This window comes from Cinclus cinclus, chromosome 5 (assembly GCF_963662255.1).
Source record: "Cinclus cinclus chromosome 5, bCinCin1.1, whole genome shotgun sequence".
NCBI classification, from domain to species: Eukaryota; Metazoa; Chordata; class Aves; order Passeriformes; family Cinclidae; genus Cinclus; species Cinclus cinclus.
In genome coordinates, this window is record NC_085050.1 from 58883063 (window position 1) to 58954292 (window position 71230).

Consider the following 71230-nt stretch of genomic DNA (forward strand, 5'->3'; position numbering starts at 1 on the left):
CGCTGAGGATCGCCCCTCGCCACTGGCTGCGCCGGCCGCCGCCGCCGCTCCCGGTTGGCTCGGTCCGCTCCCGGTCCCGCCGCCGCGCCCAATGGGACCGCTGCCCGACGGGCCCGCCGGCCAATGGCGAGGCAGCGGGCGGGCGCGCGGGCGGTGGCGGCGGCCAATGGGCGGGCCCGCCGTGGCGCGCGTGGCGGCGGCGGGCGCGGCGGAGGTGTCGGCGCGCGCGGGGCCGCCATGACGCGGAGCTGCTCCGCGCTGGGCTGCACCGCGCGCGACACCGGGCGGAGCCGGGAGCGCGGCATCTCCTTCCACCAGTGAGTGCGTCCGCCCCGGGGCGCCCGCCCTTCATCCCTTCCATCCCTTCATCCCGCCGTCTCCCTCTGCCGCAGGTTCCCGGTGGACGCCGCGCAGCGCCGCGAGTGGATCCGCGCCGTGAACCGCGTGGACCCGCGGAGCCGCCGTGCGTGGCGGCCCGGCCCCGGCGCCATCCTCTGCTCCCGACACTTCGCCGAAGGGGACTTCGAGCGCTACGGGCTGCGGCGGAAACTGCGGCGGGGGGCCGTGCCCTCCCGCTTCCTCCCCTCGGTGCGGGCGGGTACCGGGCGCGCTCCCCGCTCCCCGCCGGGGGTTCGGCCGTGCGCCGTGACCTCCCCTTTCCTTCCCCGCCAGGAGCCGCCGGGCGTCGGCCGCAGGAGGAGCGGGACCCCCGGCCGGGCGCTGAAGCAGCCGCTGCCCAGCCCCCCCGCCGGGGACCACAACTACAGCCTGCAGGGACAGCGGGCGGCCGAGCCGCCGCCAGCCCCGGCCGCCCCGCCGCACCAGCCGGCCGCCAGGAGAGGCGGCCCCGCGCACCGGCGCAGGACCGTGCCGGGCATCCTCAGGGAGCTGGCGGAGAAGCGGCAGCTTTCTGAGGAAATCGTGAGTTTGCTGCAGGCGCAGTTTTCAGGTACTGCTGGCGACGGTAGCCGAGGCGGAGTGCACTCCTTCGCCCCGGTTTCATGTCTTTGCTTATCGCGTGCCAAGGAAGAGGCGAGGCACAGCGGTGTCATTGCTGAGCCCTACACTGCACGCCACAGACTTCAGGACTGAGTCGTTCCAGAGGCCACGCTGTTGCCTTGTATTCTGTAGTGCATTTGGGTCGTGCATCCCAATGTCTGCAGCCATTTATTTGTCGCACTAAAGTTGACCTCTTGTGATTTCTTAAGCAGATTTGCCTCGGGAGTTGCACAGCTGGAGACAGATGGCAGACTACTCACCAGAAATGAGGCAATTTGCTTGTCTTCTCCAACTCTACCATATTAAGGCCTATGATTACCTACGGAAGATTCTTCCCCTCCCTCATCCTTACAGCCTGACAAAGCAAGTTTTTATTTATTCATTCATTCATTCAGAATGTATTTCCAGGTACTAACGTAGAAATAGGTGTAACAGATCTGTCCTGAAGCTGCTTTGTTACTTCCCTGCATGGTCAGTGCTTTCCTTGGCTTCCCACCTCTAGGAGGAGAGGAAAGAAACTCGGACTATGCATCTATGCATGAAGGAAAGCAGGGCTGCCTTCTTTGTCGTGCATGTCCCAGACTGCTTTACAGCTCTGGGCATGGCTGACCATGTCTTAAGTCATAAAAAAGTGCTGCCTATTGCTTCAACTTTTCCAGAATCACATCTCCTACTCACATCCTCCCTCTTTTTTTCCAGCTGGCTGTCTAATAACGAGGCTGCTGCAGGCTTCAGCAGTGACATTTTTCTCCAGCTTCAGGAAAAGGTGGAGAGAGGGGATCAGGCCTACCGCTACTGTGCCGTGCTGGTGCAGGACGTGTCCCTGCAGAAGCAGCAGGAGTGGGACCCACAGACCAAGCGGCTGACGGGCTTTGTTGACTTGGGGGCGGGCATCCTTGATGCTGATGAAGCTCCGCTGGCATCGGAAGCAATAATCCTCATGGCAGTCGGCATCTCAAGCTCTTGGACAGCTCCCCTTGGCTATTTCTTGGTGAACAGCACATCTGGCCACTTCCTTGCTCAGCTCTTTCGTCAGGCCATCAATAAACTGAACAACATTGGAGTCGTGGTCCTGGCTGTGACATCTGGTGCCTCTGCTCGCGGTGCTGAGACTGCCAGAGCTTTGGGGATCAGGATAGATCCCAAAAGGATTCAGTGCACTTTCCAGCATCCACCCAGTTCTGCTCACAGCATCGCATATTTCTTTGACATTTGTCATGCCCTCTTGCTGATAAGGAATGCTCTGCAGTGCTTCCAGAAGGTAGAGTGGCTTGGTGACACTGTGTGGTGGCAGCATGTGGTGGAGCTGGCAGCTTTGCAGGAGCAGAGGGTGTTGGAGCTGTGCAGTCCCGAGTCAGGCAGGGCTGGAGGTAAAGGGAGTTTGCACCTGAAGGTCAACCTTGCTACCCCGCTGTTCAGTGAGGGTGTTGCTGAGGCACTAGAGCACCTCCAGAAGCTGGGCCTGGCCTCGTTTCAGAATTGCAGCGGGACTGTCAAGTTTGTGCGTCTGATGAGCTCTCTGTGCGATGTATTTCATGGCAGAGGTCCCTATGGAAAGGAGCCTTTGCTAGCTGGAAATTACACCAAAATAAGCAACCTCTTCGATGAGGCCAAGAGCTGCTTTGTCAACTTAAGAGACTCTGGGGGGAGATACATTATTAAGAGCAAACGCAAACTGGGATTTTTGAGCTTCTTGCTCAATGCTGAAAGCCTCAAGTGGCTTTCCTCCAACTACACATGTCCAGAAGGCACTCCTTCCCACCACCTCCACACACACGCCTTCAGCCTGGAGCCTCTGGAGCAGTTTCTCAGGGCCCTCCAGCAAGCCTGTGGCAGCAGTGGCAGCCCCACCTGCACCATGTTCCAAGCTGCTTACCACAAACTGCTGGCCAGCTGCAGCCTGGCACCTGGCTCACCACACATCAGTGGCAATGGCAACCCCCAGCATGTATCCCTGTCTCAGAGGAGAGCTCAGACTCTGGGCAGCGTTCGTGCTCAGTATCACCCAGCTCCTAGGAGGACTCTGGCCCCGGAGTACCCCTACAGTGCAGGCCTGCTTTTGCCCAGCTGTGCCTTGAGCAACGCGCTGACAGATCTGTCACTGTACACACAGAGCCTCACCTGCACTGCTGGCAGGGTGGCTGAGCAGTTGGCCTTGGACTTGCAATGTGAGGCTTGTCTTGCCTCTCTGTTTGAGGCAGATGAGAGCAGGCTAAGATGCAAGTCAGTGCTCTACATAAAAAAGTTGGGTGGCATGAGCCTGCCCTCAGCCAGTGTGCACCACATAACAAGCATTTCAGAACAAGTCCTACACCAATATGGTGAAGTAGCAGGTGCCCACAAAAAGACCAAGCTGTGGTATTTGCCTCTAGAACAGAAAATCTTCCAGGAGCTTCTGGGAGAAAGCCCCCTCTTTCCTACCCTCACAGACCATTTATTTGAGGGGGAGCTGAGCATCAACAACCACTACACAGTCTTAGTAAAGGAAATAGCACGATGTTACTTAAACATAAGAACAAACCCTGCCAAAGACCTAAATTTGAAATACCCTTGCAGAAGGCATAGATTGAAGAGACTGAAGGGAAAGCATTTGTTTCCATCACCACTAGGCAGCTGTCAGTCAAGCTAAACATACACATGGTCTGAGTACTCTGTGGTTCCAAGGATGCTGTTCTTTGCTGAAGCTTAGTGCTGGACAGATCTAGGCAACACACATGAGGAAACAATGCTGGCAAAACTAGTGTTGGTAAGCATTGATGTTTTGGGCCACTGCAAACCCTCTAACCAGAGCTGAACTGAGCAAAGCAAGGAAGTTGATCTGATTCCCTGTTCGTTCTAGCAATCCTGCAAAGCAGCCACGTACTTCATGAAACTTGCATGGCAGATCAGGATGAGCAAGGGTTGCTCATGGTGCCTGGGGCAGTGGTTGGAGACTCTGCAGTGTCCCTGGAAGTGCTGGGTGGCTTCAGTGCTGTGAGTGATCTTGCCAGAAGAAAACTGATGATGAGGTTGCAGGGGAATCACATGCACTGGCACTTTGATTTCACCAAAAAGGTGTGCTTTATAAAAGCTGTGGGGCTAGAAAGCTTGCCAAGCTTCTACTTAAATAGGAAAATAAAGATGTGAAAAGAACATGTCAGCTTTTCCACATGTCTCATCAAGCAGCTAAAGATGCTGGTAAAGTCAAGATCCTTTGATCAGTGCTGAACCTATGACCAGATTGTTGTGTCCAGTGGCATCCAGGAACACCAATACCCTCCACCAGGGGCAGGAATACATGGGTGTGCTGCATCAGGGTAAGCATTTCAGTTCCCATTTCATGGCCCCATCCTCCCAGGGCTGGCCTGTGTTGTGCAGCCCAGGGCACAAGTGCCACCAGGTAGGACAGGCTTCTTCAGTTAGTTCATTTCCATGGCAAGGAAGCTGCCTCTAGTGCATTGCCTGGAATAGCAAAGTTTGACAGAACTGCTGCTAAGGGGTTTCCCTTTGCCATGCAGAACAGGAGTTGCATCCATAAAGATGGATGCATCTCCATCCATGGAGATGGAAGGCAACTAATTCCCACAGAACCTGTTGTTCAGTCACTTTCAAGATCTAGAATGGAGCTGAGAAGAAAAATGGTGATTTACCACATCCTAGGGCAGTAATAATATTAAAGGTACCATTCTGCCTACCAGTGACTTGACAAAAACTGTCTCTGGTTGGTTTGGGTTTCTCTTCCTTCCCTTAGTTCTGCTGCACTCAATCCCTCAAGCTCTGCTTTAAGAGCAGCAGCACCACAGAAATTCATACAAACACTGCTGGGAGGAACAAACTAGAACCTCTGGGCTTTTTTTTTCCCCCAATCCAAATATCTATGCAAAAAACCATGTTGAAGCCATCAGTGTCATGGAGCAATTGCAGCTACAAGAGACTTAGCAGGAAACTATTCCCTTCCCTTTATATGTGATTTTTGGGACAACTGGCAAAATGCTGCTGAGATCCCAGTGACAGAGTAACTGCAATCATGTAATACTGGAACTTGCATTGCCTCCACCTCAAAGATAAACAGCTGTTAACTGTGCCATGGATTGCTGTGCGTGACAGCACACCAATAACCAAGGGATATTTATTTATCTCTGGTAGCATTTGGTCTCACACTGAAAATCCAAGTCAATACTTGAATCAGAAGTGGACCTACTGTTAACAATTTATTTTGATATTTCAGTGACAAACTTTCTGCATATATTTGTCAGTGCTGAAGCAAAGGAGTGCAAAAAAAATCATATTTACAGAATAGTATAAATGTTTATTTTTGTGATTTTATCTGACTGTTTTATTTGTACAATATAGAAAAGTGTATTCTTTGAATAGGTCTTGTAAATATAAATTTCATTTTCTACTTTTGGATGTAAACAGAACTATAAAATGAACCCTTGCCCCATTCCCAATTATTTTTTTATGTAACTGGATGAACTTGACTGTTAATCTTGTCCAGCAGTTTGATGCAAATGGCTAAGGAAGTACAAAAACCAATTAATACACTCTACACCAGGGAGAAGGGAGAGAGGAATCCAAGCTTAATATTTGAGAAAGCTTGTTCAAAACAAAATAGAAGAACTAAGAGCATTTGATTGCACCTTCAAAGTCTTTACAAGCAAAATATTCTCCAGCAATGCCATCATACATAATTACAACTGTAATCTAAATTTCACAAGTGCTTTTGCACACTGTATATAAATACACATCACAAAAGGTGCAATTTAGAGTAAGACACTGAATATATACAAAATTAACACAGATTGAAGTCTAAACAAAAGGCATATTGCAATCTGTTTGAAAAATAACGTAAGTAGGTATTACTTTATTCACTTACACTAATTTACATTTATACAAATCTTACTGGACAGACTATATTAGGTCACTAGAAGGGAACAGAATATCTGCACTATCTACAGGTAAAGTTACTGCACTGATCTTTTAGTAAATCCATGTCCTAATCATGAAAAAAATACAGCAATTACTTACACAAGAGGTGGATTCCCTTTTCAGAGATTTGCAAAAACACTGCCATTTATGCTCAGGGAGATGTCTTTAGCAGACAGAGCCCTTCAGACAGTGACTGGCAGGTCAGACCTGGTCTGTGAGCCCACCACTGCTGCTGCCTCCCAGGCTTTTCAGAGAGGCACCAGAGAAGAGTCAAGGGCCTTCTGCTCAGTGCATAGGGCTGGGAGGTGAAGCATTCTCCCACCCTATTGCCTTCACACACAGAGGCACATCTGTTGCTGGTGTGCCTAGCCCCTACCTCTCCCCAGTCTGGCCCTGCTAGAAAACCTGGAGAAAGAGCTCCGCTGCATTTCTCTGTATTTACAGTTTTATAGAAGGAATACCAAATCCCTTTTGGAAAAAAAATGTAGCTAGTTCAGGCTGCAGTGATACAGGTAATAAAAATGCCTGTGATTAAACATGGTTAATGGATGTTCATGATAGGTAAGTAACCCACCAGGTTAATTCTGCAAATGTGTTCCACTATCAAAAATGTGATCTAAGATTGCCTATAACAAATACTGAAAAAAATCCCCTGCCTTAGTCTATACCCAGCTATAACTGATTGCCCCCCATTTAGTATAAAAGGATCTGTGTCTTTTTGTAGCAATCCTGATTCTGTGCTAGTACTTTCTCTGATCACAGCTCTCACAATTATTCTAAACAACACTAAAAGAGTCCTTATGCCAAGTAAATTGCCAACATGGAAAGAAGCAACATCCTGAATACCCACAGCTAGGCTGAACATGATCCCTACCTGCATTTGCAAGTCGATTCAGATGTAGATTGTCATCTCCCATGACTTCAGCTTCTCAGACCTAAACACTTTTCCAGGGTTACAGCTTGATCCTAGAAAACACAATGGACTACACAGCCCTACCTCCAGTGAGATATGAGGCTGCTGCAGACCTCTGAAAAACCAAGCTTCACCTAAACAACAGCATCAATCTGCTAGACACTTAGGTAAGACCATGCTGGCAGACAGTCTGGCATTGTGGTGAAGCTGCTCTTCCTAATTTCTGAGGACAGACCACTGTCTTAGCCTTAAGTTCCAGCTTAAAAAACACCTGGGCACTCTGCCCCATTCCTATCAAAAATTCCCCATAATGCCATTCACCTCTACTCCTTGGGCCCTGCTCCAGAAACATTTTCCACTACTTGCTCAGTGCACATCTGCAAGCAACCCCTCTGTACTATTGCCTATGTATCTCACAGTGGTCCGTGCACTAAAGAGACATGCTGTGTCAGGTCCTACATACGAGTACTACCTTCCATTTAGATGCTTATTTCTACATATTTCCTTTCAGAATTATCTTGGATACACTGGTACCTCCATATTACGGGCCTGTCAGCAAAAGCATGACCTGGCTGTTGACATCACCTGTGCTTTCCTGTATGCACAGTGATGCAAATCCATACACTGTAAATAATATATATTATAATAATTTATATATGCCCTTCAGACAATTATTCTGGGGGAAAGGGGAGAACACATCTAATTTTTAATAAACCCAGGGTAAAAGCTGTACATTGGGAAGAACTGACCTTTAGGTATTGTCTTATGTAGAACAGGATTTAGCTAAGATTTAAAAGGCTCTACATCTTGTTATAAAAGAATTTCTTGTTTCAATCTTACATGGGTCAATTTACAACAAGCACCAAATTAACAAATATTATTAAATCCTTTACGCTAAACCAAAGTGTCCCTGTGCCTTAAGTGTTCTGTTCAGTCCGCTTCATTGTGGCTCATGTGCATGAGTCAGCAGTTCATGGCACAAGGGTCACATTTGGACTTCCCTGCAGAGCTGATAACCCTCATCAGGCAGCGTCCAAACTCCTCCAGGATCATGCGCTCTGCTGCAGCTTTGGACTTGCCCGTCTTCTCCGCTTGCTCTGCCTGTGCCAGGAGGCATTCACAGGTTGCATCGGCCACCTCCTTGGTGACAAATGTAAAGGGAAGCCTGAAACAAAGAAATATCCACTTAGTGTCTGCAAAAACACACAAGGCACCTAACTCCAGGGTTAGCAACTTTTAGTCTGAGGACTAATGAGATTTCACCTGTCCCATTGCTTCCAAGAGCCTTCAGATAGTGACTAAGCCTCAGTTAACAGCCAAATGAACTGGTGGGTCAGAATCCCTACTGTTACAGGAACAAAACGTTCCATTCATCTGACTGCTCCCACCTCTACATCTTACACAGACAAAGCTCAGAGATGACAGGGACATACCTGTCAACACATCAAAAACCTGTGTTAGAAATTACTCAAAGAAGGTGCAGTATTAACTTACTTCCCACCACCACTGCTGAGTGCTGGTGTTGGCCTTGTCAGCAAGTCTGAGATCTGGGAAGATAACTTGGTCTTTGCAGCAGTCTGCTGCTGAACCCTGACCTCTGCAGCATCTGCTAAATGCATCAATGTCTTTCGCTCTGGGCTTTCTTCAAAGTTTTTACAGCCAATGCATTTGCATATGGAAGAGCACATGATTTTTGCCTGAAAGAAACAAACAAAACATAAGAAACCTCCTCTAAGTTTGACTCCCCTCATGAGAAACCACAACAAAAAGGAGACCTTATTTTAATCTCTTACCAATTAATCACTAAAACAAACTCCCAAGTAGTAGTCTTCTCTCTAAATTCTTACCTCAAGTTGAGATGCCTTCCCAGAATATATACTTGAATCGAATCACAGAGCACAGAATGCAAATTAGTGGTTTCCCACTCATCATTTTCTTCATCAACTTCTAGTTTCCAGTGGAATTTAGACAGCTGAGTTTTGAGAAAGGTCAGTCTACACTGTCTCTACATCCACAGATGGATCAGTTAGCAGATGAAGTAACAACAACTTTTACTTTTGAATTCCACAGACACATTTTATTCCACAGCATCTGTGGGATGCTGCTTCAACTCCTAGGGACTTGGTGCAGTAGATTTCCTTAGGAAATGGTGGTATTCAGCAAAGAACAAATCTAAGTTCAAAGTTGCTAAATTGTTTAAAATTGAAAGTACAGAACCATAGTGACCAGTTTTTCCACGTACGTGGCTTTCTATGTGCAAACTGCTGGGAGAGGAGGTAACATTTTAAGAATGGAAACAATCAGAAGAGAAAACATTACAGCAATACAAGGAAGAGACAAAGCAAATAAGAGAAGTCACTACACTAAAGGGAAAAGGCTACTATTTTTCAAATTAGATAATGCTTCATACCTCATAACACTCGCAGTAGTTTTTGAGACATCCTGAGCGTTTACAGTTACACCCCTTGCTGTGCCTCCGATCTGATTCTCCCTCCTTTCCTTTCCCTATTTTGGGCTTGAAGGCTTCAGGGTTTCTGTCGAGGCAGGCCTGTCAATGCAGATCCAAAGGGTCAGTCATTGCATGCAGGGAGCAGAATTTAGAGGTGCAATAAAAGAACTTAAGCCTTGCACATGTGGGAGGAGATCAGGGCATTATACACCCACTCTGCCCCGCTCCGGAGCTTCAGAAAAAAGGAGCTAAATGACTTTGATCCCAGGGGGCACAGGAAGAGGCCTCTCACCTTTATTGCTTTTTGCCTATCGTTTTCATGGTCCAGGTTGTTATAACAATTTGTACAGTTGCAGTTATTGCAGAATTCACCGTTTGCAAAACAGTCACAATACCTGAAACAGAAGATGCAGAAGGCATTTGTAAACATGAACTTTACAGTGGTGTGTGAGAACTGACTTACACACTGCTGTAGCAGAAGTTCCTACTCTAGCACCAAGATGGATAAGGGTCACCCTATGCTCAACTCCCCACATACAAGTGGTACCAGCCTCACTGCAGAGTCAAAATCCTCTAGTGCAGGCCTAGCTGCTGTCTGAAGACACAGGTGAAGCTCAAGGGTGTCCATCTGAGCTCATGACATAGCACAGGTCCCCCTAGAAGCAAGAGAAGCTGATTTTCTCTCAGGTCACCCACATTTTGAGGGCCAGTCTGCTGCAGCTATCTCACAGCCAGCTCCTGACCCAGTCAGTCCAAGTCAGCCCTCAGGAGCCCTCATACAGCCAAAACAAAAGGCAAGTAATTGGAGTGACCGTTAACAGGCAAAATAGCCCAGCAAGGTGCTTTTTTTGGTTAATTTTGCTCTTAAGCTGGGATGGAAAAATAGAAAAGGAATAACAATTGGTACATCTGGGAGGCTTTAAAGCACAGGTAAGCAGGGGAAATATCTGACTGAGGTTAAGGCTGACTTTAAAAAGGAACAAATATATGAACAAAAAGCAGCAAAACAAGGGCAGGGAAAGCCAATCATGTTGCCATACTTCTTATGTACCTCTAATGCCTCTCATCAAAAACGACATCTCAACAATCCACAGATTCACAGAACTGACACAAGGAAATACCACATTCATCCCCAGCTCAAACATGGCTTTAGGCCACAACAAACTCTGACTTGTTTCAAGGCTTCCAGGACTACCTCCAGCTAATAGCTAAAAACTGCTGATCCTCTTCATTTGCTTTTCAAATCCTTCTGGGAGTGTATGGCCATTTTTTGGAGCCTAAACCCATTGCTAAGCTGGTTTTCTGTAGCTTGCCCAGCCTAGCACTACATAAGCTAGATTAGGGTTGCCCTGGAGCTCACTGCAACCCTTCATCAGGTTGAACTGGATTTTGCAGATTTTTAGCATCTTGAATGGTGGCAAACTAAAGCAAAAGCTTTTACAAACTCTAATAGCTCTCCTTTATTTTTTTAAAATTCAGTGGTAGAATAGTCGTGGTTTCAAAAAAAACCCAAAAAACAGTGCCAGCATCAATCCAGAAGGTAAGTCAGCAAATAACTGAGTTGACTTTTTAGTAGAATAGGCTATGTGCCTACCTTGCATGAGCATTTGGGAAAAAATAAGTTCCCCTCCAGACAGAAAAAAAAGGTTTTACTAGTGAGAAAACACCTGTGCGAGAGTGAGTTAACCATTTGCTCTGCACTAATGCACAGAACACATAATATCAGTGATTTACAAGAACAGATTTTGTCCTAACAGCATTCTGAAGGCACGAAGTATTCCCAGTGATGCCATTACTCTCCCAGAATTTCTAGGTCACATTCAGCCACCAAAACATAAACCCCTACATCTAACATATATTTGGGCACTGTGAGGTCAGTCATGTATGTAAAATATCTGAAAAAACAGCTACACATCCTTCCTGCTATGCAACAGACAAGTCTGAGATTAGGAAACATAGGGGACACCTCCCCATACAGAGGTGGGGTGCACTACACAAAAAGACACAAGTTTAAGAGTTTAAACACACTTCTTAATTTGGGTTCAGATGCCATTGCATCACTTCCCCATCAAGCACCACACCCCTGATTTCCTCTTCATTGTCTTGGATTCAGGGAACCACTGATTAATTTCAGTATCCCCTCCCATTCCTGTCCCAAAAAACATCAGTAAACTGACTTTGCCTCAAGGTGAAGAAACTCTCCTCAGCTCCAAATGCTTTTGTGTCAAATTCTTACAAATACATGGCATGGAACAGCAAAATATCTCATGGATAAGCAAGAGGCAGAACTATCACTGAAGAATCACTTGTCTATCCAATCCTTTAATAAAATACACACAGCCCAATTTTTCTTAATTATTTCATCCAGCATGGTATTACTGATGCACTTCACCAAAGTATTGTAAATACCCATGAATGATACCATGAGATACCATTTTCATTCACAGTACCAACAAGGCAACCAGAGCTGATGAGTGAAATTTGCTGCAACATGCAAGAAGGTACATGATACAAAATTAGACATTTTTAAATGTTATGGTCCACATAGCTCACAGGAGTTGCAAAATAACACAGGCACTGCAACATCTCCACCAATATCCACCTTAAATCAGCATCTATACATACAATTTCTGGCATACTTAAAACCATTATATACTGATACTTGGTGCACATCTGTGATGTTAAAAATAAGGCTTAAAAGACAAAAAGTGTATCAAGCTGTACTTACAATTTCAAACACAGAGACTTAGTACAATTGCAAGGCTTCCTGGGGCGGTTTGCAGACTCAGAAGAAATTATTCTGTGGGGGGGGAAAGGGTATTTATATACACACAGTTTTATCAGTTTCTCCCTATTTTAAATTGATGTAAACAGCTTATAATATAAACTCTGAAAAAAAATCTTTGTATTCCCCTTGCATTAGGCTTTTGTTTGACTGTGTTTAACTATTATAAATAGTGCCTTTTGAACCCAGAAAGAGATGGATTATTTGCTGCAAATTTGGATACATACCTGAAGTGGAAATTAGGCTTTAAAACCAGAGGAAACATAACTAAAAAACTGGAGTCAGGGAAACCTTCCTCAGAATCCCTTCAGGTGCAATGGGACCAGATCCAACCAAAATTCACACAACATGATTATGCCTTTTCTTTTGTTCTACTTGAAATTTTAAAAATCCCAGAAAACAAAAAATACCCCCTTCTGAATTACAGGAAAGCAAGCCAAACCACAGTATTCAGTTTTCAGATAAATTTTATAATAGACACAGTCTTTAATTGCTCCTAAAACTTGGATTTTGTGACACTAATAGCTTCTGATGAGATTTGTTCCATCCCTATCCAGCAATTTCTGCACGTAATAGCAGGGAGATTAAATCAAACCCGTTCATTTGAATAGCTGCATCTGGATTTGGGATTAGTTTGCATCAGTTGAGGTTGCAGCAACAAAAAGCACCTTCATGTTCACAATTTCCAGCAAACAGTAAAACAAAAGGACGGTGCAGAACAGCTAAACCTGCTTGTTGGACTGGCAAAGGGAAAATAATATATGCTAGCTGTCATTTTCATCCTTAAAGGAAAAATGCAAGACTGAAAAAAGCCAAAGCCTCCTATCAGGATCTACTTTGCTGTTTGGCTGAATTTCTCCATGTGTTAAGCATCTATCTTATATGTTGTCCAGAAACTCTGTGCAGCAATTCTGAGAAATAGTTGAGGCCTGTAGCTCACAGGTACTGTTGCAAATAAAAAACAAGCAACAGGGAGCTTTTAGGTCAACTTCCTGCTACATGAGTTCAAAAAACAGAAAGGAAAACACATCTTTGATTAAGAGACTGGCTCAAATGTCAGAGAGATCAACAGCCTGCAGTCAGAAGCAATAATCACACCACAGCATACTTGAGGGTCCTGGAGAATTCCCCAAACCGAACTCCAAGACTCATGCTTATCCAAGCAGTCTATTCTATGGGTTTTGGGATTTTTTTTCTAAAACTCTTACCCGTTAAATGGCAGTCGTGCCTGGGACTGGACACTGGATGTCCCTGTGAAGCCAGTGTTGCTCGCTATAGATACATAGGATGACTGTTGTAGCTAACAAAACAAAAAGATTAATGCCTGACATGAAAGAAATTATACACAAAAGGCTATGTTTCATTGCTAGTCTTTAAATCAGCTTTCCAGATATTGCTATAAAAATAACTTGCCTCTAAGAACACTTTTAGACACTTCAAGAACTTGGACCAGGTGGCATCTTCCTGCCTCCATACTTCACATAAAAATAGTATTTTAGATGATATTTTTGTTGTCTATTACAGTGTCTAGATCCATATAGATGACAGGGATAACACACAGACAGTTCCTTCTCTTAAAAACATGTTCATTTTCCCCTTAATAAAACATAATCACTTCCAGCACAGATTAGTAGCTTCCTTTATTATACAAGCCACTTACAATGAAAGTAAGCAAAATGGTTTGCATTCCAACTCCTCTGCATACCTGAAACCACCACTTATTTTTCACATTAAAAAATCAAAATTTCATAAGAACCTGCCAAACAACACTGCTCCAGGCTACCTTCTTTAGCATTACCTACAAGCAGCTGTTTGCTCCTGCTGGGACAGGTTCTGGATACATACTGGCACAAAGCAAGATATCGACCTACTGGGGCCAGGTTGTGGGACAAACAGGGCCAGGTTGTGACTGGAACACAAACCTGAGAGGAGAGGTCCAACAGATGCTAGTTTTAAGTAAAAGTTGCAGAACTAGACTGGAAAGACACAGTAACAATCTTCAGGGTCAAACCGCAACTGTGACAAAACCAAAAGGCAACCAGGAACCAGTCTGGTACCAGTAATGCCAGGAGCTATCAGAGTCTTTGCAGAAACAAAGACCGTGACTTCAGCAGAACACTTAATTTATTCTTTTCATCCTGATCTTGGCAAAGAGCAAAAAACTAATCCCTAGGCTTCAGTTGGGATGACTGGTACCAGCTGCTTCTGACTCCTGGCAAGATGTTTAGCATTAACTAACACCATTTTATAATGAAGACAGCCATGCTCTGTGACCAAGCAGGTCACATATATGCTCCCTTCCTCCTCATCATCAGGCCCTGAAGGTCCTGTGAACCAAGCAGACAAACCAAAAGGATTTCTTCTTCCCCTCACTAGAGGTCTCAGGATTCCTGGGCACCAGGCCCATTACTCTGTTCCTTACTGGTCATGGAGGTCTCAGGCACCCAGACAACCAGGATGCGGTGACTGTAATGGAACAGGGAAGTCTAACAGCACACCTGACCCAATATGCAAACATGGTTAGAAATTCCAGACTGATATCTAGGTGCTTTGAGTAAGCTGACAAAAAATTCTGTACTACACTATTCAAAATTATACTACACTGATTCTGCTTATAGAAATGCTGTGCTATTATGCTAATACAAACTCCTGTTGAGAAAACAAAGCTTCAGTTGCAACTATGATTGCAATTCAAGTGCCATCATCACTCTGCTAAGGGTCCCTAAAAGAAACTGTTACCTCAGTGTCAGGTGACAGTCACTGAGTAGAAACCTTTAAGAGAAAGGCAGAATATGCCACAAGAGCAGCATTTGCTTAACCATGTCTGGGAAAGGCCATACCTGTGTGACATACTGAGCTGGAAGGACTGCATAGCCAACATTTCCTGTGCCAGGGGCTGGTGCCAGCACAGTGCCCGGGGGGAGGTTGGTGAGGTTGGGCTGGATCTGTGGCAGTGGAGTAGCTGGCATGATAAGTCTTTGTTGGGGCTGACTAGTAGTGACTATTTGAGAAGCTGAGTTGATTGGTTTGGGCACCACCTGGAAAGAAAAAAGCTCTTTATGAAATCAGTGTTTCACTCATTCAGAATATATTTAATTAGTAGAACATTTCTTTACAGAGCTGGATGCAGACTTTCCTGTCCAGCCAAAACAGGTGAGGAAATTACATGACAAACTTAACTCACCTGTTTCACAGTCTGTGCTGGTACTATGGGAACTGACATACGCACTGGGGTCGCATTCACCACCACGGGCTTTGCTGGTGCCAAGAAACAACATCACATGAATGTGTGTTAGTCACTCCAAGGCCACAGTTCAGTCCTTCAGACTTCCACGTGTGCATAACAGAGGTACTTAATACTCTAACTCCTGGCATGCAACACTTGGGTCTAGACAATACCTTTGTAAACAGGTATTTGGCCCAAGAGCATGTGCATGCATTTCACAGCAATGGCTTAAAAAAGCCAGCCAGGATGCAGACTTCCTCTGGACACTGGATTTCCCTTATATCCCTTTTTCTGTTGAAATCTTGTATTCCATCACTGCTCTGGAAAGCATGGACAGAAACCAGCAAAAAAAATCTGGCACTTCTAAAGCAATTTACATGGAAAGATCTTCATGTTACAGGAGTTTTGGCAATATGCTTGTGGGTTGTCCTGTCTTCATGTTCTTCAGAGGAGGTGGGAGAGGCCATGAACCACCCAGAAATCTGGTAATCTAGGAAAAAGCAACCTAAAATGCTCCTGGGATTCAGGCCCAACTACAGAGCAATTGGAAACAAAGAAGCACTTTCAAATACAAACCAGAGGTAGCAGCTGAATATGGAATTTAGTGAAGTCCTACCACAAAACCAAGTACATCTGGCAGTCTTCACAGATCTGTTATGCACTCATTTTAATTGTTACAGAACAAACATGAAAGAAAAACCCAACAGAGATGTCAGACAATAAGTTACCACCAGCACTTACCCTGTTGCAGAGGCTGAGTATTCGTACTGGGATTTTGACTGGCAGATTGGGTTGAACTACTGGCTGTTGTGGCAGTAACGAGTCTGACATAATGGAACTTGCTTCCAGGGACCTGAATCTGCTGAACATTGGGTGCAGTTGCCAGGGGAATAATTGTCTTAAATTGAGATGTACCCACTCCTCCTACAGTAATGGTCTGCACTGCTGATTTCACAGCCTGTTAAGCCAACACAGACAGCACGAAGTTACTTGTACAAAGGCAGAATGAACATCAGCATTTTTATTTCTCAGTTTGTTAGTTGGCAACCCTAGCATATCATTTGTACCCTTGAGAGAGAAGACAGTTACCCCTCTTTTGCTTTCAAAAGCAGAACAGATGCAAAGGGATTGAATGCCTCTCAACATCTCAGAATAAACTCAGTTCCATTTTCAATCCTCTACACCAAACACCAGAGTAAACTAGTATTTACATGAGTAGGGTGACTCAGTCCACTTCACAAGATACAACATTTGCTAAAACTATTTCTGATGACTATAGAGAACATGGCTCAGTTTGTTTTCCACAATCAACCAACCAAACAGAAATATTCCTACTATTAAAAGCACACGGTAAGAACTTGCAGAACAGTTTGTGCTGGACTGCATTATAATTTATCTCTGTGTGTACAGATATGTATTGTTAAGATAGCTTGTGATTAATCCATAGAAATCACTGTGCAACCCTTGAGAGGAAAAAGGAACAGAATCCGTAAACTGATGGACATCAGAAAGAGTACAAGCTGAGAAATGAAAGAAGCAAGAACAATGAGGAGTAGCAAAACAAATTCATTAAGAAAAAAGGCAAAATGCTGAAAAAAAGGGAGCTTAGCAGACCTGTGCTACCTTACAGCTGGAGTATCAGCATACCTGGAATTAGCAAAAGTTCATACTTCCAAGTTCTCATACTACAAACTAATAACAAGAAAGTTTTATTTGATTTATACACATTCATCAGTCTACTGGTTGGATTAAATCCTCTTTTCCCAGACTTGCTCAATCTCAAACCTTGATTTCACCCTTTTTTCTCCTTCCATTTAACTTTTTTTAGAGCTCAGCTTTTTATTCTCAGTATCTTTTACTACCGGTATTAAGCACATTGTACTTGACATCAAGTTTAAGTATTACATTTGATTGACAGTATGATGTGAATTCTTATGAGAACATTTTCCCAGCTGCCCAGCTTTCAGCAACTACACAAATGAAATCTCAATTTGCACGCATTTTACTAGAAAAACAACCCTGGTCTTCTAAAAGGTGTTTTCTTGGAATTTTTAAATTTTTCTTAAGACACTGAAATCTTAACAAGCCAGAGCATCAAAATAAGCACTATGTGAATGCACAGTCACAGACATTACTGAAGGGAGACCAATACTCTCTAGCACACAAATAAGCAGCTGCTATCCAAGGACAACTGGGAAAATTGTAAAATTCAAGGGACAGTTCTTCTAAGGGTATGTTCTTGAGCCCAGAGAAGACAGGTGAAGCCCTTGTGTTGTGTCAGATGGCTTTGCATCAGAACTCCCACAGACATCTCCGTTTTCTCACTTAGGGTGCTTGCATTAGAGAGACTTAACCTTTTAACAACTATTTCAAAAGACAATTTTCCCTGGAGAAAAATAAGTTCAAATCTCTATGGTGTCCATATTCCCATATCAGCATTCCAATTATCTCCTGTATCAGTAAGATAAGACTGGGAAAATCTGAGTCTTATGCTGTACACGCGTGTCCACTCCCAGCTATATCCATACTCTGGATATATTTACACCCATACCCATCCCTTCGTGTTTACCACAACAAGAGTACAGATATTATGATACAAAAAGATTTACCTAAGATCAAAAAAAAGGAAAACAGCAGAAACTGTCATTCATAAGAAAGGTCAGTTTTGTCTTGTGATTAATTAATGCAAAACTATTTATAAAAGCTATTACAGAAAATCCAGTTTTTCTAGAAATGAGACTTAGGAAATAAATAATTTCTGGTTCTGTACGTTTCAGCCCAGACCTCTACAGCAGCAATATGAACTCCACTGCTGCAAACCTCAGAAATACTTGGAAAGCAGCCCTAGGCAGTGGCATGGAAACATTGGCAGAAGAGAGAGAACCACCCAAAGAACTCCTCCTCGTGTCACTGAGTTCTTCAAGTGACTTGGGATATTCAGCACACATAAACAAGAATTTGCACCAAGTTGGGCTTTCCAGGTTGGAAAGCTGCTTTCTAACAGCATGCCCTTGTATGGGCTTGCAATGGTTTGCATCCTTCAACTGAACAAGTATACACTCCTTGGGGCAATACTTTGCCAGTTCCTAAACAAACACCATTCCAAGAACACCGTCGGGTCAGATGGACTGCTGCCAACCCGTAGTCCAACACTCCAGTTTCCAGCAAGCAAGGACACAGACACACCAGAAGACAAAGGAAAGTCAGTCTGTACCTGGGTGGTTGTGTGGTTGACTATAGCCTTCCCAGGGGAGGAGGGTGCTGACTGCTGCACTGTGAGGATCTGCTGTCCTAACGCTACATTCAGTGGGACGCCCACCGTCTTCTGGGGGGAGTTGGGAGGCTGGGAAGCCACTGACACCACTGTTAGCTGCTTGGCAAAACAAAAAGCAGTTTAAATCTCTGTGCAGGATACAGGATCCTGTACATACACATTCCCCTCCTCGGGACAGTACAGCTCTCCACCAGAACACAGCTCTTTCTGTGAACAAGGGTGCTGCATTTAACCACAGCTCACACAGGTCCAGCTGTAACAACAGCAGGTAGAGCCCTTAGGAACTTGAAGGCATCCCTGGTTTCCAGCACCAAAAGGCTCCTGCAGAAACCTAGCACTGCATCTGGATGGGAGTGAGGGGTTGTCTTTTCATTTGTTTTGTCAGGGCTTTTTAAAGGAAATTATCCCATTGAAGCCTGATTGTCAAGAGGGATCTTCTAAATAAAAGTGTTATAACTGGTACAATGAGCATTTCATCAAAAATAGGAATTTTAAAGGAAAGCTGTTCAAAAGGAAAGGAAATTCTCACCTCACACTACTGATTCAAAGAACATCAGTACTTTCAAATCTATACTGTAGTTTCCCACAGAGATCCAGTCTTCTGACCACATTTCTGCAGAGTGCAGTGTCTGAACACTCTATATAACCACACCCCTTCCAAGGCTGGTTTTCTACTTTTTTGTTCTAAACTTCCTTATGTTTGCAGAAAAATCAGATACTTAGAATTACTTATCCACAGTAAATTCAAGATGTAACCCTAAAGAGTCTTTTCACACTCACTCCTAGTTAAAGAAGAGTAACTTTAGAATAAAAATTATTTTCTTCTTGATGTTGCTTCTCTTACTAATAACTGTCAAAACCAAGTCTTTTACTCCATCTGTACATTACATCACTAAAGCACAGCCAAATGAAAAGATTTCTTTATTCTTACTTTGATTTTTATACATAATATTTAGTTTGCCTTCACTGTGCATCTTGTCCCCCACCTCCATTTCTCCAGCAATATTCCTCTTCTCAAGACAATTACCAGATCTAAAACACAAGCGTCGCCTTGACCTGCGCCAATCTCCAGCTCTGTGTTTGTTGAGGACCACTGAAAATCTCATTTATTTCAGAAGTGATCAGGGAAGACTAAATTTGCCTGTGCAGCAGCAGGCAATGGTTAATAAGTGCTGACCCATTAATATTATTGAGGTCTCCCCTCAAACAGCCTGTTGACGTTTCATGAAGGCATTAAAAATAGTCGGAGTGCTTGGCTAAGAGGGAACAGCTGCTCTTAGAATCAGTGCTTAGGGAATGGCAAGAAGTGGCAGGAATGGGAAACTATGCAGTAATGCATATCTACTTAAAACCATAGTAAAGGAGCCAGTTGAAAAAAAAACAAAAAATCTAAACTGGGGCATTACCACAGAGCATTGTGTTGCAAAATGGAGACTCTGGAGATATTTTTATAGACTCTGGAGATACGTTTCTCTTGAGAGATAATAAACAGCTTGTAGCAAAGAGAGAGCTCCATTCGGACCACTGTGCAGGAGGGATAGAAGGTCCTTACCTTATTGGGGGATTTGAGTGGTGAGATAGCTATTTTATTCGGTGTCTGTTGTGTTGTTGTACTCAAAGATGATCCAATGACTCCGCTCTCAGAGATCGTTATTGTCTTTGGTGGTGTCCCTGGAGCAGACTGTGAAAAAACCCTACCTATAAACAATGAAGATACCATCAGCTCCAGTTATCCCTGGTCACAGTAACTTTTAAAGCAAAGTTCTCTCTCCCTGCCATTTTTGCAATTTATCCCTACTTCTGAGACTGCATGGCCTGAGAGGAAGGACACTGGCATTCTTTAAGTTAGATTTAGCAACAAAGAAGAAAATAATTGCTATTATTGCAAATTAAAAAAAAAATCAAAACAGTCTGCTCTGGCTTAAAAAAAGAGCCAAAATGCACATTGAGCTTTCCACGCCATTCAGCTGATAATTCTTGACAGCCAGGACAGCATCCTGAGAAGCAGAGCCCTCCAATACACCTGCAGCACACACCAACACCCAGCCAGCTGGCAGTTTCCTGGGAAAATCCTGGGCTGCTGCCAATGTACAGAGAAACTGAGCATCTGTGGGGGACTACTTCCTTTGAAACCTCAGCCATCAAAAATGAGCTGTTACAGTGACAAAGAAAAAGATGTTTGGTCTGTCTACAATTAGCTCTGAGTGTTTTGGGCTTTTCTTTTCTCTATTGATGGTTGTTTCTTTCACTGCCTAACAGTTTTTAGTCACACTACCACCCATGTTTTCATGTGTGTGTCATATATTCTCTCCCTTTTCACAATGCCAAAGAAGATTAAACATCAAAAATAGCAACTCCAAACCATGACATCAGTTTCAGGAATATTGAGAACTCTCAGAATGGAAAACAGATTTTGTTTTTCCATACTTTCTAAGTTTCTCTCCAAAGAGTGCTTGGCCACTGAGCTTTCCTCTGCTCCACTTTGGTTCAGACTCATTTCTGTCATAGCTTCTGTCACCCATTCTCTTGTACTACATTTATAAAAATAAGAAACAAACAAATACCAGCATAATTTTTCCATCCAAAATCAACTTGTGGCATAACAATTAAAGTCAACTGGAACTAACAAGAAAAAGCACTATCCTCATGGAAAACTGATTTCCTCTGATGTCTGTGTGCTCCAAAATAACCACTTTTGTGCAGTCCAACAGCACAGATAGTTGCCAGCAGCTGCTAAAGCCTGAAGAATGTCAGTTTGTGGGAAATTTCAACATCTAGAGCTTCCAATCCTTTGAGTTATTTTCTTGGTGAAGAAGCTTTCCCCTTCTCACTACATCTCCTGTGAACCCCTTGGCATCAGCTTCCTAAACAGAAGCTGATTGCTTATATTGACAAGTCTTTCAAATTTACAACTTCTACCTCAGCTTGCAGGAATTTCCAGGCAATTAAAAATATTTATCAGATTCATGAAAACGTGCATACAAAATCGAAACACAAACCACAAATGTTATACCTTCCCTAAAGTGATGCCAGCCTCTCAAAGCTCGCAAGCTGTGCTGGCTGTTTGGAATAGTGAGGGAGAAACCAGTATTTAAAGATGTCCCTCTCAATTAGTGAAGCAACTTTACCTCCCAGTGATGCTTCTCTCACAGGCTCAGGCACAGGTGATTTTTTCAAAATACTGATTCAAAAACTCCAAGTTATTTCCAATGTTTTTGTGTTGGGTTTTTTCTGTTTGTTTGGATTGGTTTTTTAAACACAAACAATTGAAGTATTTATAAGCATAGCAACCTTCTTACAGGTTGATATATTTGGTAAGGAAATTTGAGAAAAGGGACAAACTGGAGAGCAGGATGAGGAATTCCTCTCTCACCTGAAACACGTGTCAGGCTGCAGGCAGCCTGACAACTCAAGAAAAAGATTATGTTCCAGCTATGGGCCATTCACTGGCGTCTATCAGCGTTTTGAACACACAAGACAGTTGCATCTTTTTTAAAACCAGCTCAAGTCCCAGTGTTGTAAAGACTTAAACTTGTTTAAATACATGGAAAAGATTTTAGGCCTACTTAGGCTGATCAATCTCTAAGCAGTTAAAGACATCCTTCAAAGTGCTAAAGACGACTCCAGCTTCCTACATTTTGTCCTTTTCAGAAAAAACAGATGTCTAAGATGTTTAAGAACAGATACGCTGCCATTATAAACAAGATATTACACTGTGGTTTTTTCTTTTTGTTGGTGTTTTTGCTTTTGTTCTGTGGTTGGTTGGGCTTTTTTTTTTTTTTTTTTTAATAAGGATATATAGAGTTGTTTTCCAAAGAGAAAGACCATTTGTTATTTGCGTTAATTACTTTCTTAGACACTTCTGTGATGGTAATTTTTAAAGTAGGTGAGCAATTTAACAAAAACAACACAGCTTTATTCACTTTCTTCATTCACTTTTTTCAGTTACTTGCATGTATTACATTTAAGTCAAACTATAAACAGATTAAAGTAATACAAAAGCATGTGTCTCCCTTTCCCCCTGTGTATTTATATAATGTTTCTAGAAATACTTTCTGTTCATCAAGTAATCTTTTCTGTGGCTCTGGGCTTTTTTTTCTCCTCCCCAAAATCCATGAAGTAAAAGTACCTTGCAGTAAAAGCAACTCTGCAATTACCAAGATTATTCTAAACGAGCTATGTATAAAGGTACCAACAACTGTATTTACCTGCTTCTACCCAAAAAGATTTCTGATTTTTTTTTTTAATTGCTTGAGGTACTTTGACAGAAACTACAGTAAAATTGTTGAGACAGAAGAATTTCTACAGTTACCACTTCTTTGAAAAGCCTTTAAAAATGTTAAAGCAAAACAAGTCAAAGTAGTACAACCTGCAATGACTGGTGACACTTGAGTGGTCTGCCCTGTAACAGCTTTGCTATTGATTGGTTTTGCAAATATCAGCTTGGTGATCACCGGACCAGAAGTTGGGGTTCGAGTCTTCTTCGCAATCTAAAAGATGGAGGAAAAAAGATCTAAAGTAACTTGAGCATTTTGGATCTAAATTATTGTATTGTTAAGTACATTAAAAATAAAAAGGGCAATACTTGCATACATAATTAGAAGAATAACTGTGTATCTTGCATTTCATCTCCATTTCTCCTTATGGAAAGAACTAGGAGATTATCCTTGACACTTCAGAATGCCAGCTACAAAAGCAGGACAGCCAAATCCCCCTCATCTTTTTCAGAAGATAGCTCTCTGTGCAAACATCTCATCTTCAAGATGCTGAAACTATTTCTTATGTGTATGATTGGTCTACATAAAAAAAAATGTTAAAATTAAATGCACAACTCGCAGTATCTGAAGCTTTAAATGAAGTCACTTTTTCAGCCAACCAGGACAAAACTTGTTCCCTGGTGACTTAAATATAACCACTACTGCCCTGAAAGATCTCTTGACCATTTTGACATAGCAACACACTTGTTTTGCAAATGGGGAAAATGCCTTCAGCAACAATTCCCCCAAAGTACAAGGATCATCAGTGCCTGAAAGTTTTGAGTACTCACTAGCCAAGAACAAATCAGCTGGCTACCTCCAGGTACAAGGGGATCTATTTTCATATTGTAATCCAGTCTCCAGAAACACAGCTGGACCAAGAACATGTACAACAATTCAATGACAGATCACTTCAGCGTGAAATCTTTAAGCAGGAACGTAGTCTTAAAAGTTTTAAAGACTTTTCCCCCTTTTCCACACTGATAGAAGTTACCTAAAATGTATTTATTCCAATAGTTTTGATACACTGGCACCCAGCTAGTGAACAGTTCAATTTAGAGGCTGACTTTTTCCAAAGACTTTTAACCTGCTGACTGTAGAGGCTGCCTATGGATGTGGCCTGAGTCTACACTGGAAGGCATTACTGAAGCCCTTACACCTGCCCACCCCACAGGTCAGGCACATCCTGCCTCTCCTCCACCACACACCCTCAGGCACATGCCATGGGCACCAAGCACCAGCCATCAACAGCAGCAACCTCAGAGAGGCACAGTGTTAACATCCATGTGGGGAGCAACCTCTCAAGGGCACAGAGCCACCTTTATTGCTCAAGCAGCTAAATCAGAAATCTGCCTGACATGCCAAGTTACAGACCTGACTGCTACTTTCAACAGCCTGAGAAAGTTACAAATGCTCAAATGAAGCAATTGAGTAGGCTGAGACCTATGGTTTCCTACACAAAACCCCATCTAGAGAATTTGTTGCCTGAAAACACCCTTTTTACAACCACATGAGGTAAAAACATTCACAGTATTCAGCAGCACATATATTCCTCAGCTTCTCCACAAAAAGCATATGTGAGGCTGCCCCAGCCCCCAGCAGCTGTCATGGCACAGCCAGGGAAGCTGGAGCTCCCCTCTGCTGTGGCACTGGAGCCCTCCAGGCTGCTTTGGAAAGCCAAAGGCACCTCTGTGTGCCCAAGCTACACCCAGCCAGGGAAGCCAGCAAGCAGCAGCTCTGCTGACACCAGGCACTACCAGAGACTGGATCTTAACTTAAAGGAAGCCACATGCTGCTCCACAGTTACATTGTTCCTTAGAGAAAAGCTCCATCTCAGAAGAAATATGCTACTTTAGAGGTGACATACAATTGTAAAGGCTTTAAAAGGAAACAGAGGAAAAACAACTTGTTTTTTTTCAGAGATACATTAACTAAAACTTTGTTTGGAGAAGAAAGCTCCATTCACAGCCCTGTTCACAAATTCAACTCAAAGGCATTTTAAAATTCCAAGGATTCAGTTATCTTAGCACATAACACAGCTGACAGATTAGCAGGCATTTTACCAGTAATTGTTTTTTTCAGCTCAATTTCTGATCAATTCTACACATTTCATCTGCTTGATGTGAGACTTCTGTTTTGTTTACATTGATCTTACCTTGCCATAAGGTATTATTGCAACTAAACTGCTATTGCTTTTTCTCTGAAGTGAGAGCAAAGTCTGACTCAGAACATGATGAACACTAAGCAGGAACAGCCAGCTCTGGATAACAGCAGTTGTTTCCCAGTAACAGTCAATAAATGTGCTTAAATTACTTACACAAATGCGTGTACAATACTATGGACCATTAACAGTATTAACAAGTATTTCAGAAAAAAATCTTGAAAATCCCAAAATAACAGGTCAACACAAGTAGCCCTGCTTCCCTCATACTCGACTTGCAGTATCCTCCTCAAACAAATTTCCCCCTGCTTTTTAGGTGAACTGTCTACAAAAAAGAGGTCTAATAAACAAGTGAATCCTCTCAGAGCTTAGGAAACAGCAAGACAAATGTGGTTGGCTATAAATGAGGAACAGCACTCCTGCCCCTCCCAGCTGCCAAGCAAGCCTTTCTGAGGTTTATGGCATGGATAACCCCAGCCACCAGGGAATAGCTTCTTGGCACCACTGGGAAACTCACTGCCCATTTCAGTAAAGGCTGGAGAAGCCAGAGGAAATAATCAAGATGCCCCTTCGATACTTCAGAATGGGCAAGTTCCCTGAAGCACTCTGCCATTGCCTGTAAGCTCACAAGGAGTTTAACATTATCCCCCTGCCTATGTAAGCTAAGCATGCCCTCTGCAAGTAACTTTGAGTTAGACTGTAAATCTATTACCTGGAGCAACAAGCTCTGTAAAATGTTGTTATATTTAGGAGCATACATCAACCTTCTTTCCCTTACAGAAATCAAGAGATTTACCTGCAGACAACCTGACTTCCAGGGTCAAGTTATGTCTTCCTAAACACCCTCCACTAAAGATGAACTAGCAAGTTCATATGGCTGGACTTTGTTTTCAGACTCTGTTCTATTCATACAGAAATAGGCACACTCATACCTCACATTTACTGCTGGATATCCACATAGCTACCACAAAGGAGCTAATACACTATAAAACCACTCCCTAGATGGCCTCTTGGGAGCCTGTCCATGTACCCACTCTCTGTGTAATTTATATTTGGCATAGTATGAAAAATCAGGGACTCCAGAAATAGAAAAGAACGCCTTAACTTCAGAGATGAAGAAACTGAACTAGGAACAGGAGTCTGAGTTTAGGGAGGGCACAAGGTCCCTTTTCAGTGATGAAACAAAGCCACAACAAAGGCTTAGCAGCTGCCTTGTCATGGTAGCAACAATGATATATGGACACTGTTAAAACCAGAGCCAGTTACCAAACAAAACAAGCACAAGTCAGACTTAGCAGCAGCCATGGTGATGTGTCTGGACACCTAGCTCAGAGTCAAGTGCAAGGCCAAACTCCTGTTTAATGAACCTGGACTAAAGTAATAGAGCAGCAGGCACACCACCACTTTTAAGGCTGTAAGCAGGCAGTAGCCACAGGCTCAAAGCAGATGTATTTGCCCAGCAATTTTTTTCCACACATCCAAGGCACTAGTTTCAACTAAATTGGGACAAGCTGCTAAGGATAGTAATTAACCTCTGGATATAGATGAGGCCAAAGGCCCTACCACAATTAACACCTCACAGTCTCATAAGTCTACAACTGTAAGTGGACAAGGAGTCAAATTCCAAGAACATTTTGCAGAACTCTTCCAGTTACACCTCAGGTGCTGAGACTTCAATTATCACAATTAGATTACAAGATTAGATTAGATGTGAAGGCAATTAAGTTTCACTAATGATATGCAAAGCCCCTATGATAGTAACCACAAGAACTGCTAAAAGCTCTTTGTCATCTAATCTGTACCAGTTCACTTTTCAGCACCAAGTCAAAGTCTTATGCTGCCCTCCATCTGAAGTCACAAAGCCACAAGAGGTAAAATACACAGGACCCATGGGAAGTCAGGGAGGCATTCACTCCTTTTTCACTCATGGAAAGCTTAAGGGGCTCCTTCAGAATGATGGGGTAAATGAATAATTTCATTTTCTAAGACCGGGACTCAAGGTGTGGGTTACCTCCCCCCACCATTCAGTGTGGAGCCAGAATCTCTCACCCAGCCTCATATACCACTCTGATACTTCAGAAATTTTCTACAGGGAAAACCACTGTCTGTGGAGTGCTAACACAATCATTTCCCCTGCAATACAGGGTGCTAACCTTGTCTTGCTTTTAATTTCTACTCCCTCCTCTCCTTCTGGGAAAATAGGAATGTCAAGTGCTAACAATTCTCCTTTGCAAAGGGAACCAATGGCTTAACAAAAAGAAACCACAACAAAACAAATTTACTCAAACTGCAATTAACTATTTTAAAAACAGATGCAAGTCCATTAGTAAGAGCTTCTGCTAAGGAACATGTAGAATTCCCAATGGCAAATCGCAGAGGTTGATGGCCAAGTCACTGATTTCAGTCACTGACAACACAAATCATCTCATGCAAGGAAAAACCACAACACAGCTAAGTAGTTCTCCTCACTTTCCTGTATCTGTCACTTGGCAGTGAATGATGAAGCCAAGTAACAGGAACTATCTGCTCTTAAATGTTCATATGATAACTAAAGAGCAGAGACTTTCTTGAAAACTATAGTGACAATCCTTTATGTTTCAAATGGCCGTTACTAAATAAGTTTCCAGGTATGATGTAGCAACAAAAAAGGAGGAAGTAGAAATTGGTGCAGGAATCATCTGTAACTTTAAAGAAATTTAGAATTGATCTATCTTATTCACCTGCCATGAACTACTAATCAAGGAACATTTGGCTAACAAAATTCTTTAAACTTTGTCATTTTTATGTGCAGACAATTATTTTTAATAGCATACTTAAGAATTTCTCACTTCATTTAGACAGTAGAATAAATATTTTTCTATCATAACCTGCATTGAGTTCTACTTGTCCTTCACTTTAAGGGGCCTTATTTCTGCCTCACTGCCAATAGAACAGTCACTTACATTTAGTTCTGCCACATAGCAGATGAGAACCAGATCCTTTGGGTCACAACCCAAGTCTTTTCAACACATTTTCAGATCCAAGCAGATTCGCTGTGGTTTCAAATATGTCAAGATCCATGCCAGAGATTGGGAACAAAACCTTGAATGTTCATCTTACTACAGTATCTACTCCATCACAGTCTATTAACAAGCTTGACTAGATTTGAGGCAGACAAGATACACCTTTCTGTTCTTTTTCAGATGCTAGAAGTTTTTTCAGAGTTTATTTAAACAAACTGAACATAATAGGCAGAAGCTACTCTTCTATAAAGGAGTGTAAACTTTGAATAAAGAACAACAGGCGTATGGAGTTGCATTCAGTCTTCCTGAAAGTATGTGGAATTTATTTTTATAAAATGAAAATAAGAAAATTATCTTCAATTAACTGAATAGTTCACTTTCTCTGAGGCAAACCCTAAGTTTCTAGACAGTAGCTAGAGGCAAACAGCATAAAATGGCAAACGCATCCATAGATGAAAGCATGGGCTAAGAGCAGCATTGTATTTTTTAATACAAAGAATAAATGCAAAGGCTGAAAGCAACAGTGTGTCAATCAGTGCAGGAAACAAGACAACAATTGCAGCAACAGAACTGGTTTTAAGACGTTTCATCAGCATAACTCATTTTACCTGTACTGTTTTTACTTGCTGGGACTGCAAGACAGAGGGCTGGGCCGCAGTGTTTATCAGCTGATTTCCCTGCGTCAAAGCTGAGACACCCACAACAGGTTTCACTTCCGACCGACCTCCAATGACAACTTTGATCTGCTGGCCTTGTACCTTGGAGTCTCCACCCTGGGCTTGGGTCACGGCCTTCTGTGACTGTGGGAGCTGGCTGTGGGGTAATGCTAAGACAATAGGCTGGCCTGACTTGCCCAAAGTTGTTACAATCAGCTTCTGCCCATCTGGTTTAATACTCTGACTGCCTATTTTAATATCAGTGGCCTTGTTCAGAATAATCTGATTAGCTGAGATAGTGACAGGGGTCTGAGCACCAAGTTTATGGAGGCCACCTGGAAAGGCAGGCTTTACAGCTGCATTCACATCAGGGCTTGGGGCTGTGGTGGTCAGTGCTGCATCTCCTGAGTGGCTGCTGGGCGCAGGAACCGATTCCGTGGTGACTGTGGCTGTAGTTGTGGCTGAGGAGTCGCTGGTAGAGCTTATGTTCACTATTTCTTCCAGTTCTGTTTCCATGGGAATCGAGTCTCCCATTGGTGATGACACAATAACTGCCTCGATGCTGTCATCTTCCACCAGAGTTATGCCTGTGTCCATGATTTCCTCAGGGAGCAAGCTGTTGACTTCTGCTGAAACCACCTCCATTTTAGTAGCTGTGGCAGTGATGGCCGGAGCAGGTACTGCAATATTTTAAAAAGTTATTGGCTTCCAGAAAACACATTTTCAAAGCTTTATGAATAATGTTACCAAAGAAGAAAGTACAGTAGAATTTTTTGAAACTGAAAGTACTGTGCATGCACAGGAGGGATAAAATAGGAAAAAAAACCAAAAAACTAAAACATTTATCAAAATGTAACACACTAAGATGAATTTACTCTCAGTAATAATTTAGACCAAACCTTTACAATATCATTCCCTGAAGTCAAATGAAGGCATTACCAGTCACAACACAGTACACAAAGCAGCAGTTTTTCCCCCCTGAAGATATGGGCACAGACATTTAAACTCCCTGAACTATAAAGCAAGAGTTAAACAGCTTTAAAAAATCTAATAGACGATGATGTCTTCTCATATATGACAACATTGATTAGCAGGTTATCTTGCTCAAGAGACTTGTTATACATAGCAGATGTAGCTTTCTTGCCAAATTTTCATTTTGGTAATCTCAGAAAAACAAATTACTGTTTAGTGATGGACTTGAACAACCCCAAAAGCTCAATCAACAGCCACCTACCACAGGATCAAGCCAAAGCCCTGCCACTCACAGGATGAAGAGATAATCCCTTGATGCTGGCTATGACAAGAAGAGCTCAGTAATTTTTTTTCCCCTCAATACTCACCAGAAAATATAACACACAAATTTGTAATTAATTTGAAAAGTGTTCTAAACACAAACCAAATAACACTGTATGAAAAAAAATGATTTTTTTTTTAGGAGTATCTAAATTATATATTAAACAAACCTTGCAGCAAGATTCAAAGCCAGAGTCACTTCTACTTGAGAAGCCTTACAGACACTGCTGGAAATGGTCACACTGTACCATTCCCCTGAAGCTGTATCACTGTCAAGAGCCTGAAAACAGAGCAGTTTAATAAGGCATTTTCTGCACTTGCTGATCCCATAAGCACCCTTGGGCACTGGATGGGTGAGCACACCACGTGGGTCTGCCTGCATGCCCCTGAGTACTAATTATAAGCTCAAGGGGACAAAATCCTTGCAAATTCTGTTTCCTACTTGGTAGGAAAAGCAGAGCTGAGTTTTAATACTAATTCATGAGGAGCCATGCCAATAAAAACACTGACCAAATGCCGAGGTGACATCGCTTCCTCTGGTGTCATTGTGGACCCATTTGGTACAGCAGCTAACTACAGAACAGCTGCATTTCACCCACAAGGTGGAAGGACTGGGGGGAAAAGCCCTGCTAGAATTACACAGTTTCCATGCCAAGCTCCAGAGGCTATGCTGGAGCAGTCCTGGCCTCCCTGATTGCCAAGGATGCCACCCTGACCCCCCTTCACCTCACAGTGCCAGTCAGATCAAACTGCCCTGACACTCAAGAAGCCTGAGCTCTGAAAGAACACCACTGACAGTCAAACTCACAGCTCACTCACTGGCAGGCATTTAAAGACAGAAAGTTATCTGATGTCACTGCCAGAAATAAGTCCTTTGGAAAGCATTTCTCCCACAGTAATGCCTGCACAGTGATGCCAGCCCTGGTAAGCAGCCCTAGACAAAACAGCCAGCTCCTAGGGACACATTAGTAATAGTATCGCATTGCTGCCTTAAAGTCAAATAGGTTAACTGCACAGATGATTACTCAAAAATAGGAATAGTAAAAGGAGACTGTCTTTGAAGACAGCATATGTAAAGGCCACTTGGTCTTCTTCTGAGCTGTGTCACTTGTCTGCCACCTCAGCAACTTGTGAAGGCTTGCAGCTCAGATAGTACAACTTCAAACTATTTCAGACACAAGAAAACTAAGCCTTAAACCAAACCATCATCTTGTTCTATACTGATGTGCACACAGGGCTTGGATGCAGAAGGTAGACTCCTAGTATCAAGCACAATCCATGTAATGACTGCCTCCAAGTCTGAAATGGAGAGGATAATCTAATTGAGAGAGTGGGAAAGCCACATCACTCTGTAATTATAAATAGCTTTATATAACTTGCTTTTTGTTTGCATTTGTACATATTTTTCCCAAGAAGAAAAGCCATTCCTAGTACCTTTTAACAATATGACCATACAATACTTAAGTGTATCTAAGTAGTATTATAGTTCATCAGTTATTTGGATTCTTTATCCTTGCCATTTGGTTATGGTACAAAGTAGTAAACGGTTTTTAAACACCTATATCTAGTTGAAAGTATATTTATATTAAAATACTTGGATTCAGGCTTTTAAACAGCATTTTGAGTCCAAACTAACTACTGCAAGTCAGAATGCAGAAGAAAAAGAAATACATCACATCAAGTCTGGAATCAGAAACTGAGAAGTAAAAAGGAAAGAAATACAGTTACTGGATTAACAGCTCATAGCAATCACATTGGAAGATTTTGCAGTTATCAGGTCATTTTAAACTTAACTTCTATTAATGCATTCAGGCTAGTGTGCTCAACAAGAGGAAAAAAGAACCACAACACAACCCACTTGTTCTATTTCTTCTCTGCATATTGGACATGACTGAAATGGATACATGAAGGGCAACAACGAAAATCTCATCCTGGCTATACCAGAAGATGCTGTCAAAGGCAACTTCAACATCCCTGCAGATTTTTAATTTTGGAATCTAGCCAGGATTTCTCAAGAGTTCAGCTGTTTATTTTTTACTAACGCTTTTATACAGTTTGCATTTTTCCAGTTCCTCTACTAAAGCGATTACCAACAGTAAAACCATGCCAACCTCTTTTAAGATCCCAACAGCCTTGAGATGATAAAGCTATTCTTCACCTTTTCTTGAACTATTTAAACCCTTCAAAGTTTACTTCGCAGTTATGCTTTGAGTACCGAATAATGCATAAGCCCTAATTATAACCCCTTGAAAAGATGCATCACTAAGTGTTTACTCAAAACCTGAGGGAAGAAGCCAATCTAGACCAAGAAAGTGTTTAAGCTTCAGACCTGGAAACTCAACAAATATCCTAGGTTCAGACTACTAAATAGATAATTTTAACCTCAAAAATAACAGCCATGCATTTAAATAGAAGTTCTCAAAAAATTCAAATAATGAACATTTGTAAACATAGCTAGCTCAGGACACCCAACCAGCCAAACACATTTAAAAAAAAAGTTAGGGAGTAAAGAATATTATCAACGAAGTCTTGGACCAACAATTTTGAAAAATGCTAGGTACAGTAGGAGAAGGAGAGGAACAAACTCTCAGCTTGAGCAAACCACCTGTGGTCATCTTACTCATGAAACAGATTCCTATTCTTGGTATTCAAAAAGAACAATATACATATATATATATACATATATATACATATATATATGATGGTGTAAAGGATGAAGAGGATTTTTAAGGAAGAGGGCAAAGAAGACCAGGATTGTTAGCAAAAATACAGAATGATGTCTGACAGGTAACTGAGAATTTTGATCTCTCTCTCTGTCACTAGCCTATCACTGCAAAATCCAAGAACATCTGTTAAAAGTATTGAGATCAATCATATCAACATCTTTGTTGGCAAAATACCAGAACAGCCACACTAAACAGAAAAATTAAAAAGTCAGTATAATAAAGCATGGTGATCTACAAAGAAGTAAACAAAATGCAAGACATAACAATGCTTGTACTTTACAGTAACTACATTTTATTACTTGCAGAAATGCCTCCATTTCATTAAGAATAGCCAAACTCCCAGCCTGCAACCATGAGCAGCTCCAGTAGGGTGACATGTTACAGAACCATCAGCAAGGCTACATACTGCAAACAAAACACACATTTATAAATTCAGATTATACAGACCACAGCTGCTGAGACCAGCTTTACACAAACTCCTGGGAAAGGGATGCACATTAGCAATGCATGACAATGAAGCAGAGGACCAAGGCACTCTTCACCATTTGTGGCTGCTGGCCTGGTGGTGCCCAGCCATGGGAACTCAGTGTTATAACCTCACAGATCTAGGAACACTGGCCAGACCTGCCTCGAGTCATTGGCAATGCTCATTTTTTAACCAAATTCTCAAGCATCACTTTCACCAGAAAATAAGGAAATCCAATCAGTAACAGCTTTTTAATGAACACCTCTCGATCTACAAAACAGACCCACACCATCCAAAATCAAAGCCTCATAAATGCAATACAGCTAACGCACCCCTGAAGCAGCACGATTCGCTTGGGACCAGTGAGAAAATGCTAAGCAAAACTAAGTATCATTGCCAGATACAGTAGTATCTGTTAGCAGTTCTTTAAAGCTGGGATAGATACACTTAAGAGTAGCACTCCTAAGAGTCAGCAAGCACAAATATTTTCAACTTCTGAGCTAAAACTGTGCAAAAAACCTTAAAAAGAAGTATGAAGAACAATGAAGCCTGCCCTCAAGAAAGGGGATAATGAGGCTGAAAACCTGAGTCAGATGAATGGCAGAAAACTAAGAGCAGACAACCTAACAAGTAATTGTTCACTGCAAGCATAGTGGACTCCAGGGAAAATGAATACAAAAGAAGGCAGGATCAACAGTTAGTACAAAAGGGGTAACAGGGGTAATTTCCATTGCTGAGACAAAAATGTGCCAACACCATCTCTTTCCAATCATGGCGCAGCAGAGGACCACCAGCAGGCTACGGCTCACATGCGAGGATTTTAAAACTCAAAAAATCCCACATTACATGGTTACATTAATAAAATTGGCATATTTAAACCATAACCAGCAAAGGTTTAAAAACACAATATATTTCATTCCTAAGCCCACTCATTAGAACATAGGCAAAAGCAGGAGGAAAAGGGAAATACAGACAGGATCCATGAGGATGTAAGTGAGAAGCAAGAGATGCTTTCAACCACATTTTAGTTGCTTAAAGTTTTTCAGCTTCTGCTTATCTACTGTCTCCAAAACTGGCAGATATGTAAACTCCTGAAGGCTGCTGAGCTGAAGAAATCCAATTTTTTAGGGCCTTAATACTTAGAGATTAAGCAATTTGAAATGCCCAGACACAAACACATGTAGCCCGCCCAAGGTTAGGTTGGTTGGACTAGATGATCTCCAGAGGTCCCTTTCAACCCCAACCATTCTGAGATTCTGTGAGCAGCTGGAAGCTGCAACAATTTAAGTACAATCCATTGGAAACACTGTATTGCAGTAGCAATCATTCACCCACTCTGATTCCTCTTCTAAATCATTCAACTCTTGGGATCCGAGGGAATAAAACCATGTTGCAATTATTTCCCATGAAACAGTTACTAAGTTCTCCATGAAGCTCTCCATGCTGCTATAATTAAAAAAAACGACAGTACAAAATATTGACAGGGACACTTAAAACACAATGAGCACCCCCTCCTGCCCAAAAAACCCAATACACAGGAAGAAAGAGATGATGCTCTTTGCAGACATGCTGTAAAGAAAAAAATATTTTAAAGTTTCCAAAAATTTTGATGTCTTGCTGTCTTCAAAATAGAAATATTTTACACAACCACATCTTCTTCCTTCACCACAACAGCTGCTACAAATATACTTTAAGTCTAAGCTATCCTGTGACTATAGCTGTTTTCTTCACATCAAAACTATTTCTCACATAGAAGCAATCTCAGCATGCTACCACAGAAATTCAATTACACACATCAAGTACAAAAGCAATTTTTACAATTAAACTAATAAGGGCCTTACAAAGAGGTCCAAAAATAATAATAATCGAAAATCCCCATGAGTCAGAGCCTTTCAGGCAAAATGGAAAGTGAAGAGAAAAAGGAAAAAAAAAAATCTATAACTAAGTTTTGGATAAAAGCAGCATGTCATACAAATTGCAAATGGTTGAATTATGTTACATGTACAAGTCAGTACATTGTTTCCTAGAAAACCAGTATTTCAAAACACTGGGATATCTAGCTCTGGATTGGACAACTCCCTTTCCACCACAAGAAAATACTACATTGCCCAAAGGTACCACCTATTACAAAAGAAGATTATTAAGGAAGAACATTCCAGCTGTTGAGAGGTACTGAGCAGTATTACTAAACAAAACACAACAGAACCCCAAGCACTCACTCAAAGTCATTAGTTAAAGTCTTAAACTCTGCTTGTTTACCACACACTGCACTTACAGCAACTTTCCAGGAAAGTACTGGAAATAACATTTTGTGCAGCAGAATACTTCAAAGCAGTTCAGATTGCCTTCTGTAATGGGAAACAATGTGCTACTTTCAAGCAGATCTTTAGGCAAACTAAAAATAAAATAGAAACTAAATATAAAACATTCCCCTTCACCCTTCCCTTGGTTTGCATGCCAGTTTCAGTCATTCTCAAAACATAGCATAGCACAAAAGTTAAAACACAGAATTGCACAGGTGCTATGACCACTAAATGCATTCTGAAGGTGTTCACTACAGTGAATAATCCAAATTTTGTGTTTGTAGATTCAAGGACCTTCACTTTTGACCCAGTGCTTCTAGCCTTATGTTCCATACAAACTTCAGGGTGATACCAAAACAAAAAAAACCCCTAAAATAACTTCAAGTAATTTAATTTTCTGCAGTGTTTGGTAGGCCAATAGTAAGACATTACAAATCTAAAGTTACATTGAATAAACATGTAGTGAACTTAGCTTGACTGATAAAAAAACCAAACAAACCTGAAATGTAAAGAGTACTTATCACTAGGCCCCCCCAAAAAATGTCTTCTACATATAACTTGAAATAAAGGTCTTGCCTTCCAAACTCCAGAAACCTCTTCAATGTGAGGCTCCAGCAGAATTCAGAAGACTCTGAACAACAAGTGTGAAAACTATCACCATAGGCTTGATATCAAGCTCCCCACAGAGTTTTAGCAGGTGTTATCATACTGCACCTTTAAGATCAGGCTTGCTGCCAGCAATTTCAACAAGAGTACATTTTAGACCTGTATTGATGAACAAGAGTTCATCACAACAGAATTGTAACCTACCAGTTTTACTGAGACTTTGCCAAGTGAGAAGCACAATGATGATCCAAATTCAACTCATCTATACTATACCAGCACTGCCCAGCTGGGAGGTACAATATATGAAGTTCATTCTAACTGAAACACCACCCCCCACATGACACTGATTTCAGGGAAGCATTTAATTAAAAAAAAAAAAAAAAAAAAAAAAAGGCACAGAAAATTCTCCCTAAAAGCTTAATGCCTTATGTGTCTTATGCAATCACGATCCTTTTCAAAGTGAAAACACCACAGAGTTAAAAAACAGAGAAAAAAACCTTAAGATGATAAAGCACAATGCTTTCAAGTAGTGCTGTCAAGATTTGAATAGCAGAGAAAGCTGCTATGGCCACTACTGCTTTTTAAAGTTATCTAGGTTGGATTTCTTAATTTTTTACTCAAGTGGAACATTAAAACAAAAATAAAGATGGCTCGAATAGTTACTGTGCAGTGATTTGCAGGAAAACATGCTTCTAGCTGCAGGTCTCAGCAGTTCTACCAGCTTTCAACATGACAACACTCCACAAGTATAGAATATATTTACTTGCAGAAGGGCTGAGCTGAAGATAAATAGCTCACCTGCAGGCAAACCAGCACTTCACCCAGAGTCCTTTGTTCAGAAAAGCCACTATTTTTTCTAAACCTCCTTCCCACTTCAATCTCTAGATAAAACACCTCTGTATTCCTTTTGGGAAAACTTACTTAAACAAGTAACTTACTTATGACTGTGCAATAGCTGACTGACCTTTGTGGAATTAAATTCAACATTAAGATTTTGAGTTGAGATCAGCTCAACAGGAGAAATAGCAATTCCAGTGGAATCTTCATCCCTTCTCCAGTACCATGTGGGTCACTTTAAATGCAGGCTGCTCAGACCTCTGAAGTCTCATGTGTCATAAGAAATGTAAAAGCTTCTGACACACAAACTCATAAGTTTCATTAGCTGTAGGTAAGAAAACAAACAGCTTTGGATAAACACTTGAAAAACCCCCAGAAACTCAAAGACAGGACTAGCCAGGAAGAATAATTTCAGTGACTAGATTACACTTTATCTCTCCCAGCCTTTGTTTTCAATGAAATGCTGAAAGCAACACAGCAAGATATCAATACTGCATCTTATTCTATCCCTGGAAAAGCTTTATTCCACACAATAAGCCAACTTAGGAAGAAGAGTTCTTTGCCTGTACCCTCCATGCTGTTCACTGGGAAGTCTATTCCAGTGCCCACTCTCTGGGGGAAGAACCCTTTTCTAATACCCAACCTAAAAAAGCAGCAGGCTTCAAGAAAAGCCCCAAACCTGTCCTTACAGGATACCCTTCCAAAATTGATTTTCCTAACAAACATGCTCAACCACCAGTTGGACAAGTCACCACTACACTGAGTTGATACAGATCCACAGTGTTCATCTCCTCCCACAATCCAGCTCAGGACACACACCCAAACAGCTCTGTGTCAAACTGTACAGTCTACTGAAACCAACCCAGTAGCAGCAATGGAACTTGAAAATAATGGTGGAATGTCTTTCTGCAAAAATCTATAGCATCTTCATTTTTCAATGTCATTATGAATTTTTGTTAAGAACCTGGGACATCCAACTTGTCAAAACCTTTTATTCAACCTATTTCTTTTTGCTGACAAAACACCAAAACTCACCTTCCCGTTCAACAAAGAATGAGCTCTTATTTTTTCCCAGTCGTTCCAGTAGTGATGGTGAAAATCCTCAAGTAGCCACCCTCTTACCTATTTTCTGCTTCTCTCCTGGGGAAATTCACATTTTTTTTTGTCCATGAGAAACAGGAGTGACAAACTGCCAATATCACTGAGTGCAAAACTGACTACAGCCTTTCTGGTCATTCCAGCGTAGCCAGTTCACAACACTGGCACCAAAATTAATCTCTGCAAATGAAAAAACACCCACTGGTCATTTAATGGTCAACACATTCTCCCAGCAAAGAGAAAATGTATTTTAGGAAAAGGTCAATGCATAGCAGCACAGGGTTCAATAGTTCCCAGAGATTCTTGACTACTTGCTAGTGCAAGGGATTTAGAACACCTACCTATGCAAAGTAGAATCAAGTTACAGTTTAGAAAGTGAAGGTCACTTGTCTGCCTAAATTGATTTCAAGGGGGAAAACAAATCTTAGAGAAACAAATCCTTTTACTGAGTCATTTTATAAGCAAAACAAACTAAAGAACAGGCTCAGTAATCTCCTTGTTTGCTGTGTTCTCTCATCCCTTTTTGACAAATACAAACAAGCACATCAACTATTCCAAGCAACTGAAATTCACAAAGAAAAGGGAAAAAAACAGAAGAGGAAATGCAGTTCTTAAGAAACTACTGACACCAGATATGCTTTCGTTCATTTGTTAGAAAAGCCTCCACACAAGTATATGTATAATCAGGACTCACCCTGCTCTGCGGGCACATAGTCAAATGAAAGAGCCCAACTGCATGTAGGTGATCTTGCTGTACTACAATTCTGCCAATTAACTGCCTTTTTTCAATTTTGCTATTTTCTTTCAGTAATGGGTAAAATAGTGTCATTCATTTTAGGCATTCCCCATTTTCTTACTCTCTCTGACACTCCATGTTTTGTCTCTAAAATTTAAAAGTTTGTTTTGTCATAAAGCAAAGAATTACAAAATCACTCAGCACTGTGTTTTTTCAACAGAGAGGCTTTTGTTTAAGCTTACTGAGATAGAGATGCTTTAACAAAATGCGTGTCATGAAACCAGAAGAAGATGAATCCATGAGGAAGCTATGATTAACAAGGTAAGTGGAAAAATTAATCACCTAAGACTGCAAACTCACCATGTTTGCATATATAATAGCAGAGTGAAAGCAAATAGCTTTAACACAGTAACAAAATATGTATGTGGAACACAGACAAAATAATTTCCATTCTCTTTCCCAATCCCCACATAAGACAAGTCATGGAGACAGTTTGTCTGCATGCTTCTCAGACAATCATGGCTCTAGGTTTATCAAATACAATACCAATGGCAAACCATAGCAAGGAAAAAACCCCAAACTCACTCCTTATCAAATGCTGAATACATAACCAGTCTTTTTTCCAACTGTTACAAGGAATACTGTAGAAAATGCCAGGTGTTCTTCTACCATAAATTAACCATCGATAGTCACAAAATAGTTCCCAAGGCAACCATAATTCCCTCAACCAACGCACACCATTCCCTTCCCATTACTCTACATTCTGCTCAGTGAGTGCTTGCTGCCTGAGACATCACACAAACAACTGTGTGCAGCAGATCAGAAGAATGGGCAAGGTACACAAATTACCAACTCCTGTGTGCTCAAACTGACACTTGTATCTGAGAATTTTATATTACACAGTTGAGGTTTTTAAGTTTGTTTTGTTGTTTTTGTTTTTGGTTTTTTTTTTCCCCCAGGGGAAGATTGCTTAAGGTCAGGTTTCCACTGCCATGTTTATAATAGAGGTGCTGGCTGGTCTTTTTAAGACTGGACAGGGGAAAAAACCCAACATACCAACTAAGAACTTGTCCACACACCAATTATGAGGAGATCCTTCTTCCCTTGCAAGTTCTGAGCAATTTATGCTTCCATTATAATTTTAAAAGGAAAAGCAAAAGCTAAAATCCTTATATGTCAACAAAGTGAAAATTATACACCAATAAAACAAGTACCTGCTACAGGTTTATAGGGTTTAGTGTAAGCAATATCCTAGCAATATCTTTATTGCACTGTTATTCCAAATAGCATAATTTGCTACCTTGTGTGTACCTGAGCAGCAGCATTACCTTCCCTCTATTTCAATTCCCTGTGTGTATAAAGCCAGCAATATGGCTAAAGGTCTCCTGTCCACCTTTGGCATCTGCCTTTTTGCTTCCATACATTTTCCCTCCTTGCGCTAGAAAACATCTGTACAACTGGAAAGGCAGATGAAGGAGCCAAGCAGGTACAAAGCCATCCAAAATCAACTGTAGGTTGTCACAAACCCATTTTCTCCACACCACTGACACTGGTGCTCAACCCACAAAGTAGTAAGCAAACTCCACAAAGTAGTAAGCAAACTCTGGTGAGTCAGTGTGCTGAGACAGCTCTGTTCAAAGTCTGAGCACCAGAGCAGCACCAAGGGTTCACACCTGAAAGACTTTCCACAGAGACAACAGTTTGACCCAAGGAAGACAGACTTCTTCAGTCTGTAACAGAAACTGCTGTTACTCCAAAGGGATAAAAACCCCAAAACAGTCAGTCCCTAAAGATGGGGTTTCAGTATGCACCTAGAACTCCTATAACAGATCAAAGCAGATCCCAACACTAAGGACATAACACCTGATGGCACAAAGATGGAGGTGGATTCTGAAGGGGAGTGATGCACAAATTAAGGAGCTACCAATCTACATCCAGATCTGGAACGTGGGTATCTCCCATCACATAGCTTCGTGCTCCATGACTAATCAAGGGATTATTCTGTTAACTCTCCCTCTTTCTTGTGCAAGAACATTCTTTTCCAGACTTCTAATGTTGTCAGGTGAGCAAGTCTAGTCACAGGCTGTACTGAAAGCCACAGGCTGATTATCAGCTTTCTGAGCAACTGAGGAAACCAAGGTATCCAAATAAAAGGCCTGGCAAAATACAAACATTTGAGACAAGAATGCAAGAAATATTCTCCAGTTCTCTTTGGGTGCTCCTAAAACTAAGAATAATAATAAAAAACCCAAAGAATCCTGAGTTATCTATTAGGTACTTGGCTATGAAGGTCCCCACCACACCCTCACACTGCGGTAGTGTACAACCTCTGTAGGACATTAGGATGGACTTCTCACAAAAGAAAAATGATACTGTGACAAAGAAAGCACTACCTCTATAGCACATAGAGGGAACAAAAGCACAAACACACCCAGTCACAGATAAGGAACCACAGTTTGTTACTGAAGCAGAAATCAAAACACAATACCCCCAATATACCTGAGCTCCTGCTGCAAACATTTTTCAAACAAGCATACGGGGAAAAAACCTAAGGGACTGTGACAGGTTTTCCAAATCTCTAATAAAAGATATTGCAGCGTATGAGATAACCACATCTCCAAGGTTGAATTCTGACAGTACTCATCATCAACCTTCTTATTCACTGGTAGTTAGCCTCCTGAAAGTATTTAAAACTTCTTACCAATTCTGACTGAGCTGTTCAGAGCATTTGGTTACAAAGGATCTGAGCATGGACATCACTGGAGTATAAGCAAACCAAACATCAGCAGATAGTTCTTGATACATAAGCTGAACAAGCAACTTTGCATAACAAACTGCTGAAGCTTACTGCATCACAGCAAGCATGAAGTACTTTTATAATCCATTAGGGAAGCTGGGCTGTGTTTTCAAACACACTCTCCAATCCAGCCTATAAGACTGTTTGGCCTACAGAGCAATATGGCCACACAGCTCTCTCTAGGTTGGTACAACTCTGTACAAGACATGCAACCCACTACTCTTGCCTCCAATAAGCCAAAAGTTACTGTGAAGAAGATAACCACATACTCAAGGATTGAGTAGCCTGTTACTGCAAGCTTCATGTAAACATGGCAAAGAATACTTCAAATTATTTCTCTATATTCAGTATTTCCCACAGTAACTGTAATATATTTCAAGGAACTGTTCAGAAGGATGAAACTAAGGAAAGGTGATTTAAACATCTGTCCTCTCCTCATCTGGCATCTCAAGTCTGTGAGCCTTCCTCCCAACTACAAGATATTCCAGAGTACAGTTTCATGTGCTCTTAAAGCCACAGGGCTTTCCCAAACCCAAATCCTCAATATCAAGCATTACATAATTAGTACATGACATGCTTCAAAATCAAGGCCGCAAATAATTAAAACCATGTTCTGAATACTGATATACCTCATAACAAGCAAGATGGTGACAAGAAAAGCTGAGACTAGCCCAAAATATGGACTGGCTACATTCACAGAACCACAGAATTGTTAAGTTTGAAAGGCAATTCTGGAGATAAACCAGTCCTACCTCCCTGACAAGACAGGGCCACTTTGAGCAGGTGACACAGGACCATGGTCAGATGGGTTTCAGATGTGTCCAGAGAGGGGGACTCCACAACCTCCCTGGGTAGCCTGTTCTGTGCTCTGCCACCCTCAGCATAAAGCTCTTCCTCATGTTGAGATGAAATCTCTTGTATTTTTACTTATGGCCGTTTATCCATATCCTGTTGCTGAGCACCACCAAAAACTCTGCCACCAACCTCTTGGCACCCGCTTCTGAGATATTTATATGCACTAATGACATCAGTCTTGCCTTCTCCAAACTAAACAAGCCCAGCTCCCGCTATAGGAGAGCTGCTCCATTCCCCTCATCATCTTTGTGGCCTCCACTGGACCCTCTCCAACAGCTCCTTGTTTTTCCTATACTGAGAAGGCCAGAACCGGACGCATTCCCTTGGCTGTCCAGAGTCGGGCAGCACACGTTCAGGGCACAGGTGCGCCCCAGCACCGGGATGAACGGAGGAAGCGCCGCACCCGCTCGGCGGGCACAGCCGGAGCGAGCATCCCGCTGACACAGCCGGGGCGTCCTCACCCACCCGCGGCCGCGCCCGGCGCGACCCCGGCAGCTCCCCGAGGACGGCCCGGTCTTCTCGAACGGCGCACGCCGGCGAGTAGCCCGGGCCCCGGAGCCGCCTGACGCGCTGTCCCCAAGTCGGGGCAGCCGGGCCCCGCCAGCCCTGGGCCCGGCGCGACAATCCCCGCCGGCCGCCGGCCCCGCGCGGTGCCGCCAGCGCGGCCGCTCCCGCCCCCCGCGCCCCCCGGGCCGGGTCTCACCTCGCGGGGGAGGCCCGGGCCCGTCAGCGCCGGCGGTCGCCGCCGTATTTCGAAAGATCCGCCATTTTCAGCCCGTCACCGCCGCTCCCGCCCCCGCCGCACCTGCCCCCGCCGCCCCGCCCCGGCGCCGCCCCCGAGCCGCGAACCCCAACCCCTTCCGCACCGGCGGGTGCCGCGCAGACCCCGTTCCGAGGGGGAGCCTCGCCGCACCGCGGGGCCGCCTGTGACCCCGCCGCGGCTCCGGGCGCAGCTGACCCCGGCGAACGGCGGGGAGGAGACGCGCCGGGCGGGCATCCCCGCGGCCGGGACGGACTGTCCGCGCCATCCGGGAGAGGCCGGCGGGGCCACCCGGGAGCCTGGACAGCCGCAGGGAGAGCGCCCGAACAGGCCGGGCCTGTTCTTTCCCGGCGGGAGGCGGCTGTCAGCCGTGCCCGCACCCCCTTCCCTGTCCTCTCGCCGCCGCTTTCCCGCCCCTCGCACTCACCGGGCGGGCGGGCGCTCTTCTTCTTCCTGCGCTGGCGATGCCTCTCGCCGGTGCCGGCGCCCCCCGGTGCCACTCCCGGCGGCCGCGGCGGCGGCGGCCGCGCCCGCGCCGATCCCGCCGCCGCGTTTGTTCAAAATCACGCGCCCCGCGCCATTCCCCCGCCGCATCCCATAATACCGCGCCGCCCTGGCAACCGCCGGAGCAGCGCCCCGCGCTTCCGGGACCGCCCCGCCCCGCCGTCCTCTTCCGGGCCCACGCGCGGGCGCCACCCGTGGAGGAGGAGGAGGAGGCTGCGGTCCGGCCTGATCCCACTCGCGGTGTAAATCCCGTGGGATATCTCCGTGGAATATCAGCCCCCCCCCCCCCCCCCCTCCCCAGCTGTGCGCGCGGGGCCGTCCCGCCCGCGCCCCCTCCCGCGGCCCGCGCGCGCTCCCCCGTCACGTGACACGCACCCTCCTCCCGCCAGCGCGCGCTGCTCCATGGTGAGAGGAGGCGGCTCCCAAGATGGCGGCGGGCGCGGTGAGGCAGGACCTGGCGCAGCTGATGAACTCCAGCGGCTCCCACAAGGACCTGGCGGGAAAGTGAGTTGCCGGGTGCCACCGCCGCCGCGTCCCCGCGTTGGGGCGAGGGGTGCGAGCGGCCCGCGAGGTGAAGGGATGTGCCCTGCCCTGGGAGGGTGGGTCGTGCCCAGTGGCCTCGTTCCTTCGAATAAAAAGGAGACAGAAAGGTTTGGCTGCACGGTTGTGTAGGTTTTTCGTTCCCAGGCTCCCGCGTGTCCGCTCGGGCGCCTTCAGGGCTCGGCTGCTGCCCCTGGGCTGTGCCACAGTGAGAGGCCGCGCAGTTTGTTTTCCTCTGCTGCCGTGGGTTTATCAGCCAGTGTCCTTAGGGGTTGAGCTTCTCGTGGCGCGATGTGTCACTGAGGTTTTCGCTCCGGGAATCCCCTCGGATGTGCATCTGCCACCTGGAAATTTTTTACTCCCTGTCCAGTTGCTTGTGTTCTAGGGGGGCTGTGTCGCTTTTAGGATTTCACTGTAAAACCTTGGAAATTTTGCCCTCAAAATGTAGCTTCCACGGGGATGTAGTACTTACCGGTATCACACACACTGAGGCAAAGTTTCATTAGCTTGCTGAAGCAAGAAGAGAGAACTTTTTATTTTCTTCAGGAATAAACACTTGAGAGCACATAGAGTACACCTGTGTTCATGTTAAGTGGCTGTAACATAATATTTATTTCAACACTAATTCTCAATCACTTTGAATGTGGCATTTTGAATGCTTGACTAGTCTGATTAATCGGAATCTATGAGCGATACAGTTTTCATTAATTTTTCTATGCACTATCCTGGGATTATTATTATTATTTTTATTATTGTTATTATTATCTTCAGAACATCCACATCTGTTCTTAGATAACAAAATTCTGAGCTCTGTTATCTGAGAATCTAGTCCTGGGATTTAAGAAGAGCCAGGTACCAATTCCAGATGAATGTTCGTGACATTTGGGAGCAAACTGGAGAATTGCCACCTCAAGGTATAGAAAATATGAGCAACAATAGGGCTTTGACATAGAAAGTAAGTGGAGAGGCAGAAGTTCTTAGTGGAAGAATGTGTGATTTTTAACCTTTTTGAAATTTATTTATTTATGGACAGGTACCGTCAGATACTGGAAAAAGCCATTCAGCTGTCAGGTGTGGAACAGCTTGAAGCTCTGAAAGCTTTTGTAGAAGCAAGTAAGTGTGTCTGATAGAAGTGGATGTACACCGAGTAAAGGCTGGAGGTCTGTGGGGTTGTGTATATGTCAGCTCTAGTGAGGCTGTGCAAATGCAATATAGTTTTGTCCTGTTGGAACTCAGATACAGCAGGAAGGGGGACCCTCATTGCCACATTGAGGAGTGAAGAGGGAATGGATATGTAAGCTTTGTGGTTATTACAGCTTTCCAACCTGTCAGCACTGGAAAGTGAAAACAAAGCAGTCTCTGTTGAGTGCTGAAGTTGGTACTGGGTACCAAGTGGTATTTAAACTGGCAGCCTCCTTCTTCACCCGTTTGTAAAGCTGACACGTTATTAGGGTTGCTTTTTTTTTTTTGTTGGTTTTTTTTTTGGTATTGTACTGGGTATTTGGTTTATTGAACATCTCTGTAAATTATACCTGCTATAATGTTTTTAAAGTTGAGAATATGCTTAGTGAGATTTAGCCCAAACAGGTACTTTGTCCAAGATATTTCAGCAACTGAGAACTATAAATCATGGTGAAAAATTCATTTATTATCGTTTAGGGGTTAGAACTCTGGTGACCTCTAGTGTAAACAGTTTCATGGCGAAAAGAAAAAACCCACTTTTAAAAAAGAAGAAAGCAAAATCCCCTTCACTTGCATACAGTTTTTAAAATGAAATACTCAAATTTAATGTAAAAGTAAATTACCACCTGTAGTGAAGGCACTGAAAAATACTGCATCCATTTTGTGTTTTTCTTCTGTGCATCTCTGAACCAGTGGTGAATGAGAATGTCAGTCTGGTGATCTCTCGGCAGCTGCTTACAGATTTCTGTACACATCTTCCAAGTCTCCCTGACAGCACAGCCAAAGAAATTTACCACTTCACCTTGGAAAAGATACAGCCCAGAGTTATTTCATTTGAAGAACAGGTGAGAGATCAATGATGAGGAGGGTTTTGGCTTGTGGGTTTGGCTTTAGTTTTTCCCTTCCTTGTCTGCTGACTATTTCAAGCCTTTCTAAAAGCTGTTCAAAACAGATATTCCTACTGAGAGTCCAGTTTTTCAGTCCTGTACGCAGCAAACCTGAGCTAAATGCAGAGAGCACTTAGGACTGTGCAAAGGACTGTGCATCACTTGATCGTGATGATGGACCTGTAATTCCTCTGCTACCAGTAATTGGCTTGGTACAATGAAACAATCCTTGAGCTGCTGGAGATGTCTAGAGAGACAGACTGCTGCTCCTTGTATTGCCTTTTACCCCAGTAGTAGAACAGACAGGTGGTGTGAAGAGCATGCACCTTGGAAAATAGCTTTTGTTTCAAAACAAATAAATTTTCTCTTGTGTGTTTATTTTAGCCATAATCATTTTACCATGAAAAAATATTTTGATGAAATCCCATTCTGCTTAAGTATGGAATATGCTGCTCTGCTTTTTCAGTTCTGTTCTGTGTTTTGTTGTATGAATGTGCAGTATCATTTGAAAGTTCTTAGAGAAGTTGTTTATATAAAAAAGCCCTTAGGATTTAGCATTGGAGTAGAAAGTCGAGGCAGTTTCTGCCATGATTTTTATTTGCTTCTCTTTATCTTTTGTCTTTCTAAGCAGCTTTTGCTCTGAGCTAAATGTGCTTGCCATGTATGTCATCATGGTTATACATAAATTAAATCCAGCACATCAGATGATTTATTTTACCCACACTTCCAGTTAAAAACCCAAGTTGTAAGCACTAACACTTCATCTGCTGACAGCCACTCTCCAAAGCAGAAGTTTCTTCATTAGGATCTAATCATAATTCACCTCATTCCTACCTCAGGGGCACTATATGAGGTGTAACTGCAAGAAATGGCTTGTGGCTCTTGGTGCTCCAGTTCTTGACAGATTTGTTTCATCTTTTTAAAGGCTTTATAAATGGTGGCTACTTCTGATGTTGATTCTGTTGTTCTTCAGGTGGCTTCAATAAGGCAACATCTTGCATCAATCTACGAGAAAGAAGAAGACTGGAGAAATGCAGCACAAGTGTTGGTGGGGATCCCTTTGGAAACAGGGCAAAAGTATGTTACACTCAGTTCTGTGGTGTTATCTGTACCTGCTCTCTGTACTGAGCTAGACCAGCAAGTGAGAATTTTGGGGTTTGCTGCACCAGAAGTTACTCACTATTAATTAGTCTTGCTGATAAGCAAGTCTTCTTAATAGTACTGTGCAGAAATGTTTCTCAGGTTATTGAAAGGTCCTTGAAAAGTTTTTCAATGTGTCCACCTTCTCAGTTCAAAATGAAGACATAGTTTGAAACTATATTAACAAATACAGTTGGGGATGTTTCAGTTTGGTTTGTTTGTTGGGGCTTTTTAGCTGTAGAACCCTTGCTTTTACTTTTCTCTGCCAGTCCTTTCTCCTTTCTCAGTTTGCACATAGAGAGAATTGCTGTAGGCTTTGCCTATTTAACAAGTATTTGTTCCACTGCAAGGTTGATTCTTAATTCAAGTGGTTTACCACTGGTGGCAAACTTCCAAACCACAAAAAACAGATTATGAGAATGTACATTTGTGTCTTGGTGGACAGCATTATTTCTACTTGTGCTTGCAGGAGCCAGTTCTTTATTGGCATTCACCTCAAATTTCCTTACTCTGTACAGAAAGCACTGATTTGGTAGTAGGGAAGAAGAAATGTTGCCAAGTGCTTAAGAATCATAACAAAATTTTAGAGCAGCTAAGAGCAATGGTTGTTCTGGAGCAACTCTGAGCATTTGTTCTTTTCTTTCCCCTACAGGCAGTACAATGTAGATTATAAACTGGAGACCTACCTGAAAATTGCCAGGCTGTATCTGGAGGATGATGACCCAGTTCAAGCAGAAGCTTACATCAATCGAGCTTCCCTGCTTCAGAATGAATCAACTAATGAACAGCTGCAAATCCATTATAAGGTTGTCTAACCTGCTTTATTGCTTTCTCTTCCTAAAGGGAGACAGTTCCACATTGAGATGCTTCAATGCACTGCCACTAAAACTTTCATCATGAGAAAAGAGGCAGAGGGAAAATCTGTATGGTTTTGGGAGCTTAAAAGACACATCTTAGCAATAATTGAACAGCTCATTCCTTACCATTTGGAGTTAAGTCTGTAATGGTTCCTTAAATGCCAGTTTTACTGATAGAAAATAAAAACTAGGCTAAAAATGTCTGAAATATTGTTAAAAATACTTCACCTTTGTCTATAAATCTAAGAGGGGGAAACAATTCCATCCAATATCAGAGACAGTAGAAGTTGCTCCCACCCGCAAGTTATTAAATAATAAGTCCCATACATAAAAGTAGCTTAAAGTCTTAAGTAGTAAATTAACTGCTGACATCCCTGCTTTTTTTTGTGGGTTTACTGTGTACATAGTTCATACACAAATTTCTCAAACCATTTTAGTAACTGATGAGCAGTGATGACTAAAGTGTAACAGAACTGATCAAATGTGGTGGTGTTAAAAATTCTGTGACACAAAGCAGATGTGCCATGACCAGTAACTCAGCATCTGGTGGTTTTCATTCGTTGGTTTTCCTTCCTTTTTTCCTCATCCCATGTTTCATTTTGAAGTGTGCTCTCAGTTGAAAGTGTAAACATTTTCTGTGAATCTTAGAAAAGCACCATGGAAGGAAGAAATATCAGGTGGTGTTACTGTGCTGAAAGGGGAAAACCAATACTTGAGGCATAAACTGCTGTCCAAGTGGTAGCTGTCAGTTTTAGTAGTGAAGAGGAAACTCAGGTAAGTACAGTATCATCTGTACAAGATTTGAGTTACTTAGTCTCAATTCTTGGCTTTTAGACATTTGCAGTGTTTAACACATGGACAGTGGTGGGAAATGTCCTTTTGTTGATTTCCCTGATACTTTAGCAAGGACTTGTCAAGTCAAGCTAATTCTTTGAAGGCACACATTTCCCTGGGAAACAGAAGAGCAATATTTATGGGAGCCATTGCTGGATAGTGTGTAATTTTTACACACCTGTACTATGCAGCCACCTCTGCTGCTTTTCTTTTTCTGGGATATCTTTCCTTTCTAGGTTTGCTATGCTCGGGTACTCGACTACAGAAGAAAGTTCATTGAGGCTGCCCAAAGGTACAACGAGCTGTCCTACAAGAGCATAGTCCATGAGACTGAGCGGCTGGAGGCATTGAAACATGCATTGCATTGCACTATTTTGGCATCAGCAGGTAAAATGTGCCTTACATTTTTGTGTAAAAGGTATTTCCCCTGAAGCAAGTCAGCCTGTGTATTACTTGTATTACTAAGTCTTGGTGAGGAATCTAAAGTTGTGAACAACATGTATTCACAGAATTACATTTTGGCAAAATGTTAGCTCAGAGTTGGATTAGTTCAGTGTCTTTGCCTTTGAATGGAACACAACCAAATTCCTTCTTCAGTAGAGCTTTGTTGGCTGTTATTTGCATGCATTGGGGGAAAAAGGTTTTCCTTCCTGCTGTTTACCTCTAAGTACTCGGTGTTTTGGTGGTCAGTTATGACAATTCCTCTTGGCTTTCCTAGGACAACAGCGTTCCCGCATGCTTGCTACTCTCTTCAAGGATGAGAGATGCCAGCAGCTTGCAGCCTATGGGATCTTGGAGAAAATGTATCTGGACAGAATTATCCGTGGAAATCAACTGCAGGAGTTTGCAGCTATGCTAATGCCTCACCAGAAAGCAACTACAGCTGATGGTACACACTTCTTTAAAACCTTGTAATGCTAGGTGTTCTTCCCTGGGAGTTAGACTTCCCAAATCAGTCAAGAAATGCCATGAAAAAGAATTTATTATTGTTTATATCATTATTTAAGATATATTTTCCAGCATGTACAGTTAGGCAGTAGAGCTTCTTAGATATAGTTCTTATCTGGCAAATCTTTCTGATTTGCCATTAAGGTTTTGAAATACTCTTCTGGAAAATAATTTGGCACATTTTCTTTCCCTGTCCACGTACAGTCCTCTTCACTGACAACTTCCCAGTGTTTCTAACAGAGTCTCTGTCCTCATGAGCTTCTCAGGCACTGTAGGTGCAGAGTAGGGTGCCTGGAAACCCGTGACATGCATATCAGCCATAAATGGCCTGTACTGATGATACATTTATTGGAACTGCTTCCTGACTTGACAGGAAGGTGACATAGTGAGGGGGTGGTTTGGACCTGACATGTGTGTCCACTGACATGACACTAAGTCCTGAACCTCTGAACAGTCAGAAGAAATGCCAAGTAATGACTTTTATCCGAAACATGCTGGTCTCAGTTTTCTAGATTGGAAGAATTAAAAGAGGAAAAATACATAAGTGTGAAATACCTCTGAATCAGGAAAACTTTCCTCGTGAAAAATAATTGTTAATTAAGGAAAAATAAGTAACCATATACTTGCAGAAGTGAAAACTGGGTTAAAGGTACTTGCTAGCAATATGCTGCATCCCTTCCCTTGTTGTTTATTTATAACCTGTACTGTTTGTCCTTAAAGAATGCAGGTTAGCTGGTGTTCAGTTATGTGCTTGTCATCAGCAAGAGGTTAAGGGGGAAATTAGTTACACTGTTGAAAGCTGCTCAGTCAAGAAGACAGACATCAGATAAGGAAGGGTTTATCACGAGCAGAGTCAGAGAGGTTAATTGTACCCCTAAGAGCCATAATGAATAATAAGAAAACACCCAATGGTCTTCCATTTGTCACTCTAGGATCACAGGAGGTCAAACCCTCTCAATTCAGACAGTAAGTCTTGTAGCAAGGGCTCCATTTGCTTACTCTAGAAATTAAATAAAGGGTTTATCTGTTTTGAAATCAGCCATGTGCCATCCATTTGTTTTTGTCCACTGTTTCCACACAGCTTAACAGGGATGCAAGGCAGATGCATTGGGACCTTCTGCACATGTAATGTTTCTGAAAAAAAGAGAAGTGTTTTTTTTGTTTTTTTTTTACTCTGCTATATAAATGTCTTACAGTAATGTTTTGGTTTTTCCTTATCTATTCCTAAAGGTTCCAGTATTCTGGACAGAGCTGTTATTGAACACAACTTACTGTCTGCAAGCAAACTTTACAACAACATTACCTTTGAAGAGCTTGGAGCATTACTAGAGATCCCTGCAGCCAAGGTAGCCATTTCCATTTTTAATTTTTTTTTTAAGCAAGAAGCATGAATAGCATGAGAAAATATCTGTGGTAAATATTAGAAAAATTAGTTAAATATTAGGGAATAATTAAATATTACATATTATGAGGAACATAATACAGCACATTTTATGAGAATGAGAGTGGCACAATGTGGAATGAGCAACAGTGGAGTTAGATGCCACTGATAATTTGTCTAATCATTTAATGAGTGCTATGTGTAGGTTCCTTCCCCTCTGTGTGTGGACCTGGCTAAAAACCCCTAAGACTGTTAAGTCTGAATAATTTCTAATTTCTTTGAGAATGGACTAAGTTTCTGACATCCTTCCTTGTTGTTCCAGGCAGAGAAGATCGCTTCTCAGATGATAACTGAGGGTCGCATGAATGGATTTATTGATCAGATTGATGGAATTGTTCACTTTGAGAGTAAGTGCAACCACAGTATAATTTATTTTTTTAGGACCTTTCAGAGTGAGCTTTTCGAGGTGATGCCTGCCAGGGTAAGGAAATGAGTTTATTAATAATCCCTTGTGCCTGAAGTGAGTGTGCTCATCCTGCTGTGGCCAGGAGATGGCAGAGTGGACCATAAGGGACAACCTTTGACACTTCACCCACTCCCTGCTCTGCGTTGTCTTTACCCACAGCAAAGTGTGAATTTATTCCATCAGTCTCCTTCAAGGAGCAGGTTCACCAGGAAGTTCTGTGTTCAAATCTGCTTCAATGCAGGAGTTAGGCTTGTAACAGGCAGTCAAAATAATTGTGGCTTTTGAGTACAGAAGTGATGCTGCTGTCCCTGTAAGGAAGGCTTTCTGTGTGAGTTAGGCGAGGGTGGTGGCAAAAGGAAAGGTTGCAGTTGATAAGGCAAAGGAATTGCTAAGACTTACTTGGTTTAGTATGGGTTGTTTTTGATTTTCTTTCAGCTCGTGAAGCTTTGCCAACTTGGGACAAGCAGATTCAGTCCCTGTGTTTCCAGGTGAACAACCTGCTGGAGAAGATCAGTCAGACAGCCCCGGAGTGGACAGCACAGGCCATGGAGGCCCAGATGGCTCAGTGACCGTGCCCTGCTGTCCCAGTGGAGGCAGTCACCTGCCTGCTGAGCAGGACTGGGAAACAAACAGAAAACTGTCTTCACTTCTCCATCTTCTTCTTCCACTATGGCTTAGGACACAATTAGCTGATACCATGTTTGGTGTGACAGGCTCCCAGTTCTCTGAGCTTGGATTGATGCTCTTGCTGCCTCTGCATTGCATTCTGTTTGTCCTGAAAACTGCTTTCCATCTAAAAGAAATTGTAAGGTCTGCAGCAAGCTTTGGGTTTGGTTTATTTAATTTTATTTTTTCTCCACTGTATTGCTATGGCTTTGTCTCCCACTGCTTCCTGTGATGTGCATCCTGCTGTGAAAATAGAAGCACCATGTTTATTTTAGTTGTAATTATTCTAATAAAGGCTGAGATAAGCCACTTGGTTTAAGTGTTGTTAGGACCTGTGGTTTCAGTTTTTTGGTTTTGTTTTAATTTTTTTTTCTTAAACACTAACTTGAAATAAGTCAGATTTTTGTAATTGCATTTTCAGTCCCTGAAAATGTTGAATGAAAACCATTTTTTTTTCTTCTTTGCTTATAAAACACAAGTCAAGGTGTCATGTGATAAGCAGGAGTAACTTGAAATGCACAGCAATCAAGTAGTAAAATGGCCCTTCTGATGTTTGTCTGGAGTTAGGCACTCTTTAGCCATCTTTGTGCTTTGCCAGATACACACATTTGAAAAACATGACAAATATTTGGGTCTTCAGAGGCTTCTAAGCTTGGTTATCTCCAGTCTGTTGGAAACTCCATCCACTCAATTATCCACTCAATTGCACATCAGCCTGCATACCTTGTATCCATCATATTTTTAGGTTCTTTAATGGCTTAGAGAAACAAAACCAAGTTGGCTGATAAGGCAAACGTCCCTGAGAAAGGAATTAATAAGTTTCAGATGTCAAGCACAGCAGAAACTAACTGCTATTAAATCAAAGTCTTAAAACAGGAACAAGCAGCACTCACACTTGCTATACTTACACTTGTCATTATTTGTAAAGAAGTGCCTTGTTTCAAGGTGTGTTGACACTACTACTACTCAGTAATAAATTGTCAAGTGAGTATAGACCCAATTATAATGTTCTTTGCTGTGCAAGTACTGCACATCTTAGTACAGCAAAATGTAAGTCAAATGGTGAGAGCAGGCTGAAGGGTATTTTGACCTTTTCTGAGAGAAAATACTTGTAACTTTCTTGGAGTGGTACTGGCTAAGAACTTTCTCTCCCTTCAAGAGAAATGCTGACATAGCCACTATTAGTTAGGAGCCTGTTTTTGTTTTGGCTTGTGCTCTGATTTTTGCACAGCGCTCTTCTCCTGGAGCATGCCCTTTGCAGATGGAGATGTGCCATTCATGTACATTCCCATTTAGGTTATTTGCTGCTTCAGTCTGGTACTTAAAGGACAATCCAGCCCTAAAAAGCTATACCAGTGTGTGTTTACAGATGTCTTACAGACCTTTTCTCCCTTTGGGCCGGGACTGATTTCTGGAAAGCAGTGAACAGTTCTACTAAACCACTTCTGAAAGGACAGACCTGAAGTGGCCAACTCAAGCCTCAAAACCAAGACTACTTTTGGTGATGTGTATTTCAAGCCACAGACTGCTTGATCTGGTGGTCCCTGACATAACCCAGATCTGGCCTGGGAATGCCGTAGTGAGCCAGGGATAGGTGAGGGAAGCAGAGCCACTTCCAGCAAGGATGAGAACACGAGGGACAGAACTTGCAGCCTTGATGTGCAGTATTTGGGTATGTTAGGCAACAGGAATGCAAAGAAATAAGTTTCACATCAGCAGGGAAGATCTAATTTATTACAGTAAGTACAGTTACCTGCAGAAATTGCTGTAATCCAATGCCCTGCCCACACTGGAGGCATTACAGAAACTGGCAAAGGGAATGGCTGAGAGCACTTTCTCCAATATGTTATATATATGCAGAGAGCTTGAAGAGTGGAGACAGTGTGCTCAGTGGTATCAGCCCAAACCACTGGAGATACAGAGACATGATATACAACCTGAACATGGAGTGTTAATGAACATTTTCTCACAAAAATCCAAATAAGAACATAAATGGGAGTGGCTGTGCACTGTCTTACTTTGTTCTTATTCTGCAGCTAACAATTTTGGGTAAGGAAAACTGGATCCACCATTCTCACATTAGATGAGTAGTTAAATGATCTACCAGTTGATCAACAAGTGGCTTCAGAGAATCCTTCAGGATTTTATATTGATAATCGTTATCAGTCTATGGCAATCTTGTTGGCCTTAATTCGGTTACATTTATTACTTGTAAAGGCAGTGGTTCCATGCCTCGGAAGTTTTATTTCTTTTTCCTTAAAGTAAATCAGCAGGTATGCTTGATTAAAACAGAGGGATGATGAGGAATACACATAGTGCTGGTGGCTATAGGCTATGCTCTGGGTGGGGGGAATGTCAGAAGCCCCCAGCAAGGAGTGACTGGTCACCCTGAGACTCAGCAGGAGCTGATGAACAGCAAGAAGACCCCAGGCTAAATATCACCACCGGAATGGGCACACAGGCTGTGAAAGTGCCAATGTCGGGAGAATCCTTTGTTCAAGTTTACTTGTTGGAAGCACAACTCGAGCTGTTATGGTGCTGCTGCACCACCATTGCATTACTTTAAGGATCCAGATGAGTGGGATTCTGCTATGGGAAACCTGTCTGGCTGGGTGAGTGTGGGGAGTCAAGCAAGGCACCCACCCCCCGGGCCATGGGAGCTGCCTGCTGTGGAAGGGCTTTAGTCCCAGCAGTGACAGCCTGGGGTGCTGCGAGTGTGGCTGCCAGAGTGGCTCCTGGGCGGTCAGAGAGGGAAGTTTCCTTAACAAACGAATGTAGGGAGCAGTGCCAAGCCCCCCGAGCCCATTCCCCCCCTGGCCCGGGGATCCTCCCTGCTTCAGGCGGGAACCAAGGCCAGCATCATCAGCAGTAGCTAGACGATGATCCAGCTGCTGGATGGAGCTCATCCACTAGATGGGGAGCTAAGCGCACATAGCCTGCATGGAGACCTCAGCGCATTCCCACTTCTATTCTGTGGTTCAGCTCTGCTCATCCGCAGCGAGCACAGAAGGGCAAATTCATTGGCCTCTAGCTGCACTCAGAGCAGGCTACAAAGCTACAAAGCTTGTTGCCCACGTGTAGGGCTTAGGTTGAACCTCTCGACTTCAACTCACAGTCCCCTGGTACCAGAAAGTTTTCCCTTCACCGAAGCTAAAAATGACAAAAAAGAGAAGTTTGCTCAGAGTAAGGGAGTAAAAATTACCTCAGGGCTTCACAGGATGATTCAAAACAATAGATAATATATATTTAAGTATAATGTGGGGCTGAATTTGGGATTAATGATGTATTGGTAGCTTAACAATATTTTTTAAAAAATAAAATCTTAGTACAACGAGTACATTTATCTAGAAAAAAAGGATTTCTATGAAGAAACCTGAAAACAATGTAAGTAATCTGTTAGGGGGGCAACACCCATGCAAATCCATTTCCTTCTTTCTTGTTTAAGGCTTAAGGACTTTGCTTTACACATGAGAAATGAGTTCTCTATAAATTATGTTTTTATTCTTTGTGGTAGTCACTATTCTAACTTTGTTATTCATTGCAAAAGATAATCCAAAAGCAAAGTAAAAGAGTTTACCAGACTAAGAACATTAGGCTGAAAAATGGGGGATCAGCCTAGCTTCATAGTGAGAGCACAGCATTAATTTTGTTGCAACAGTGTAAAGTTGAAATTATGAAATTTGAGGGAAGGGATGCCACCCAAAGGCACCTTGGCAGGCTTCAGAGGTAGGGCTGTGTGAACCACCAACCTCAAGTTCAACAAAGGCCCAGTGTGAGATCCCAATCCCAAGCACAATTACAGGCTGGGCAGAAAATGCACTGAGAGCAGCGCTGAGGAGAAGGACTTTGGGGTGTCCATGGATAAGTTTTGGAACCCTGGAAACGAAGTTTTGAACTTTCTATGCTGTCAGGCACTGACCCCCAAAAGAACACTGCTTGTGACCTGAGGCCTTGGAGAAGGCTTCCAAAATTGAATGATAGGACTAGAATCACTGGTGTGTTGTTTGAATAGAAATGTGTAATATCACATGGTGAAGGGTTTGGAATTTGGGGTTTTAGTATATAGTAATAGTAATAGGTATGGGACAAGATGGAGGGTTTTAGTGTTTCTTTTCTTTTTCACCTTCTTCATGGGTTTAGGTGTTACTTTTTAATTGGATAGAAAATGCCACACTGCGGGTCACAGGTGTTTGGTCGTTGGGACAAAAGTAAAAATGATTTAGGTGTTAGTTTTTAATTGGACAATTAGGCCTTAAAAGACCTTGTAATGAGAAAGGTACACCGTCATTTCTCCATTTTTAGCTCGTTAGCTAGAAGTGCTGTAGCACTCACTGTAAAATAGATAAGAATTACTAAACATCTGAATCCAAACACAAAATTCCATCTCTCATACTTTCAATCCTGACCCTAATTGAAGAGAAAAAGGAAGATAAAAAGCAATAGATAAACAGCTCAGAATGACCTGGCAACATGTGCCCACAGCCCAGAAAGCCAAATGTGTTCTGGGCTGCATCCAAAGCAGCGTGGCCAGTGGGGTGAGGGAGGGGATTCTGCCCCTCTGGTCTCTCCTGCTCTGCTCTGGTGAGACCCCACCTGGAATACTGTGTCCAGTCCTGGGCTAATGCAATGGTAATAACTTTAAATTGAAAGAGAACGGGCTTAGATTAGCTATTAGGAAGAAATTCCTTATTGTGAGGTTGGTGAGACACTGGCACTGGCACAACCCAGAGAGGCTGTGGATGTCCCATCCCTAGGAGTGTTCAAGGCTGGCTTAGATGGGCTTTGAGCAACCTGGTCTATGGGCAGGTGTTCCTCCCATGGCAGGAGGGTTGGAACTAGATCAGCTACCATGCTGTAAATCAAGCAATTGGTATATTTTCACAGCACACTTTGTGTGGATTTTTTGGGGCAAGGATTGAGGAAAATGTGTGTTATCAGTTACCTCACAGCTTTGGGTCAGTCCCAGCACAATTAATTTTTGTTGGCTTTCAAATGCTGCAATCACCATTGTAACTTCTATATTTCAGGGTATATAGTGCTTCCATTATTGCCTGTATGATGCTTTATTTCTGGGTACCAAACACTTGTCAGCTGCTGTGACTTTGCTTTCCAAACATGCACTTTTGTTGCACTCCTGATCACCATTAAAGCCTCATGTAAGAATTGGTGCTGATTGTTTCTGGGGGCGGGGAGGAGCAGGAATTTAAGAACCAGGGAGGGTGAAAGCTGTTTTTTCTAGCATGGTCTCTATAGCTGGTCTCTACTAGGTATGAAGAGTCCCAAGGTACTACATTGACTATAAAATTAGAGGAAAATGGTAAGGTGTGTGTAGTGTTTTGTAATTCTTTCACGTGGTTAAAGTCCATGACCAGCTATAATATTCTGCCCTGAAGAATAGGGAATAGCCACTTTCTGTAGTTGCTACTGCCTTGACTTGTACATTTGTGTTGGAGGTGGCATTTTGTTGCGGCTCCACATAGCTCATGGTGTTATAGACAGAATATGACCAGGCTTTTGTCCTTTGAATTAACATGTTTATTATCTGAACACAGATAATTGTCAGATGTACTTCTACTTTTCAGTAATATATGAAACCAGAGAAGAATAGTCGGAGAGATTTTTTTTTTAATTCTCCCAGTCTTTGTAAGGCGTCTTGTTACTTGAATATGCTCCCAGCCTGTGATATTTCCATTGTTGTCATTTTTTTGAAGGGCTGAAATCCAGATCTGCCTTTGTAAGCTTCCTTTATCAGCAGCTTGTCAATAGCTTTGATCTGTGGGCTTTTGCTAATAGAGCTTAATACCTGTTCCCCTAACCTGAGGGCATCTTCTCTGATCTGATGCTTTTTCCTTCCATGCAGAATAAAGATTAGCAGCCAGAGGAGGATTAGCAGAGAGGGTGAGATTATTAATTCCCTGGAGGCTATTGGGGAATTCAGGATACACACTCATCCAGAAAGGCTAATAGAGTATGCATGACCTAAGAAGGTGTATTTGTATTATAGGGGTAACTGAAGACCCAAGACAGGATCAGAAGGATTTTTTGTCGTTGCTTGCAAAAGTTGCTGCAAACTCCACAGTGAATAAAACTGAGCCCCTAATACCTAATCAAGTTTTACATTGATTTTTAAATGTGTGGTTTTCAGCTGGAATTTGCCTTTGTATTGTAAGTGCTGTTTCTCCTCTTTATGGCAGATGTGAAGAGATAAACAGGTGGGAGTTGATTACTGGACTAGGAGCTCACATTAGTTTAGGGCTCATCCATAGGCTCGCTGTTCTGTCAGTAGTCACAGGGAAAATATATTAAAACTGAAATGAGACTCACTCAATAAAGAATTACAGGATGGGAATGTATTAGTGCAAGTCAATATGGCTTAAAGGGAAACAGGTGCTGGCAAACAAGATAAGTAGGGTTATGAAAAAAGTAATTGTGCAGGGGACAAGAGGTACCCAACTTCACAGGTGCTTGTTATTTGCAAGAATTAACTGTTCAGAGCTGATAGGATAAGAGTTAACACACTGATGGTATTCTAGCTGTTGATTAAGGAATCCTTATCAGTTGGGGGTTTTTGTTAGAGACAGCCTCAACTCAACATTTCTGTTTGTAGTCTGCAGGTAAATAGCTAATGGAGTGGTGTTTGTGGGTGCTGTGTTACAGTGAAGACAGACTGGTAAGGCAAGATAGTTTGGATCAGGGGAGTCATAAATGCAAAATAAAGCTTGAAATGGCTGCATGCAAATGAGACACAGGTATGTCAGTATTTCATTGCTTTTGGTGTTGCATGTTGGTACTGGATTAAGGCATTAAGTGAAATAAGCCTGAAATATCCATATGTGTTTTTAAAGCTGTGTTAAAATATATGGATGATATACTAAAGCATGATTAGACTCATTTTAAAAAAGGTAAATACTTTTTAGGGAGGACTAGAAGAATTTAGGCTGTTGAGTACTCTCAGAAGTCTCTGGAGTGGTTAGCTAGGGTGAGACATGCAGTAACAAATGGGTAAAATTTGAAAATATTCAACTGTAATGAGAAAACAAAGCAGCAGTTCCTCAGAGCCAGACTTAAGCTCTGGAACTAACTATTAAAGGGCAAGGGTAGGTTTCCAATGTTTTGTTGTCTTGAAATCCACAATGGGTGCCTGGATGGAAAGTGGTTTAGTCAGTTCATACTGGCAGGGTTCAGTCCAATGGCAACAGTGCAATTTAAGGGTCTGACCTAAAGGAGGTCACCATGACCTAATGGTCTATTCGAGCTTTAAGCTTTTTCTATCTGTGAAGTGATTTGAAGGTGAAAAGCGTTGTACCTTACCCAGTTCTGAACAGCTGCTATGCTATAGCCTGTAATTGTTTATATTCTGTGATGCTTGTATCTGAGGCAGAGCTGCATCAGAAATTTATGGCCAGACAACAAAGCAATCAAATGCATCTAATAATAATTACCCTGACTTCTGGGTCTGAGTGGAAGGTTACATTCTATTTTCCAACAGAGTAATCACATTTCATCTGGCAGTTACGACTTCAATAATGAAATACATATTTAAATTCCTTGATCAGAAAGTGAGCTAGAGGATATATTGCTACATGTGAAGCACACTGTTGTTGTTGTTGTTGCTTGCCTTATCCAAGTCAGGAAAACATTTTCCAGGGAGTTATCAAACAAGGATGAAAAGCTAGTAACAGTTGTGCCTTGCTTCTAGTGAGAGACATTGACATTAAGGCTGATGAGCAGCCCAGCTGAGTACTTGGGCAGAATCAAAGGGCAGGTTGGGGACTTTCAAATCAGTCTGCCCTACCTTTCAGGTGTGTTTGCAGAGTGGTGGGGCTGTTCCCCTGACTTCTGCTGTCAGCTAGAGCCTGTGGTATTTGGCTCATAATGAATATGATTTACAGACTGATGCTGGTCATGAAATCCCATCAGCACACTGCCTCCTGGCATGAATGTGGCCAGCCTTTGGGAGACAGATGGGTAAGAGACCTCTAAAGGACACAGATTGGATTATCAGTTGTAATACTTCATCACACATGGGACTCTTGCATAGTTTTTAATTGAAAAAAGATAACTGACAACTCAATTACATGCCCTGTTGTGCAGGCATTCAGTTTCACAGCCAGTTGTTCCTCTTCTCTCTGCCCATCTGGTTTTACCCTGATCCCAGTTTTGTGGCCTTGTGACCATTAATCTCATTGCCAAGCTATTGCATGCACCAGCCTGTGCAGAGGAATCCTACTGGAAATTGCAGCTGATAGGAAGAGGAGGTATGGCAGAAAACTCTCCTGTATCAAAGGGTTTCTTCCAAACCCGCCTGTGCTGACAGTAGGCATTGGGGATGTTTAGGTGTGTTTATGAATGTTGTGGGAGCCGGGAACAAAGCTGTGTGTTCATTACTGATGACTTATTTTTGCTCAAGTGTCTGACTAGGAGACAGATACCAGCCAGCTGCTACCTGCTCCTGAGGGTCTAAAACAATTTAGGTAATTAAGGGAGAAGATGGTTAAAGATGTTCCATGTGCTCCTCCAAGCTTGGTTGTTTCCCACATTTCTAGAGCTGTCAGGTGTTTTCTTCCACTGTTGACATTCTGCAATTGCTTCTGGTTGCTATGAGCATCGATTATGGTATTAGTTTGTACCAAAAAAGGAGACAACCTATGCAAATGGTTGGCTTTTCTTTCTCATCAATACCTGGCAATCAATTCTTAAGCTGCTGAGCCTAGAACAAATCATTGCATTCTCACAAAATGAAATATATTCCTTCTTGGTAGGAAGCCCTTTGTACTTAGCTGGATTGATTTTCCCGGGAGCACCACAGACTCACCTTAGGATTTCTGCAAGTTAGATGCAGCATATGGGAAGGGAATCTGTTGCCTCGCATTTTAAGGGCTTCAGAAATGAAACACTGATTCTGACTCACAGCAAATGTAACTAGGGTGTTCACCAGATGTTTGTGTGTTAGGTGCTATTATAAACCTGTCCCGTGTCTTTCATGTGCCTGGGATATGGCCCTGGATGGGTTAGAGTTACAACCCTGGCAGCCCAGTGTACCCCATTTTCCTCTGTAACAGCTGTAAGGATGTCCCAAAGTGCTACAGATGTGCAAGATTAACAATGCTTGTTTCTGGTGGGAAATCCCTGAGAAGGAGACCCCAGCTGGAGTTAGCAGAGCTGCACTTCTGAAAGGTGGTGTTGCATGGAAAGAGGGCACACTTTGACAGGACCTCCACAGAAATATGCTGACGTGGGCCTGATTCTGAGCAAGTGAGAAATCTCTGAATGAGATTGGATTAAGGCTAAAGCATGGGCAGCAGAAGTGAGTTAGGAAACCAAAGTGAAAATATCCTGTCAAGATAACTAATAGTACGAATGGTCACTGTAAAAATGGCACCAGTAGTACCTAAAATATTCTCTGATCTATACCCCATGAAAAAGTTAACCTTTAAACTGTTTAGTTGTTTTGGGGGCATGTCTTGAAGAATCAATGATGTGGTATTGTTTCAGCTTGTGATACAGGCTTTTCTTTATTGCTGTGCATGAGGTATGTTTTATTCATGTTTTCCACACAGCTGGCTTTTTGTTTCCTGGAAATGGCTGCTGTGCATGGTGATCTGCAGAGCCACTGCATCTCCACACCTGTGAGGGTGAAATGACTGGGCAGTTTCCCTTAATGAGCAGCAGAGTCCCCACAGTGGAAGTTCCCCCAGTGAGGACCCAGCAAGTTGCTCTGGCACCTTACTCAATTCATCAGTGGCTCCCCTGGGACCTGTGAGTGGAAGACAAGAGAGAAAGCTGTGCCAATCCTTGCTGCAGGGTACTTTGGGTTTTGCCTTGTGACAAAACGCAGATTTCTGTTTCAGACTGATGTTTCCCCACAGTGTCTGTGCTGAGAAGGTTTCTTGTTGTGCCATAGACATATCCCAGTCGTGCAGTGAGGACAAGCTGGGTAAAACAGGCTGTGCTGAATTCTGGGGTTTTGTACCTACCCCATCATAGACTTTGGGCTCACCTCAATTAAGCTTTGCTTCCATACCTCTTAACTGTCCTATGTCATAATTAGCTTTGGTGCATTAGGGGCTTTAATTTCTTTGAAATGTATAAGCTGCTTTCTCCATGTGTGCTGGTTTTGGCTGGGGTAGAGTTAATTTTCTCCACAGTAGCAGGTATGGGGCAGTGTTTTGGATTTGTGCTGAACACACTGTTGATAACACAGGGATGTTTTAATTACTGCTGAGCAGGGCTTGTACAACATCAAGGACCTTTTCTGCCAGCAAGGACGCTGGGGGGGCAACAAGGATTTGGGAGGGGACACAGCCAGGAAAACTGACCCCAGCTGACCCAAGGGATATTCCAGACCATATGGCATCATGCTTAGCACATAAATCTGGGGGAAGATGAAGGAAGCAGGGGGAATATATGCTCCTGGACATTCCTTCCCTTGAACTCTTCTTGTGTTCTATGATACTGAACAACTAATTTGCAGCCATGAAATCTGAGTACTAGCCACAGAACATTTCATAGGACATTCTCAGACACTTGCTGCTTTGTCACATGGATAATTCTTGATGTGCTCTGCAGCTGGTCTCCTTTGCTGCTCCTAATCTGTGCTGAACCATTTTAAGCCCCTAAGGACACCCAGTGGTTCAAAGTGGTGTCATAGTTTATTTCCAGTATTTACACAGAGAAAGCATGATTTCACTGAACACAAGAGCCTCCTGTCTAGTGCATTAGGGACTGTCAGTAAAAGCCTAGGGGCTGTTGAGCTGAGGCTACAAGATGTGTTCTTAAACATAGTAATTAAGAATTTTTCTTGAAAATTTGATTTTTCCTCTGTCGGAGGTCTCTTGGTGGTGGTTTGTGTAAAAAAAAAAAAACAAACAAAAAAAAACCAACTCACCTGAATGAGGGTTCCCAAGTACCAGAGAGGAAAGCCAAACATGAGGTGTCCCAAATGAGCTTAGTGTGGCCTGCAATGTGGTCAGGAAGCATGGATGCTTCTCAGGGAACATTGCCTGTTGCTCTGTGTGCATCATCCAGTCTCCTGAAGTTGAGAAACACATAACGTGTTAGCCAGAGATTACTTTTGTTGGATGAAAAATGCCCTTCAGGGATTTCCCCACCACTGGAGGGCAAACTGTGGAATTATGTCTGTGGTGGTACCTTCTGGATTTAGAATGCCTTAGAGGAGGGCTTGAAAGAAGGCTCAACCTGAGTGCTTTTTGTTCCAATACCTGAAGGTGGAAATTAGTCTTTGTTCTTCCACTGATTTGCCTTTAGGAAAGAATAAGCAGCAATGTATTTCTAAGATCTGCTTAGACAAGAGGCATTACAAAATGCAGCCAAGATTATGTAGAAGTTAAGGATCCCTGGGGGGTGGGGGGGGGGGGAATTTTTCAAGCTCACTAGGTTTGGGTAAAATTCTTGGGAGAAGTAGCCTGAAGCTGTGATGGGAGCCCACACAGAGCCATTGCCTGTCCAGACAAAGGAGTCCAATAGTATTTCTCAAGGGGAAAATGCAACCTGATCCAACAATCCTTTAATGTCAGTGCTTCAGATAAGGGAGGACATGGACCATTGCCCTGTACCTTTAATTTACAAATGTGCTAACAGCAGCCCACCTGAACCAGGGTTTCTGAGAAGCAAAGAGGACAGCCAAATGTGAATTGTCCCAAAAACTCCTTAGTATGGCCTGCTGGGTGGTCAGGGAGCAAGGATGCTTCTCATACAGCATTACCCATTGCACTGCATGAATAATTATCCACTCTCCTGGAGTTCAGCCATACAAGAGTGGTTCACCTTTTAAGATGTGTGGGACACCTTATGCCTAGGAGAGTGTTGGTTACCCTGCCTGCCTATCATGCCTGGGATACTGTGTGCTTCCACTGCCTTTAGACAGCATTCATTGGACAGGAGAAATGATATTCAGAGCACTGTCCCTCATACCATGACAGCCACACGACCCCCAGGGTTAACCCTTCCTCTGACAGTGATTCAGAGCATGCCAATGGAATGGAATCTCTTGTTTGGAGATTGAAATGAGCCACAGGTTGCTCACATGAATGGAAAACGTGGTGTCGATGATAACAGATCCAGTGTAGCTTACATGTACAAAAGGATAAAAAAGAGAGTTTATACTTGTTGAGACAGAGCTAGTGGGACAAAAAAAAGTTATTTCTTCTTGTATATGTTTCTGGGTATGGTTTTCTGGGGTTGTCCTTGGCTCCTGTCTGCAGTAAACACTTCATTGGTACTCAGCAATTCCCAAGACTGTGATTTAATGCAAGTAAGTTTTACTAAGGACTAATAGTCTTTCCATATTATTTAAATATCCTCCCTCCCCTTCCATTTTAGGTGATGTAATTTGTCAGCAGCACTGACAGTGTCAGAATTCCTGTGAAGTCCTGGTTTGCAAGGAGATCTTGGAGGTAGTGATACAGAAAATCTACAAAACTTAGCCTGAAGCAAGTGCTTGTTTTCAGCTGAAACCTTCCCAGCAGCTCCTTGTCAAAGGCAAGGTGGAAGATCTATAACAGGCTCTGATGCCTGGCTGTGAACCCAGTTGCCTTGGGATTGTGGCACAGCATTAGCACAAATATTGTCACACACTAACAATAGGAAATTATCTTCCCTATCTACTGTAATACAGACTTTCCTGCAGTCATGGAGTAGCAAGTAATAAGCAGTGGTGAGGGCTCTCATAAAGAAGATTGGTGATTGCTTATCTTGGGGCTAAGGTTTTGTTTTCCTTAAAGAAACTATCTCAAAGCTTGTAGGTGGAGAAAGTGTTGTGCTGCTTCTTCAAAATGTGCCACAGTTAACATTGCTTATGACTGAGGAAAATAGGATGCAGTTGTTCTGTCTATGATAGAGTGGGAGCCACAAAAAAAAAAAGGGATGAGAATGTGCAGAGACTATTCCCTTTTCTCTTGCATCTTCTATCAAATGTATAGGCTTAATTATGTAGCTATTGGAAAATGTATGGAATTGGCATTCCAGCTAAAGATGTACAGAATGAGTCAGTGTGCTTTCAACAGCTATGCTGTATGAATCGAATGGCTGGAACAGGGAAAAAAACTGAGGAGAGTAGGAAATGAGCCAGATATTAGGGGTTTATCTGAAATTCTGAGAGTTTGAGGGTAGAATTTGCGTTGGCAGGGTGCATTCTGAAGACATACATCAGCAACTTTGCCTGGATATCCCACCCAGTACAAAACCCCATGTTTACAAAGGTCACTGGTGTTGGGCTTGTCATTGGGATGCTGTGAAATTTGTGCTGTTAATGCCTCACTGCTTCTGAGCACGGGGGTCCTGCAGGCACAGGTTGGAATGGAGGAATCCAAACAAGATAAAGGATATTTCTCAATGAGATTGTACTGAAGAAGCGTCCTGCTGGCCTCTACTGTTCTTCTTTTTACCCAAATGCCATTTATTCCTGTGCTTTCCCAGCTTGCCTGTGTGAAAGCTGAGAATGGACTGTCTCCGCCCCTTAAAACTGCTACAAATCTGTTAGACTGTACACATCATGGATCTAAATATACATTTAGGTAAAATATATAACACAGCTGCTAGGCAGTTTATTTTCACCAGTGGAAAGACTATATTTCAAGAGAGTGGCAAAATGTCAAGTGAATTATGGGTTTTGTCTTCTTACTTGTAAAAATAAATTGTATATTCTATAATCTGAAGCAGACTAGGTTTTAATTATGCACTGTTTTGCTTTGATTTACTAGGCAGGTTATCTAGAGGCCAAAACACTAGCAGATATATTGTAGTAAGTCTGGAATGACTTAAAGGGCAAACATTAGACTGAGTAATTCATTTTCAACAGGCTACCATAGGTTTTTTTGCTAGACTTTCTTTCTTCTTTTGCCTCTGAGTTTAACTCTTTTGTGGATTACTGTAATTTCATTTCTGCTTTATGATTTAGTTGTTGGTTCTGCATATGGTTTATCCCCTAGAGTTCTGGAGAAAGAGATGTAATTGAACTTGTCTCTGCAGGACTTTTAGCTAATTGACTGCTTTTTCTTGTGGAAAGATAAGCCACAGGCACTGCTGTTTTAGTGAAATGTGCAGCACACAATGGGAGATGCTTACTCAAGTCTCACATTACTGGTAGCAACACTGATGTCTAATCTTCCTACATATAGGATACTCCAGCCAAACTCCGGAGATTTTACCCTCTGGTTTTTGTATCGTGCTTGAATTTTGTGTTCAAATCAAATGCCAAAAGTTTCTGCAGAGTGGGATGGATTTTTTGAGTCAGACAAGTGATTCCTACCAGTGGATTGAGTGCCTGTGGTCAGTGATGAACAATGGAGTTTCACATTCTCCTGCATGCTGGTCATGGATCCTGACAGCACACTGGGAGATGCTGCCAGTAGGATTTCTATGTTACAGGAACATGTCAGCCTTTAAAATGGCAATGGAAGTGGGTAGTTTGGATTAGTAAAAGATATGAGCTGAGAAATATTGAATGTAAAAATCACCTGTTAACATCCCAAATCTGGACATCAAATCTAGTACATTTGATGATACCCATTAAATACAAGAGCTGAAAAAACTGATATTTGACCAGAATCTCTGTGTAAAGAATCCAGTCAACTTACCTAGTGTAAAGTAAAACAACAGCAACATGGGGATGGTCTGGGCTGATGTCTTGGAAGGTTTTTTGAAGGCAGATGTTTCAGACAAAAGCAAGGAGATGCTAACCTTAACTAGAAAGCATTTTGGAGAAAATGTTACATCAATAGCTGGGCAGCAGTGGTTCAAACTGCAGACAGACCCTCTGTCCAAAGGTAGTGAGCACTGATACTGTACTGGAAGAATGACTACTGCTTTCATCTCAAGTGATGTTCTAGCTTGACCCTGCTTCCTTCTGGGATCTTAAGTATTTTTAGCCTGTTTGATGCCTCAGATAACTCAGCTGTAAAATGGATGTACGGACATTAAATTTGTGTACTGGAAAGTGGCTTCTTGATGTTTGATCAGTTGCTGCAAGGCAAGCTGGTATTTGTCATTGTAACAGTGGGACTGGGTTTGTTCATTTGGATTTATAATATTAATTACCTAAGTTAGGTTTTTTGAGTTGCTTTTGGACTTTTCTTAGGTCAAAGTTTATATAAAGATATCAGATCTATCTGAAGAATTATGTAAGCAGAAAACCAACTACTCGGGAGTAGTGCTCTATACCCTTAGTGCTCCCAAAATATTTGGTGTCCTTTACTAGTTGTTTGCAGTACTGGAAGAGAACAGCATCAGCCTCACACCAGACCCATGACTGTGGTTTCTAAATTAAGTCAGGGAACTAAATTTGGCCCTTTTCCTCAAATAGCTGTTTTTTTTAATTTCACAGTTAAATATACCCATTTTAAAGAAATTCCATAAGCAGCAAAACTGGGTGGAACTCTTAATTCACCCACTTTTCCTAACAGTAAATGCAGCACTGCCCCTTCTATAAACATTATCAGAGCCTGCTCTGGCCAGCCCAAAGCAAAGGCCATGCTTTTTTTCATTTAATCCTGTAGTTTGCATGTACTGGCTAGGTTGTGGAGAGCTAGATGAATTACTAAAATTTATCAGAGCTAGAGCTGAACTTGGTTGTTTTTTAGCAGTTAATTTTTTAAATTATTTTTATTTGCCAACAGACTTCAGTGAGCCTGTGCGTTGCATTATAGATACCAAATGTAGCACAACATGGTTGGCGTGCTTTATCTTGCAGGACTGTCAGAGGGGGGTTTTACTCTTTGTATTAATATCAGGTTTATTGTATATGCATCCTTAGAAGCAAGAATTGTAAAATTTTTTCTCTTGTTGTAATCTGTTAGAGAGAAAACTCTACTGGTTGAGAAACACCTTTTACCATCAAGAGGCAATGCTGTGTTCACTGCCTCTTAATGTGGCAGGAGCTTCCTAATTTGTTTATTTTTTTCCCCTGTTGTGGTGGATGCTTGCTGTTAGAACCATGTCATCAGCTGCTGCTTAGGCAAATTGCATACAGGTATAGAAGGAATGGTTGCACTTCTCAGAAAAGGAGGAAATAGCAACAGGGTAGCTAGTTCACATGATGTTAAGTAAAAGGGAGAGCTGATGAAAGATAGAGAGAAATATTTATGGAAAATAGGAGAGAAATACAGCCTTGTGCTGCATTTGGCCACTCCCTGATGTCTAAAAACTTAGCTGCAGTTGTCTGTGTAATACTACCCTGGCTGTGGCCTGACAATCACCATTTGTTACTTGGCAGTCTAATATCTCACAGAATTTCTTCTCCTGAAGTAAAACTGAGTGGATATTTATATCTGTTTGTGTCATACATTTATTTTCTTGCTGTAAACAAGTATTTAAGTCAAACCTGTGACCTATGTCCAAGCACAACAATTAAACCTGAAGAAAAAAAGTCACTCTGTAGAGAGTCATCTTGGAAAGAAGCAGTGGATTTTTAACTTGTAAATGCTTCAGCAGCACATAGGAGGCTGCAATTTACACTTCCTTTATTGCCTCACATGACTGTACCCACTCTGTTTTTCTGCACAATTGTATCCAATAAAAAAATAGCATAAGGTTTTCTCAGCAAATGGCATTACTTGACTGAGGTTTTGCATTTGCTTAACTTTAAAGGTCAGTGAAGATCCTCTGGGTCTCAGCAGAACCACAGTACCCAGCCTGGTTTGCTCTTTGCTTGATGCTAAACATGAGAGAGTAAACCAGTGAGCGCAAGGGGTAGTTCTGTGCTTCTGGAGAAACTCTGTATTGCTGGAATTTGGGAGGCCAGGTGGCATGAATGCATTTTTTTTTTTATTTTTTTATTTTTTTTTTTTTTGTAATTTGAAATCAAGGAATCCGTAAATCTGTTAAGTTGGAGGAAATTAAAGTATTTTGCCTGGTCATCAAAGCCTATATTTAAAATTTGCATATTCAAATGTAGCCATTGAAATTCTCAGTTTTGTGGTCATGGTTTCAGAGACTGAAATATTTAACATCTGTTAACATGAATGCAGCTTAAGCATTTGCACAGCTGAGGATCATGCCAGGCATGAAACTTGGGTGTAACCTTGAAGAAAAGAAAGCTGATCATTTCCACTTAGCTGCATTAAAAAGAAGTTCTGCTTTCAAGACTTTCAGTGTTTTTCTAAGTAAGTGTTGTTGGATGTGTGGCTGCTCTTGGTACCTTTATTTATAAGTTACTTGTATGCTACCAAATACACCTGTTAGCCTGCATTTGATGGAATAACCAAATAACATTTAAGAAGCTGTATTACAACGATTGATATCTATGTAGGCTGGTTGATTCATGTTCTGGTTTACCTGAACAGTGTTGGATAATAGAAATGTGGTGTTACTTGTGGCTTATCTGAATAGGATTATCAGGGTTTTCCAGCAATTACTTCCAGCTGTTTCAAAGATAAGTGTGAGAAATGGAAAGCTGTGGAGTAGGGCTGGTTGCACATATGCAAACTCTTCAGACCCTGTGTAATAAATACTAAGTGTGAATGTGAACAGTGCTGCTTTGAGGATATGTAACAAGGATTTTGGGGATGGTGCTGTGTGGCAAATATACAGAGTGCAGGCAGGGGGAAGATTAATTATATCTGCAAAAGTAGTAATTGCACTATCAGAAAAAAAATAGTTCTAGCACTTCCTATTAGTGAGATTTCCTGACTATTATTTGGTAATATATGGTAGAATGATACAAAATCCAATTTCTCATTTGCTGATACAATTCTTGAGAGTAGAAAAGTGTTTTGGTTTTTGGTGGGTGTTTTTTTTATTTTTTTTGTTGTGTTTTTGTGGTTTTTTTGTGGTTTGTTTGTTTGTGGGTTTTTTTGGTTTTTTTTTTTTTTGCAAATAATACTTTCGTATCTAAAGGAATACATTGAGCTGGTTGCTTCACTGAGGGTCTGTTTCAGTCCCTGATAAATGGGAAACAAACTACAGATACTACCAGAAATGATATTAAGTGGAAATGAGCACCACTTAAAAAACCAGGCACTGCATCTTTAAACTGTAGAGGGGAGTGTAGGGATTGTGCTGTCTCCTGTGTCATGGTTTTTTGTTATGCAAGACTTAGAGGTGAGAAGTCCCAACTTGACTGCTGCTGGGGCCCCTGGAGGCAAGGAGCAGAGTTATTCTAGCTGAGCGTCTGCTGCATAGCTGAAAGAGTGAAGAAAACGTGCTGTACATGCATTTGCTGGTGTTGATTATTATTGATTTAGCAACATTGGGTGCCTCAATAACTCAGTGACAGCACACACGTAAATTAATGATCCCTTATTTACAGGCACATCATGCTGCGATGCTTTTGCCAGTGGTCAAATGCAAATTATCCCTGGTCTTTTAGTCTTTTCAAAAGCTAGGCAAGTAATTATCTCAATCTCCTGATTATCTCAGGAAATTTTCCAGAGCTGTCAGTCTTGCAGTGGAAGCTGCTTCCAATTACACTGGAAAGAAGGCAAGTGCAAGGAGATGTAGTCGAAGATCAGCTGATGTTCAACAGGCAGGTGTCAGGCTCTTCTCACTTTCCACAGGCTTTGTCTTGTGTCTAATTCTATGTGAATATTCCTGTCCATATTATTAAGGATATAATTTTTTTAAAATTGGTAGACAGGACAATATTCATCAAGGTTTTTGCAAGAGAGGATAACGCTTCAATCTTAAATCAGAAACTTAGCCCCATTAGTTGGTGTTTTCAGCTCCTGGAAAGATTTCTATAACAGAACCAAAATGGTTGTAGT

At 42.4% G+C, this 71230-nt stretch overlaps 3 protein-coding genes across 5 annotated transcripts; 2 read left to right on the top strand and 1 right to left on the bottom strand.

Annotated features, from left to right (window-relative positions):
- Positions 1 to 237: 237 nt before the first annotated feature.
- Positions 238 to 3628, top strand: THAP9 (THAP domain containing 9). The gene is made up of 4 exons (XM_062493657.1): positions 238 to 317; positions 393 to 949; positions 1212 to 1362; positions 1699 to 3628. The coding sequence occupies exons 1-4, from the start codon at positions 238 to 240 to the stop codon at positions 3626 to 3628; spliced, it is 2718 nt and encodes a 905-aa protein (XP_062349641.1).
- A 1638-nt stretch (positions 3629 to 5266) lies between these two features.
- On the bottom strand, positions 5267 to 43601 carry LIN54 (lin-54 DREAM MuvB core complex component). 3 transcript variants are annotated; one of them, XM_062493047.1, is made up of 13 exons: positions 43534 to 43601; positions 28582 to 29309; positions 22924 to 23044; positions 20107 to 20252; positions 16022 to 16238; positions 15239 to 15312; positions 14895 to 15092; positions 13263 to 13354; positions 11998 to 12069; positions 9562 to 9664; positions 9231 to 9368; positions 8315 to 8517; positions 5267 to 7985 (listed from the first exon to the last, which is right to left on the bottom strand). In XM_062493047.1, exons 2-13 carry the CDS (start codon positions 29272 to 29274, stop codon positions 7784 to 7786), a joined length of 2259 nt encoding a protein of 752 aa, XP_062349031.1. In that variant the 5' UTR covers positions 29275 to 29309; positions 43534 to 43601; the 3' UTR covers positions 5267 to 7783. The 3 variants fall into 3 exon arrangements, with proteins under 3 accessions (XP_062349031.1, XP_062349033.1, XP_062349032.1); XM_062493049.1 differs by lacking the exon at positions 43534 to 43601 and having other exon boundaries at positions 29254 to 29274; XM_062493048.1 differs by lacking the exons at positions 20107 to 20252; positions 22924 to 23044.
- Positions 43602 to 43942: 341 nt separating this feature from the next.
- Positions 43943 to 52835, top strand: COPS4 (COP9 signalosome subunit 4). Its single transcript, XM_062493050.1, has 10 exons — positions 43943 to 44114; positions 45184 to 45263; positions 46026 to 46177; positions 47193 to 47296; positions 48012 to 48165; positions 49287 to 49437; positions 49769 to 49939; positions 51229 to 51344; positions 51702 to 51786; positions 52281 to 52835. The coding sequence occupies exons 1-10, from the start codon at positions 44038 to 44040 to the stop codon at positions 52412 to 52414; spliced, it is 1224 nt and encodes a 407-aa protein (XP_062349034.1). The 5' UTR covers positions 43943 to 44037; the 3' UTR covers positions 52415 to 52835.
- Positions 52836 to 71230: the final 18395 nt, after the last annotated feature.

Coding starts and splice junctions, on each gene's coding strand:
- THAP9 (XM_062493657.1), top strand. CDS start 238: ATGACGCGGAGCTGCTCCGCGCTGGGCTGCACCGCGCGCGACACCGGG. Junction 318..392: donor CGCGGCATCTCCTTCCACCA/GTGAGTGCGTCC, acceptor CCTCTGCCGCAG/GTTCCCGGTGGACGCCGCGC. Junction 950..1,211: donor GCTGCAGGCGCAGTTTTCAG/GTACTGCTGGCG, acceptor TTTCTTAAGCAG/ATTTGCCTCGGGAGTTGCAC.
- LIN54 (XM_062493047.1), bottom strand. CDS start 29,274: ATGGAGGTGGTTTCAGCAGAAGTCAACAGCTTGCTCCCTGAGGAAATC. Junction 15,313..16,021: donor TACTCAGCCTCTGCAACAGG/GTAAGTGCTGGT, acceptor TCTTGGCACCAG/CAAAGCCCGTGGTGGTGAAT. Junction 15,093..15,238: donor CAGCACAGACTGTGAAACAG/GTGAGTTAAGTT, acceptor TTTTCTTTCCAG/GTGGTGCCCAAACCAATCAA.
- COPS4 (XM_062493050.1), top strand. CDS start 44,038: ATGGCGGCGGGCGCGGTGAGGCAGGACCTGGCGCAGCTGATGAACTCC. Junction 45,264..46,025: donor GAAAGCTTTTGTAGAAGCAA/GTAAGTGTGTCT, acceptor TCTCTGAACCAG/TGGTGAATGAGAATGTCAGT. Junction 46,178..47,192: donor TTATTTCATTTGAAGAACAG/GTGAGAGATCAA, acceptor GTTGTTCTTCAG/GTGGCTTCAATAAGGCAACA.